The sequence below is a fragment of the Hakea prostrata genome, chromosome 7 (assembly GCF_041222555.1).
Source record: "Hakea prostrata isolate BN-2017 chromosome 7, UWA_Hpros_2, whole genome shotgun sequence".
Classification (NCBI taxonomy): domain Eukaryota; kingdom Viridiplantae; phylum Streptophyta; class Magnoliopsida; order Proteales; family Proteaceae; genus Hakea; species Hakea prostrata.
This window is the reverse complement of record NC_142606.1, coordinates 47094444-47166532: the sequence shown is the minus strand read 5'-3', so window position 1 is coordinate 47166532 and position 72089 is coordinate 47094444. Positions and strand designations below refer to the sequence as shown.

Below are 72089 nucleotides of genomic sequence, written 5' to 3'. Positions count from 1 at the left end.
GATACCTCATTTTCCTGATTGCTTGGGAGTGCTAACTCTTCTATATAAACCAAAGGCTTGAGCATCTTTTCTTTGGCGTTAGCCAATCTTGAGAGTTCATCCACCATTGTATTCTCCTTCCTCGAGATCTGGCATACTTTCAGATCTTTGAATTCCTTTTGTAATGCTCGCATGATTTCTTTGTATTTATGTAATCGGGGCTCCTTGACGCCGTACTCTCTTGCACTTGATTGACAATCAACTGTGAGTCATTGAAGATAGTTACATCAGCTATTGCAAGGGCCTTAGCCAAAGGTAGTCCAGCTATCAAAGCCTCATATTCTACCTCGTTGTTGCTCGCTTCAAAGGCGAACCTCAAGGCATATCGAATGATAAAACCTGTTGGACTCTTGAGTAAGACCCCTGTTGTGGCCCCATGCTTATTGCTTGAACCATCAACGTATACCTCCCACATGGTTGGGATACTCGGCTTGGATTCTTCTTCTATCGGAGTTATAGTTTCCACGACAAAATCCGCCAGTGCTTGAGCCTTAATTGTCGTACGGGGTTTGAAATTTACTGTGAATTCACCAAGTTCAACCGACCATGCCACCATCCTTCCAGACAAATCAGGCTTATGAAGAACTTTTTTCAATGGAAAAGTAGTTAATACCTCTATTGGATGTGCCTGGAAGTATGGCCGCCATTATGAGCGCAAGCGCCTGCTTCTCGATTTGGGAGTACTGCCATTCCACATCAAGGAGCACATGGCTAACATAGTAGATTGGCCGTTGCTTTATTTCCTTCTCTCAAACGAGAACTACACTCATTGTCGAGCGAGACGTCACCAAATAGACTTGTAAGGTTTCTCCTTTCTCCGATCGAGATAAGAGAGGTGGCTTGCCAAGTGTTTCCTTCAAGTTCTTGAATGCTTTTTGGCACTCGTCAATCCATCGGGCCTCCTTGCTCCCCCTCAAATCTTTCAAAGCTTTGAAGAAAGGGAGACACTTTCTCCCGACTGTGATATAAAGCGGTTCAATGCAGCTACTCTTCCTGTTAAGCATTGCACATCCCGAACGGTCTTTCAAGGCCCCATGTTAATCAAAGCTTGTATTTTGGTTGGGTTAGCCTCTATACCCCCTTTGGGATACCATGAACCCCAGGAATTTTCCCGAGGATATGCTGAACGTGCACTTCTCCGGGTTCAGCTTCATTTGGTATTTTCGTAGCACCAAAAATGCCTCTGCTAGATCAGCAATATGCCCCGAACGTGCCACGCTCTTTACTAGCATATCATCCAGATAGGCCTCCATGTTTTTCCCAATCAGATCCTTGAAGATCTTGTTTATTGCTCTCTGATAAGTTGCTCCTGCATTCTTCAAGCCGAACAGCATGACTTTGTAGTAGAAACTTTCACAATCAGTCATGAAAGCAGTGAACTTTTCATCTTCTTGATTCATGAGAATTTGGTTGTACCCCGAATAGGCATCCATGAAACTTAGAGTTTCATATCCTATTGTGGCATCTATCAAAAGATCTATCCGAGGCAAGGGATAGCAGTCCTTTGGACAAGATTTGTTGAGGTCTATGTAATCAGTACACATTCTCCATTTCCCATTTTCCTTTTTGACCATTACCACATTGGCCAGCCAGGTCGGGCATTCAATAGGCTCGATGAACCCTGAATTCTTTAACTTCTCAACTTCGCCTTTGATAGCCTCGTACTTTTCCATTGAAAAGTTTCGGCTCCGCTGGATCACTGGTTTGGCCTTCGGATCTATCCAAAGCTTGTGTTTTGCTACCTTTCGATCAATTCTTGGCATGTCCTCAGCAAACCATGCGAATACATCCTTATTTTCCCAAAGGAAATTCTTTAGTTCTGACTTGAATTCCTCCAGTTGTTCGGATCCAATATAAGTCGTTCTTTTTTCATCATCGGGATCCATCTGGATTCATTCCAACTTCTCCACCAGTTCAGGCCTTTGCATCTCTTCTTCATCCCGATCGTCCCGTACCTTAATCAGTAATGTCGTGGCCTTCTTTGGGCCATCCTTGTCCTTTAGATATGCCACATAGCATTGTCAAGAGATTCTTTGATCAGAAGATACCTGGTCAATTCCCTTATCAATTGGGAATTTGATCTTCATATGCCTTTTTGAGACTACCACACCTAGCTTTGTTAGGGATGGCCTGCCGAGGATGACATTACAAGCCAGAAGCTCCCAAACCACCAGGAAATTCACCCGAATAGTACTTTCCTTGGGGAAATTTCCAACCGAAAGGTACAGTTGAACTGATCCTTCGACTATGGCCGATGACCCAGCAAAACCATATAAGTGCATGGACGATGGCTCTATCAAGTCCTTCACGACTTTCAGTTTCTGATAGGCTTCATAGGACAAAATATCTAATGAAGATCCAATATCGACCAATATTCTATGTACCTCCTGACGTCAAATCTCCACCTTGATTACTATGGCATCATCATGAGGTGTACACACACCTCTTTCGTCTTCATCATCACAGGTGATCGAACTTTCACCATTTGGTCTCTTCCGTTTCTGCGCCTCTCCAGTTCCAACGAACTTAGATTTGGCCTTCAGCTTTCGGAGGGACTCCGGTTTGAGTCCCCCAAAAATAGTTAGGATAGGAGAATAGGAGATCGGCTAGCATCAATCACCTCCTTTCCCTTCTTTGATTTGACTCTGTTTGTCGACAGCAACTCTTGGCTCCGTTTGTCGCCCTTTGATGAAACTAGAGAGATGCCCCTGAGATATCAATCTTTCAATGTCGACCTTCAGGTGTCTGCAATCATTGGTGTAATGCCCGTAATCCTTATGAAAATGGCAATACTTCTCCATGTTACGCTCTCCAGGTTTGGATATGACCTTTGGTGGCCATTTCAAAATATCTTGCTTTTTGACAATGTTCAAAATCTCCGATCGAGGGGTATTCAATGGAGTGTACTCGCTTTGATCGGGAAAACGTTGCCTCCACGCAGAACGGGGGTTTCTCGCCCGATCATGATTGGGCTGCCTAGGCTTCTGCCTTCTTTTGGGAGCCTTCTGTTCTTTGGTAGAGGTCTTTGTTTCTCCCTAACGCGCATCTAGAATCTCAGTCACTTTCGCCTGCTTTTGACACCTTTGCACCAATTCGGCATAGGTGGTTGGCATCTCCTAAAGTAATAACACCAAATGCCTCCGGTTTGTGAGTCCAGTGAATAAGTAGTTTTAGCTACTTGCTCATCCAAATTCTCGATCTCCATAGTGACCTTGTTGAATCTTTTCAAGTATTCCCGGATTGACTCATTCTTCCCTTGCTTTATGGTGAATAAAGTCTCCTCCGTCTTCTTGATCTAAATTCCAATCTGGAAACTACCAATAAACTTCCACGCCAATTCCTCAAAATTGACAATCCTTCTGTGCCGCCCCAGTCAAAGAGGAACCGAACACTCTACAAAGGATTTCATCAGAATTACCTGCTACGGCCATAGTCTGCTGGTAATAACTGATATGGTCGATGGGATCTCCCGATCCATTGAACGAAGAGAAAGTTGGGAGCCAAAAATTGTGAGGAAACTCAAATCCAGCTATAGCCTCAATGAATGGGATCTTTCTGATGACCAAAATCAATGTCATTGGTCATCCTCCCCCAGGAGAGTTGTCCCAGCCTTTGATTGGTATCAGCAAGCTCTTGACCAATGTGGACTGAACGTCCACCACTGATCCGAATGTTTTCCCGTCCCGAATGCCTGGAGGTTGGTGAATGAGTATGTACTCCTCGACCCAACCTCGTTACTGACCGAGTCCGACTAGCTTGTGGCCATTCTCGCCGATCACCCCTTCTGGGTAAATCCCCAGTTCTCAATTCCCTACTTCATCCTCGAGAATCCCCCTGCAGATTCAGACCATAATTTTGGCCTCCTGCTGGTTTCCTTTCTCCTTGTGGGGAATGTCCTCATAGTGGCAATATAAGCGTCTCTATTTCTCCCACACGCCATCTAGGCTCCTGTCCCCTGGGGAGCCACCACCTATCTGACCAGCTTATGAAGCGTCTGGTTCATCTCCAAAAACTGGAGTTGCATTCGACCCAACTACTGTCACGCCCTCCCAGCCGGTACCCTATCTGGCATACCCGAGAGTGTGATCCACAGCCCGAAGATCAGGTATCGAGTGATCAACCTCCCACATAAACAATAACATAATCATGAACAACCATAACAAGAGTGCGGAAGATAAATCATAGATCCAATAATGAAAGAATGAATCATAAACGAAACAGAATAATAGATATAATCAGAGTGTCAAACAGATAAGTAAAGTGAAGCAAAAATCCCACTTTACATCCAGCGGAAAAGTAGCTCGAAAGAATAAACTAGATAAAAGCTAATCCCAGTAGCAAGTACATTGGGTAACTAAATTATTCTCCACTTTGTAGACGACATCCTTGTAGGTGTAGATCTCATAGATAGCACAAGGACGCTTCCACTCAATGGTCGGACTAAGCATCGTACGGAGCATAACCACCCGTGGAATCTTCGAGTAATTGTGGTAACCGCAATCACCTTCCCCGGAGATATGCCTCTTCGCCTTGCGCTTCCTCATAGGGACCGTCATAGTATTCCGTACTGCAGGATAGTCTAACAACATTGTACAATAAAGGAATGAGTTTCAAAGAAACTCGGTAAAGCGATTAAAATCCATAATAACATAAATGGCAGAATTCCAGAACAAACATAAATGCAATATGATATGAGACAAACAATGAATGAATGATTCTAACTCTATGTATGCTTTGGTCTCTATTGGCGGACATGCTTTAAGTCATAGCACCGTACTTCTTTAGGAAAGTCCACTCACATCCTCAACCATTTAAGATATCTTGGATTCCCTCCAACCATTTAAGATATCTCGGGCGACCGATTGGTAATGGGTCCTTCATCCCTCGGGACAAACCTTGGCGGGGGTTAAGTCAACACACTCTCTCACAACCATTTGGTATAAGTACTGCGGCGCATGTCGGGGGTAATACCTAGCCAAATGCAAGTCTTCTACTTGGTTACATCAAGTCAGATCCAGATACTTCCATTCCTCGTCCCCGACGATCCTTTCCGGTATCCTTCACACTAGAGTCCTCATAGTCCCCGACTACGGACTCACCAACCCTATTGATCATCCACATATGGTAAACGGGAAGCTCTCACATCCTCTCACGGGTTGGTTACCGGTCTTAAGCGCCCGTGAGCCCAAGTCTAACCATATGCAACCCTACCAATAAATGGCCCCCACAATGTGATTCCTGTCCTCTCACGGGTTGGTTACCGGTCTTGAGCGCCCATGAATCCCCATTGCTACCACGGGTCGTTCGGTCTCAATACCCCTCCGATTAGGGTCCGACATAACAGGACATCCTAGCCAAACACTACTAGACAATCCTATATATGTCATCCAACAGTTTAGGAAGGTGTCCAGAGGGCATCTCCGGAAACATCCCATAATATTCCCGTAGTAGTCCAAGGACAGAAATGTCAAAAGGACACCTCTCCTTTCCAAACCATACGTAAGCATACACATGCATCAATTCATATCATCACATATATGGTAACTCCATATATGGAAAGAAATCAATATTTACAATCATTTGTATAACATTGGTAAGTAAATCATACATGAATCAATTCAATATGAATAAGTAATGCTACTGTAATCAAAGTTATGCAACAGTAGTATATCATTGTAAGAATCTAATTTAGGAAACATATTAATGATATTCAAATATAGAAACTAGATTCATGCTATCTATGTAATTAAGGAAATAACCATCCTTACCTTTTATAACTCGCAAAGAATCCTAAGAAATCAAGTAAGATCTTGGCAAACTTGAGAAGAAGGTCCTAAACAAGTATATACAACATATTAGGAAAGATCCCTAACAGAAAATATAGCAAAGCATCTCAAAGCAGACCAATTCTGAGTTGCTTGTACTCATTGGTCGAGTGGATTGGTCGAGTGGTCCAGTCGACCAATCAGTCGACCAATGCGACGATAGCTTAGAAAATCAGAGTTTTGAGATATGAAATCCGAATTTGGTGGTTCAAAAGGGTACTAATCAAGGGGTAGACTACATCAGTAGTATTCTAGCATATAGGGGACCTCAAAACACTAATCAAATCAAGGTATCAAGATCCAAATTAGGAAACAAAAAGTTACCATAATTAACTCAAACATGGATCTTGATGAATTTGAAATAGAAAACAAGGACAAGAACAATAGGAGTATGGATCATTGCTTTCGGTAATGAAAACATGAAAACATGCATAGGTCTTCATAGAATAAGGCTTAGAAGCATAAATCTAAATAAGGAAATAAAACCTACCATATATGTACTATCATGCATCATGAAGAACACATAGTAAGGTAGAAGAGAACAACTAGAATTCTATGGATTATGGATCATAGAAAGAAAACACAACCATTAACCACTAACATGATCAATGAAAGAAGATCCAAAGAGATCAGAATTCAGATTAGGAAATTAACAGAGATTAAATCATGGTTTGATCATGAATCCTTCAAAAGCTTGTAATGATCATGGTTAAGATCATTGTTCTAGCCTTAAATCCTTAGGATGATCATGAGAACATGTTCAGAGATGTTTGCAACAGAGGATGCAGCATCTCTTCTACTGTCTCAACTCAAAAAGGAAAGAAAAACAAAGATGTAGGAGAAGAAGAGAGAGTAGACATACCTTTTGATGCAAAAAGAAGAGTTCCGACGAAGATCCGCCAAGAAAACTCCAAGGATGCAAGAGAGATGACTTGCAGAGGTCTTTGGTTCGTTCCGAGAGGGTTTGGAGGCAGCAAATACGAAGTGGACTCGAGGTTAGACTTAAATAGAGCAAGAATCAACCTAATTGCCAAAGACAGACACCCATTGGTCGAGTGGATTGGTCGACTGGCCCGATCGACCAATCAGTCGACCAATGCAAACAAAGAAGGCCAAAACAGGGAATTGAAGGCCCGGATCAAATCCAAACCTAAAGGGGTATTGCACACAAGTCAAGTGACTTACCTAGTAGGTAGAAATGCCTTCAAACCAAGATAGAGAGCACTCCAAGTCCATCAACTAATTAGATCTTCATCAGATTCTGTTTCCATAAATAGAACCTCATCATCAACCTTCATGGATTCAAAGCCGGACACCAAGTCCTCTCTTGGGATGGCCCAAAGCTGACTTCTTACTTTACTTCGGGTCATCGGACCTACAAATAACAAGGTTTCCGGGTCAAGGTTAGGGCTGGGTTTCACATTCTCCCCCCTTAAAGAAATTTCGTCCCCGAAATTGAAAGCGTACTGTGCTTCCAAAGAGGTAAGGAAACTTCTCCTTCATGTCTTCTTCCTTCTCCCAAGAAGCTTCTTCAGGGGTATGGTTCTTCCACCGAATCTTCACCAAAGGAATGGCGCGATTCCGCAGCTGCTTGTCCTTCCTATCCGGGATTTCGGCCGGTTCTTCATCATAGGTCAAATCAGCACTAAGTCCTTCAGTGCTTGCTGCAAAATGTGTTCCGGATTCTCTATGTATTTTCGAGCATCGAAATATGAAACACATTGTGCACACCAAGCAAGAGACGGAGGTAATGCTAATCGATACGCAACAGGTCCAACCTTTTCCAAAATCTCGAAAGGTCCAATGTAACGAGGGCTAAGCTTTCCCTTAACATTGAATCTCATCACACCCTTCATTGGTGAGACCTTCAGAAAAACTTTCTCTCCAACTTGAAATTCCAAATCGGTCCTTCTCTTATCAGCATAAGATTTGCCTCTCGATCGGCGACTTAATCCTTTCTCTTATCATATCTACCATAGCACTTGTAGCTTCAATCATCTCGGGACCTAAGACTTTTCTTTCACCCTGTGCCTCGATCCAAGACAAAGGTGTCCTACAAGTACTACCATACAAAGCCCTGAATGGAGCCATGCCTATTGTTGCTTGATAACTGTTGTTATAGGCAAACTCAACCAAAGCTAGGTGTTCATCCCAATTACCACCCATATCCACCACGCAAGATCTGAGCATGTCTTCCAATGTCTGAATTGTCCGCTCAGATTGTCCATCAGACTGTGGATGATGAGCTGTACTCAAGTTCAATTGGGTTCCCAAGGCCTTCTGCAAACTGTTCCAAAACCTTGAGGTGAACCTAGGATCACGATCCGAAACAATACTCAAAGGCACACCATGCAGACGAACCACATTATCCACATAAAGCCTGGCTAGCTTATCCGGAGGTATGAGTGATCTTCATAGGAATGAAATGGGCTGATTTGGTCAACCTATCAACAATCACCCACACAGTGTCATTGCCTTTACTTGTCCGAGGCAAGCTAGTCACAAAGTCCATGGAGATATCTTCCCACTTCCAACTAGGAATAGGAAGGGGTTGAAGTAATCCAGATGGAGGTTGTCGGACGGCTTTCACACGTTGGCAAGTCTCACACTTGGCAACAAAATCGTCAACATCCGCCTTTAGACCAAACCACCAAAAATGTTCCTTCAAGTCCTTGTACATCTTGGTGCTTCCCGGGTGTCTGATAAAGACCGACTGGTGTGCTTCCTTCAATATTTCATTCTTAACTTCATCGTTTGGTGCACACACAGTCTTCCTCTAAACAACAAAGCACCATCCATGGATATACCAAAGTCGGGATCCGACTCGAGATTCGAAAAAATCTTCTCAACTTTGGTCAAAAACTCCCCGATCGAACTCTGCAGAGCAACAATCTTATCTCTAAGACCAGATCTTGCCGTCATGGCGTAAAGAATAAAATCAGAATTCTCGGGACGATTTCCAAATCAAAATTCTCAATAGAAGACCACAATGGTAAACTCAAAGCATTCAAATCCAAAGTCTTCTTCTGGTTCTTCCTACTAAGAGCATCGGCAACAACATTTGCTTTCCCAGGATGATACTGAATATCACAATCATAATCGGAGACGAGTTCCAACCATCTCCTTTGTCTCATGTTCAACTCCTTTTGGGTAAAGAAGTATTTCAAACTCTTATGATCCGTGAAAATGGCAATCTTCTCACCGTAAAGATAATGTCTCCAAATCTTCAAAGCAAAGACAACGGCGGCAAGTTCTAGATCGTGAGTGGGGTAATTCCGCTCATAATCCTTCAATTGCCGAGAAGCATAGGCTACGACCTTGCCATGTTGCATCAGTACACAACCCAAACCAATCTTTGACGCATCGGTATAAACTGTCATACCACCGGAACTATCAGGTATAGTCAAAACCGGGGCACTTGTCAATCTATCCTTCAACTCCCGAAAATTCTTTTCACAAGGCGTCGGACCAAACAAACTTCTCTTCTTTCCTGGTCAACTTAGTCATAGGAGCAGCCAACCGAGAAAAGTTCTCAATAAACCTTCGGTAGTAACCCGCCAATCCAAGAAAACTTCTTATTTCCGTTCTCGACTTCGGTCTCTCCCAATCAGCCACAGCTTGGACCTTTTCGGGATCGACACGAATACCTTCGGCTGAAACTACATGACCAAGGAAAACCACTCTCTTAAGCCGGAAATCACACTTGCTAAACTTAGCAAACAACTTCTTTTCCCGCAACCTTTGCAAAGTGAAACTTAGATGACTCGCATGCTCTTCTTCGCTCTTCGAATAGATCAAGATGTCATCAATGAAAACAATCACAAACTTATCAAGCACATCATGAAATACTCGGTTCATGAGGTCCATGAACACCGCAGAGCATTGGTCAATCCGAAAGGCATGACTCTAAACTCGTAGTGACCATACCGCGTTCGGAAAGCTGTCTTGAAAATATCACTAGACTTCACTTTCAATTGGTGATATCCGGACCTTAAGTCAATCTTCGAGAACACAACTGCACCTTTCAACTGATCGAAGAGATCATCGATTACGGGCAGTGGATATCTATTCTTGATAGTCAACTTATTCAACTCACGGTAGTCGATGCACAAGCGCATACTACCGTCTTTCTTCTTGACGAACAAGACCGGAGCTCCCCAAGGTGAAACTCCCTTCTCTTCCTTAACTTTTCCCACCTAGTGTGTCACCTTGGTTTCCAAATCAGAAGCAAGATATCCAAGAACATCATCAACAACTTGCTTCCATTCTTTACTTAAAATCATCAAAAATCCACTTGACCAAATGATTTGAAAACTTAAATCATGCTCAAATATATCCATATAGTCATCAAACAATATTCCATAAGGCAAAAATCACATTTTCCAAAAATTCAACAGCAAATGAGGTCACTTTGTGACCATTGGTCGAGTGGTTGGTCGAGTGACCCGATCGACCAATCGGTCGACCAATGAATAACAGAATACGAAAATTCGCATTATAAGCCTCATTTCCACATTCCAACCTCATTCTAACTTCTTCCAAAGGTGAGAGAGCTCTAGGGAAAATATCCAAGAGTTCCCACAAGTGTTCTTGAGGTGATTTAGTGCTTCAACAACAACAACACAACACACCATCTTCACAAACAAGGTAAATCTCTCATTCTTTCTTCCATTTTCATCTTCTCATGCTTGCATTTCAATAAAACCATGCTTTACTTGTATCCAATGCTAGAAATCATGCTTAGGAATGCTTAGAAACATATTCCCTAGGTTTTAAACACAATGACATGCATAGACAACAAGTTTTAACACATTTGGTGCTCATCTCGCAAAGTTTTATACCGAAATCGATATCTTTAGAAAAATTTCGTTTTCTCTCAAACCGCTTGAAATTTTCGCACGAGATCTAATGCTACATGCTCAAGATGACATTGTAGATAGGTCCATACAATTTGATTTAACCAATTTCAACTTTTCAAAAATCCAATTTTGACCTAAATTGCAAAATCCCCAAATTTCTTCTTGCTGAATTTTCGCTTTAATCCATGTTTTCGATCGATTTTTATCAAAACAACTTCATAGACATGAAATTCCAAGTATTGTGCACATGCTAGTATGTTCAAATCAAATTTCCCCCAAATTTGAAATTTTCCGAAAAATTACGAAAATACCCTTTTGGCTCAAATCTTGAAATAGCACTAATTGGAATTGTCTCTTGTCTCTTCCACGGATACATCATGCGAGAGGGGAGGACGAGGAGGAGGTAGAGGTAGAGGTCGCATCGTAGGTGCTCTCGGGGGCGGAGGTCGGGTTCCTTTCGAGCCCGGAGAGGAGGTTAGGGAGACCGGACCTATTTGACACACCTCGGGCCGAGTTTCGTACGAGGCCTACTTCAGCTATTGTAACATCGAGATGGGGCGTCTACTTCACTTACGCCAGCTCGGAGCCTTCAGGATCCGGCAGAGGTTCGACACTTTACAGTGGACTCACCTCTTCACCGAGGATTTGCCGGTATGCCGGAGCTAGTGAGGTTGTTCTTCAGCAGACCTTACTTACACGAGAGGAGGCTCGGGGCCGGGGACATCCACTCGGACTTGTCCTCGGGAGCGGGGTCCACCGGACTCGGATTCGCTTCTCTACCCGGACATCGAGCCGAGATCTTGCAGGTCCCTTACTACCCACGGCGGTGTGTGTGGATACCTGCGGGAGAGCAGACACTGGACAGCCATCCGATGCCGTACGAGCTTCGCGAGATATGCTCTACGCTATGGGATAGCCGCCGATGCTTCACACCGTGGACTAGCGGACGGATGACGGGTTCCGCACGTATTATCGGTCGCATAGTCGGCCGGAACATCATGCCGAAAGCCGGACATCACCATCGGGTCACGGTGATGGAGGCCTTGGTCATTTACCGCATCTACATGGGCTTCGAGATCGATCTCTCCTACATCATTCAGCGAGGTCATGCTGGACTTAGTTCTGCGGCCTAGCATGCGGAACCTTTGCTATGGGAGGCTTCGACTTTGATCTTCGGGCATTTCGGGGTGAGTTTCGAGGATACTCCGATGGACACTAGATCACGGGGATACCCCATTGGGACTCGGACCATTCGACGGATGAGACTACATCGGTTAGAGAGATCTCCTGGTCCGGAGGGTGAGGATGATGATGAATCGTAGGATGAGGATGAGGGATCGGAGGATGGAGGAGAGGATATCGGTCCCGATAGTGATGATCAGGCCGGAGATGATACAGATATGCACGAGGCTGAGCCCGTGCATCACGAGTTTCCTTCATCACACTTCGAGGCGGTGGCCCTTCACATGCGGTTCCGGAGACTTTAGATCTTGGTGCACAGATGAGATCGATGACTTCCATGCTAGAGAGGATGGAGGTCGGACAGAGCAGATGTACGAGAGGATGGAGTCTCGACGGACGAGATAGAGCATCGGGTGACTCGGCCTAGCGGAGAGGAGTTCGGAGCTTATAGAGATCGAGTAGATCACCTAGATAGACCGTACCTTAGGATTTCCCATTTATGCATTTCAGATGTAATCATTGTAAAAACTTTTGAAATTAATGAAGTTCATTTTGTTTCTCTTTAATTATTGTATGTTATGCACTTTTCTTTTCCTTGCATTAGTGTCATTTGTTCAAGTATAATTATGGTATGTTATTCGGAAATGTTCATTATGCCTCAAAGTTCAAGTTTCTAATTCAAGTGTTCTATTATTCACTTCTAAGAGTAGAAGAGTCACTTCAGATCAATGATTCAGAATGTTCGATTTGTTGCCTTTTGTGGTTAGGATCTCCTCGAACCTTGGGCTCGATACCAATCATCACGCCCCCAGCCGGCCCGGTACCCTATCCGGCATACCCGAGAGTGTGATCCACAGCCCGAAGATCAGGTATCGAGTGATCAACCTCCCACATAAACAATAACATAATCATGAACAACCATAACAAGAGTGCGGAAGATAAATCATAGATCCAATAATGAAAGAATGAATCATAAACGAAACGGAATAATAGATATAATCAGAGTGTCAAACAGATAAGTAAAGTGAAGCAAAAATCCCACTTTACATTCAGCGGAAAAGTAGCTCGAAAGAATAAACTAGATAAAAGCTAATCCCAGTAGCAAGTACATTGGGTAACTAAATTATTCTCCACTTTGTAGACGACATCCTTGTAGGTGTAGATCTCATAGATAGCACAAGGACGCTTCCACTCAATGGTCGGACTAAGCATCGTACGGAGCATAACCACCCGTGGAATCTTCAGAGTAATTGTGGTAACCGCAATCACCTTCCTGGAGATATGCCTCTTCGCCTTGCGCTTCCTCATAGGGACCGTCATAGTATTCCGTACTGCAGGATAGTCTAACAACATTGTACAATAAAGGAATGAGTTTCAAAGAAACTCGATAAAAGCGATTAAAATCCATAATAACATAAATGGCAGAATTCCAGAACAAACATAAATGCAATATGATATGAGACAAACAATGAATGAATGATTCTAACTCTATGTATGCTGGTCTCTATTGGCAGACATGCTTTAAGTCATAGCACCGTACTTCTTTAGGAAAGTCCACTCACATCCTCAACCATTTAAGATATCTTGGATTCCCTCCAACCATTTAAGATATCTCGGGCGACCGATTGGTAATGGGTCCTTCATCCTCAGACAAACCTTGGCAGGGGGTTAAGTCAACACACTCTCTCACAACCATTTGGTATAAGTCTTGGGCGCATGTCGTGGTAATACCTAGCCAAATGCAAGTCTTCTACTTGGTTACATCAAGTCAGATCCAGGATACTTCCATTCCTCGTCCCCGACGATCCTTTCCGGTATCCTTCACACTAGAGTCCTCATAGTCCCCGACTACGGACTCACCAACCCTATTGATCATCCACATATGGTAAACGGGAAGCTCTCACGTCCTCTCACGGGTTGGTTACCGGTCTTAAGCGCCCGTGAGCCCAAGTCTAACCATATGCAACCCTACCAATAAATGGCCCCCACAATGTGATTCCTGTCCTCTCACGGGTTGGTTACCGGTCTTGAGCGCCCATGAATCCCCATTGCTACCACGGGTCGTTCGGTCTCAATACCCCCTCCGATTAGGGTCCGACATAACAGGACATCCTAGCCAAACACTACTAGACAATCCTATATATGTCATCCAACAGTTTAGGAAGGTGTCCAGAGGGCATCTCCGGAAACATCCCATAATATTCCCGTAGTAGTCCAAGGACAGAAATGTCAAAAGGACACCTCTCCTTTCCAAACCATACGTAAGCATACACATGCATCAATTCATATCATCACATATATGGTAACTCCATATATGGAAAGAAATCAATATTTACAATCATTTGTATAACATTGGTAAGTAAATCATACATGAATCAATTCAATATGAATAAGTAATGCTACTGTAATCAAAGTTATGCAACAGTAGTATATCATTGTAAGAATCTAATTTAGGAAACATATTAATGATATTCAAATATAGAAACTAGATTCATGCTATCTATGTAATTAAGGAAATAACCATCCTTACCTTTTATAACTCGCAAAGAATCCTAAGAAATCAAGTAAGATCTTGGCAAACTTGAGAAGAAGGTCCTAAACAAGTATATACAACATATTAGGAAAGATCCCTAACAGAAAATATAGCAAAGCATCCGAAACAGACCAATTCGAGTTGCTTGTACTCATTGGTCGAGTGGATTGGTCGAGTGGTTCGATCGACCAATCGGTCGACCAATGCGACGATAGCTTAGAAAATCAGAGTTTTGAGATATGAAATCCGAATTTGGTGGTTCAAAAGGGTACTAATCAAGGGGTAGACTACATCAGTAGTATTCTAGCATATAGGGGACCTCAAAACACTAATCAAATCAAGGTATCAAGATCCAAATTAGGAAACAAAAAGTTACCATAATTAACTCAAACATGGATCTTGATGAATTTGAAATAGAAAACAAGGACAAGAACAATAGGAGTATGGATCATTGCTTTCGGTAATGAAAACATGAAAACATGCATAGGTCTTCATAGAATACGGCTTAGAAGCATAAATCTAAATAAGGAAATAAAACCTACCATATATGTACTATCATGCATCATGAAGAACACATAGTAAGGTAGAAGAGAACAACTAGAATTCTATGGATTATGGATCATAGAAAGAAAACACAACCATTAACCACTAACATGATCAATGAAAGAAGATCCAAAGAGATCGAATTCAGATTAGGAAATTAACGAGAGATTAAATCATGGTTTGATCATGAATCCTTCAAAAGCTTGCAATGATCATGGTTAAGATCATTGTTCTAGCCTTAAATCCTTAGGATGATCATGAGAACATGTTCAGAGATGTTTGCAACAGAGGATGCAGCATCTCTTCTACTGTCTCAACTCAAAAAGGAAAGAAAAACAAAGATGTAGGAGAAGAAGAGAGAGTAGACATACCTTTTGATGCAAAAAGAAGAGTTCCGATGAAGATCCGCCAAGAAAACTCCAAGGATGCAAGAGAGATGACTTGCGAGAGGTCTTTGGTTCGTTCCGGAGGGTTTGGAGGCAGCAAATACGAAGTGGACTCGAGGTTAGACTTAAATAGAGCAAGAATCAACCTAATTGCCAAAGACAAGACCCATTGGTCGAGTGGATTGGTCGATGGCCCAGTCGACCAATCAGTCGACCAATGCAGATAAAAGGCCAAAACAGGGAATTGAAGGCCCAGATCAAATCCAAACCTAAAGGGGTTTTGCACACAAGTCAAGTGACTTACCTAGTAGGTAGAAATGCCTTCAAACCAAGATAGAGAGCACTCCAAGTCCATCAACTAATTAGATCTTCATCAGGATTCTGTTTCCATAAATAGAACCTCATCATCAACCTTCATGGATTCAAAGCCAGACACCAAGTCCTCTACTGGGATGGCCCAAAGCTGACTTCTTACTTTACTTCGGGTCATCGGACCTACAAATAACAAGGTTTCCGGGTCAAGGTTAGGGCTGGGTTTCACAACTACTGTTGGAGAGGATTTGGGGGGTTCAAGCATTCATTACCACCCAATCCTCCATCTTCACGTACTTCACGAGCACGACTCCCTTCAGAGATATCTTCTGGAGTGTTCCCTTCTGGAAGTCGAATGCTAGGATGTCACATCCACCCAGCCGGTACCCTATCTGGCATACCCGAGTGTGTGATCCACAACACCGAAGATCAAGTATCGAGGAAATCATCCTCCCACACAGATAACAACATAATCATGAACAAATATAATCAATGTATAATATTATAAATTAAAGATCCAAACAAGGAAATGAATAACAGTATAATCAAAGTACGGAAAAATGATACCAGATGTAAACATCAAAAAGGAGTAGAGTGAGGCGGAATCTCACTCCACAATTACAGCAGAAATGTAGCACATAAGTCTAAAAGAATACAAATGTTCTCAAAAGAAAGTAAAGGAATGGAACTCAAACTAAACTAAGAGTTTTCTACTCTATAGATAACGTCTTCAAAATAGTGGACTTCATCAATCCAACTAAGACGTTCCCACTCCACATTAGGTCTAATCGTAGTACGCAATGTGACCAAATGTGGGATTATCAATGTGATCTTCATTGTAGCCAATACCCTGCGTGTAGTACACTTCTTCAACTGGTGCTTCTTCATATTGCCCTTCATAGTAATCAGTACCTGTAAAGGAATCTAACACAAGAGGTTGCACATAAAGGAGTCAGTTCGAATGAACTCAGTAAGGCAAGTTAAATCATAACAACATAAATAACATGCTGCAGAACATAACAAAATGCAATGCAATATCGAACAGGCAATGCATGTATGCATCTAAACTCTATGTATGCTAGTCTCTATAGGCAGACATGCTTTAAGTTAGAGCACAGTACTTCTTTAGGAAGGTCTCATCTCACAACACCAGTTGGTAGTGGGTCCTTCATCCCTCGGGACAATCCATGGCTGGGGGTTAGGTCACCGCTCTCTCACATCACCATTGGTCTAAGTACGGGCGCATGTCAAGGTTAAGCCTAGCCCAATGCATGTCATCTACTCAGTCATATCAACTCAGTTCCAGATTCGTCCATTCCTCGCCCCTGGCGATCCTTTCCGATATCCTTCACACTAAAGTCAACATAGTCCCTGACTACGGACTCATCAACCCTATTGGTCATCCACATATAGTAAACGAGAAGCTCTCACATCCTCTCACGGGTTGGTTACCGGTCTTGAACGCCCATGAGCCCAAGTCTAGGTATATGCAACCCTACCAATAAATGGCCCCTTTCAGATATCCACAATGTGATTCATGTCCTCTCATGGATTGGTTACGGGTCTTGAGCGCCTATGAATCCCCATTGCTACCACGGGTCGTTCGGTCTCAATACCCTTCTGAATCGGGTCTGAAATAACGGGGACATCCTAGCCAAACACTGCTAGACAGCCCTAGGTATGACAACCAATAATCGGGGAAAGTGTCAAGGGGCATCATTGGAAACATCCCATACTATTTCCACTGATGTCCAAGGACAGAAATGTCAAAAGGACACTTCCCAATCCCAAATCATACCTATTCAAACACATTCTCAGATCAGTCACATCATACATAACCGACATCTCATCACATAAAAGAATATGCAAAAGCGTTCATTAACAACATACATGAGTAAGCATACATATATACTTGAATAATGAAAAGACAACATAAGTAAGGTACTACTGTACTTACAGCAGTACATCATAATTAGAAAATACAGTATCAGCAGCAAATCCAAGAGTTTCCAAAATCAGAAACAAACATACTCGCAATCTACGTCATTATGAAGATAATTGTCCTTACCTTAATTAGCGTTGATGATTATCCAAAGATCAAAGAGAGAGGTTCTGAACCTAGCAAATAAACCCTAAACAATCATAGATACAACATTAGGAAAGAAGCCTAAAAGATTGGAGAGCAAACGAATCAAACTGAGCAAAAAAAGAGCTACTGACTTGTTTGGTCGATTGGTTGGTCTACTGACCCAGTCGACCAACTAAGTCAGTACGAAGCAAATCAGTGATTTTGATCTGAAACTCAATCTACAAGATTCAAAACTTGGAGGAAACCTTTAGAACAGTATTCTAACACTAAAGGAGTATAGATTAGGCCTTAATAATGATTAAAACACTACCTTCTAATTTGAAATCATGTTTTCCCCAATTGGGTGAAAACCCTAGAATTCGACTATGAATCCATGGGAAAGATTAAAGGAGATTAGATCTAATTCTAGAAGATAATCGAAGTCATTCACAATTCCATCATGAAAATTAGATTCAATCATGTTAAGAAAGTGATCAGAAAGGGTAAAATTAGGGTTTCAAAAGGAGAGTTTACCAAGGATTAGGGTTAAGATTATGATGTTGATCATAAACCCTTAAGAATAGAATGAGATCATGGAAGAGATGGTTGCAAGAATGCAGCATCTTCTTCCCAATCTCAAATCAAGAATGAGATCGTACAAGAATAATTCACAACACGGAATGATTACTAACCTTGGATTGACAAATTGGAGATGAGAAGCTTCAGATCTCGCAAAGATCCTTCAAAATCACCAGAGAGAGCTTCGAAAGAGTCTTCCCACGTTCTTAGAGAGTTTTTGAGGCAGAGGATACTAAGAAACACAAAGTTAACTTAAATAGAAAGTGAAAAACCCTAAAATTGGATTTTCTCGGATTAAACACTCTGTTGGTCAACTGCTTGGTCAATTGGCCCAATCGTCCAATCAATCGACCAAGCTGGTCAGCAAGGCCCAAACAGGGAATTGGAGGCCCAACTCAAGTCCAAACCACATGGGCGTCTCCCAAAGCAACATAAGACTTATCTAGTGTAGAAAAATGCCTTCGAATCATGTCTAACTATACTTCAAGTCCATCAATTAGACTCACCTTCATCAAGCATCAGCTTTCTATCCAGATCTGCACAGACTTCCAAGTATGGAACTCCATCATCAATCTCCATGGGTTCTGTGTCAAACACCATATCTTCTACTGAGATGGCCCATAGTTGGCTTCTTCCTTTGCTTCGGGTCTTTGGACCTACAAACAACCGGGTTTCCGGGTCAAGGTCAGGGTTAGGATACGGCTGGATTTCACATAGGCTCTCGCTGAGCCACCGCAGCTACTGTTGTTGACCTGGTAAGCATGACTTTCTGAAGAGTTTCCCAAAGACGGCGCCAAATGATGCGTCCAAAATCTGCTCAACCCTTAGATCACTAAACTAAACTACACGCAATCTATGTTATTATGAAAATAATTGTCCTTACCTTAAATAGCGTTGATGATTATCCAAAGATCAAAGAGAGAGGTTCCAAACCTAGCAAATAAACCCTAAACAATCATAGATACAACATTAGGAAAGAGGCCTCAAAGATTGGAGAGCAAATGAATCAAATCGAGCGAAAAACAGAGCTACTGACTTGCTTGGTTGATAGGTTGGTCTACTGACCCAGTCGACCAACCAGTCAACCAATTGAGTTAGTACAAAGCAAAAACATGGATTTTGATCCGAAACTCACACAAAACTTGGAGGAAACCTTTAGAACAGTATTCTAACACTAAAGGAGTATAGATTAGGCATTAACAATGATTAAAAACACTACCTTCCAATTTGAAATCATGATTCCCCAATTTGGTGAAAACCCTAGTTTTCGATGAAAAATATACTATGAATCCATGGGAAAGACTAGAGTGATCAGATCTCATCCTAGTAGGAAATAATCAGAAGTCATTCACAATTCCATCATGAAAATTAGATCCAATCATGTTAAGAAAGTGAATCAAAAAGGGAGATCATGGTTTCATGAGGGTTTTACAAGGATCATGGCGAAGATCAATGTAATTGTCATCAAACCTTGATAATGAAAGGAGATTATGGAAGAGATGGTTGCAAGGATGCAACATCTTCTTCATAGTCTCAATCAAGAATAAGATTATAGAAGAATAAATCACAACACGGAAGAGATCACTAACCTTGGATTGACAGATTGGAGATGAGAAGCTTAAGATCTCGCAAAGATCCTTCGAAATCACCAAAGAGAGCTTTGAAAGAGTCTTCCCACATTCTTTGAGAGTTTTGGAGGCAGAGGATACTAAGAAACACAAAGTTTACTTAAATATAAAGTGAAAAACCCTAAAATTGGATTTTCTTGGATTTAACACCCTGTTGGTCGACTGCTTGGTCGATTTGCCCAGTCGACCAATCAATCAACCAAGCTGGTCAGCAAGGCCCAAATAGGGAATTGGAGGCCCAACTCAAGTCCAAACCTCATGGGCATCTGCCAACACAACATATGACTTACCTAGTATAGAGAAATGCCTTCGAATCATGTCCAATTATACTTTAAGTCCATCAACTTGACTCATCTTCAACAAGCTGCAGCTTCCTTTCCAGATCAGCACAGACTTCCAAGTATGGAACTCCATCATCAACTTCCATGGGTTCTAGGTCAAACACCATGTCTTCCACTGAGATGGCCCATAGTTGGCTTCTTCCTTTACTTTGGGTCTTCGGACCTACAAACCATGCTTTCAATGATCAGTCTGAAAGGACGGCCCTGTCCTCTAGCCTCCTTGACAGACGTGAGGTTACTGAAGAACATCCTCACCAAGTCTGGGTAGACAGGCAAGTCCGTCGTGAAGAGATGGGTCCACTCTAAAGTGTCGAACCTCTGACGGATCCTGAACACCTGCAGCTGTCATAAGTGGAGTAGTCGCCCATACTCGATGTGACAGTACTCGAAGAATGCCTCGTACAAGAACTCTGCCTGTGGCGTATCGAACCGATCGAGCCGTAGTACCTCCTCTCTCACCTGAGCTGGAACTTGACCTCTACCTCTCTAAGCACAAACTAAGCGACTTCGGCCTTGACCTCGTCCTCCTCTCTGCATGGTGTGAATGTCTATGGAAAAGACAAAGGACATTGCTTGTTAGAGTTGTTTTAAAATTTCAGCTAGAAGGGCATTTTCGTAATTTTTTGGAAATTTTCAAATTTGGGGAAAATTCAAATTGAACATACTAGCATGTGCATAATACTTGGAATAGCATGTTAAGATGTTTTATTTGAATAAAATCCATCGAAACCTTTGCCTAAAGTCAAAAATTCAGCAAGAAGGAATATGGGGATTTTGAGTTTTAGGTCAAAATTGGATTTTTGAAAATTCTGAAATTGGTTGAATCAAATTACACGTACACATCCACAACATCATTTTAAGCATGTAGCAATTGATTTCATGCGAAAACTCCAAGCAGTTTGTGAGAAATCAAATTTTTTCTAAAGTTTGGCGATTTTGGTTGCGAAAGCGATGTGAAAGTGCAAGATTGTGTTAGAACTTGTTGTCTAAGCATGACATTGTGTTAAAAACTCATGGAACATGTTTCTAAGTGCTCCTAGACATGATTTCTAGCAATAGACATAAGCAACACATGATTTTGATGAAATGCAAGCATAAGAAGATGAATTTGAGAATGATAATGAGTGTTACCTTGTGTGATGATCTAAGTGAGATGTAGTGTTGTTCTTGAAGCACCAAACTACTTGGAAAATAGTTAGAAAGACCTTAGCACTTCTTCTCCAGAGCTCCCTCTCAAGTTTGCAAGGTTTGAAGTGAGTTTGGAATGAATTATTGATGCTTAAAAGCCTGATTTTCACGTGCTGCCAGGCTTGGTCGATTGATTGGTCAACTGGGCCAATCGACCAAGCAGTAACCAAAGGACCCAGTAGGTCCAATTTCTGATGAAATTTGGAAAATTGTGATTTTTGTCCTATGATTGCATATTTGATGACTAAATGGAAGTATATGAGTATGATTTAAGAATTTCAATCATTTGGACTCGTGGATTTTGTCGAATCTTCGATTTTCGATGTTTTTGACGTTTCGGTTTTTGCAGAATGGTTCTGTTAAGAAGTGGTCGTGGTGGATCCAGTAGCCACGGAGGTGGTGAGATACCTTTCGATGTTGAGATACCAATTGATGGTTCTGATCACCAGACCCACACTGGTGATCAAGGTACTCATGACATACCCGGTGCCCCGAACATCGGAAGTTTCCATGATATTGCCAACATCATGGGCAATATGATGCAACAAGGAAACCAGTTCAATCAGATGTTGATGGGTTTCATGAGTCTGCACAACGAGACTCGTGCTGGTGTTAATGGGAATCCTCATGCCACAGTTCTGAATTCGGAAGGTTGGCTAGAACTCCTCATACTTGCTTGATGGAGAGTTTCTTGAAGTTGCAAGTGCCTACTTCCACTGGAGTGTCCAAAGATGCTTTGTTTCCGAACAAGTGGCTGTGAGAGTTAGAAAACGCTTTTCGTCATCTAAAGTGTACTGAAGCTCAGAAGATTTTGTTCGCTGAATAGAAGCTTCAACATGAAACTGACGCTTGGTGGACCTTTACTTGTCCTATCTTGGAAGCTATGCATACTGGTGGACTGACTTGGGAAATTTTCAAGGAAGCATTTTGTAAGAACTATTTCCCTAAAGCCGTACAAGATGCTAAGGAAGTTGATATTATGGCTTTGATGCAAGGATCATTGTCTGGTGTTGGAATACCAACGAAGTTCGAAGAGCTCCATTTCCTTGCTCCTGATTCTTTGAAGCCTTATTGTGCTAAAGCGAAGAAATTCTTTAAGGGATTGCGACCTACAATCAGAGTGTATCTCACAGTTTAGCCTATTGAAAGTTATGCTCAAGTGGTTCAAAATTCGAAAAAGTTGGAAGAGACTAAAAAGGAAAATGCTCGTGCACAAAGACCTTGGCAGTCAAGGAATCCTGGATTTTTTGACCATACTGAGCGGCGTTTTGTTAGACTTGCACCATATCCTACTCCTGCTTTCTAGTCTAGGAGTGTAGGTCAAAGTCCTGGATTTTGGCAAGCCGGCCAACATATTCAGTATGGTGGGAATAAACAAGCTGTGAATATTCCGAATGCTAGGCATGTGAATGCAAATTCTAGACCTTTGGTTCAGAAGCCCCCAGCTACAGCTATCCCAGTTGGACTTAAGGATTCTATTTGCTTCTTCTGTAAGCAGACCGGTCACTTCATTCATGCTTGTCTAAAGAGGCCAGTTCAGCAGTCTGCTCCGGTAGTGAAGAGTGCTCTTGCCCCTCCTTCCGAAAGAGTGTTCAGTATTTTCGGTATTGAACAAGATGCAAGTCATGATGTGGTAACAGGTACATTGTTAGTCACTTCTATTTCTGCATTTATTTTATTTGATACGGGTGCATCACATTCGTTCATATCATCTGCATTCATTAAGAAGACTGACCTAACACCTAAGAATCTATCTAGTTGTTTATTGATTAGTAATCCTATTGGTTCTGCTGTGAAACTAGATAAAGTGTTAGTTAGATGTCCTATTTTGGTTGGTGAGCACTTGGAAGCCAATTTAGTACTTCTCGATATGAAAGACTTTGATATCATTTTGGGAATCGATTGGTTGACAGCCCATAAAGCTATAATTCTTTGTTCTTCAAAGAGAATTCAGTTTCAGATTTGTGGAAGTTTAGTTTTCAAATTTCAAGGTGAGAGAGGAAGAATTGGTAAGAAGACATTGACTACATTGATGCAAGTCTGTGCATTAGTGGAAGATGTTTCATCTGAAAGCAAGGTTAAGGAAGAGAAGAAGATAGAAGAAGTCAATGTTGTCTGTGACTTCGTTGATGTCTTTCCTGGTGATTTGTCAGGGCTGCCTCCTGATAGGGATGTTGAATTTTCTATTGATCTAATCCTTGGAGCTACTACGGTATCTGCTACGGTATCTAAAGCTTCGTATAGAATGGCTCCTACCGAACTTAAAGAACTACAAAATCAGCTGAATGAGCTCTTAGGTAGAGGTTTTATACAACCTAGTGTATCACCTTGGGGAGCTCCAGTTTTGTTTGATAAGAAGAAGGATGGTAGTATGTGTCTATGCATTGATTACCATGAGTTGAACAAGTTAACCATCAAGAATAGATATCCGCTGCCCATGATAGATGATCTCTTTGATTAGTTGAAAGGTGTGGAAGTGTTCTCAAAGGTTGACTTGAGATCTATATATCACCAGTTAAAAGTGAAGTCAAGTGATATTTTCAAGACAACTTTTAGAACTAGATATGGACATTATGAGTTTAGAGTCATGCCTTTCGGTTTAACTAATGCTCCGGTTCTGTTCATGGACCTCATGAACCTAGTATTTCATGATGTGCTCAATAAGTTTGTGATAGTCTTCATCGATGATATCTTGATTTATTCGAAGAATGAAGAAGAGCATGTAAGGCATTTAAATTTCACTTTGCAAAGACTACAAGAAAAGAAGCTTTATGCTAAGTTCAGCAAGTGTGATTTTTGGCTCAAAAGGGTAGTATTTCTCAGCCATGTGGTTTCAGCCGAAGGTATTCGTGTTGATCCCGAAAAGGTGCAAGCAGTTGCCGATTGGGAAAGACCGAAGACTGTTACAGAAATTAGTTTTCTTGGATTGGCGGGATACTACAGAAGGTTTATTGAGAACTTTTCTAGGTTGGCTGCTCCTATGATTAAGCTAACTAGAAAAGAAGAGAAGTTTGTTTGGTCTGACGCTTGTGAGAAGAATTTTAAGAGTTGAAAGATAGATTGACAAGTGCCTCGGTTTTGACTATACCCGATGACTCCGGTGGTTTGGCAGTCTATACCGATGCATCAAAGATTGGTTTGGGTTGCGTGTTGATGCAACATGGTAAAGTCGTAGCCTATGCTTCTCAGCAATTGAAGGATTATAAGCAGAATTACCCCACTCATGATTTGGAACTTGCCGCAGTTGTCTTCGCATTGAAGATTTGGAGACATTACCTCTATAGTGAGAAAATTGCTATTTTCACTGATCATAAAAGTTTGAAGGACTTCCTTACCCAAAAGGAGTTAAACATGAGACAAAGAAGATGGTTAGAATTGGTCTCTGATTATGACTGTGACATTCAGTATCACCCTGGTAAGGTGAATGTGGTTGCTGATGCTCTTAGTAGGAAAAGTAAAAGAAAAGAATTTGATTTGAATGCTTTGAGTCAACCATTGTTGGTTTAGAAGTTGTCCTTGAAGGTTCTGATTTTGTTCTTTCTGCTATGTCAGTAAGATCCACCCTAAGAGACAGAATTGTTGCTCTGCAAGCTTCTGATCAGGAATTGAAAGAGAAGATTGAGAAGATTTCTTCGAATCCTTATTCGGATCCTAACTTTAGTATTCTATGGACGTTGCCTTACTGTTTAAAGGAAGACTTTGTGTGCCTTCGGATGTTGAAATCAAGAAGGAGATTTTGAAGGAAGCACACCAATCTATTTTTACAAAACACCCTGGAAGCACCAAGATGTACAAAGACTTAAGAGAACATTTTTGGTGGCCAAGTGTGAGACTTGTCAGCGTGTGAAAGCAGTTCGTTAACCCCCATCTAGATTATTGCAACCCCTTCCTATTCCTAGTTGGAAGTGGGAAGATATCTCTATGGACTTTGTGACTAGCTTGCCTCGGACAAGTAAAGGTAAGGACATTGTATGGGTAATTGTTGATAGGTTGACCAAATCAGCCCATTTCATTCCTATGAAGATCACTCATACTTTGGATAAGCTAGCTAGGCTTTATGTGGACAGTGTAGTTCGTCTGAACGGAGTGCCAGTGAGTATTGTTTCTGATCGTGATCCTAGGTTCACCTCAAGGTTTGGAACAGTTTGCAAAAGGCCTTGGGAACCCACCTGAATTTGAGTACTGCTCATCACCCACAGTTTTATGGACAATTTGAGCGGACAATTCAGATTTTGGAAGATATGCTCAGATCTTGTGTTTGTTGATATGGGTGGCAGTTGGGATGAACACTTAGCTTTGGTTGGGTTTGCCTATAACAACAGTTATCAAGCAACAATAGGCATGGCCCCATTCAAGGCTTTGTATGGTAATACTTGTAGGAAACCCTTGTACTAGACTGAGACTGGTGAAAGAAAAGTCTTAGGTCTGGAAATGATTGAAGCTACAAGCGCGATGGTTGATATGATTAGAGAAAGGATCAAGTTTGCTCAATCAAGACAGAAATCCTATGCTAATAAGAGAAGGGAAAGTTTCTTAAAGGTTTCACCTATGAAAGGTGTGATGAGATTCAATGTTAAGGGAAAGCTTAGCCCTCGTTTCATCGAACCTTTCGAGATTCTTGAAAAGGTTGGACATGTCACATATTGTTTAGCCTTGCCTCCATCTCTTGTTGGAGTTCATAATGTGTTTCATGTTTCGATGCTTTGGAAATACAAAGAGAATCCGGAACACATACTACAACAAGCACCTGAAGGACTTAGTGCTGATCTTACCTATGATGAAGAGCCAATCGAAATCCTAGATAAGAAGGACAAACAATTGCAGAATCGCACCATCGCTTTGGTGAAGATTCGGTGGAAGAACCATACCCCTAAAGAAGCTTCTTGGGAGAAGGAAGACGACATGAAGGAGAAGTTTCCTCATATTTTTGGAAGTATAGGTATGCTTTCAATTTTGAGGACGAAATTTCTTTTAAGGGGGGAGGGGGAATGTGAAATCCAGCCCTATCCTAACCCTGACCTTGACCTGGAAACCCAGTTGTCTGTAGGTTCAAAGACCCAGAGTAAAGGAAGAAGCCAACTATGGGCCATCTCAGTGGAAGACATGGTGTGTGACCCAGAACCCATGGAAGTTGATGATGGAGTTTCATACTTGGAAGTCTATGTTGATCTGGAAAGGAAGCTACAGCTTTATGAAGGTGAGTCAAGTTGATGGACTTAAAGTATAGTTGGACATGATTCGAAGGCATTTCTCTATACTAGGTAAGTCATATGTTGTGTTGGGAGAAGCCCATGAGGTTTGTACTTGAGTTGGGCTTCCAATTCCCTGTCTGGGCCTTGCTGACCAGCTTGGTCGACTGGTTGGTCAATTGGGCCAATCGACCAAGCAATCGACTAACAGGTCCAGAAATTCGAGAAAATCCTCTGTTTAGTGTTTTTCACTTTCTATTTAAGTCAACTTCGTGTTTCTTAGTATTCTCTGCCTCCAACACTCTCAGAGAACGTGGGAAGACTCTTTCAAAGCTCTTTTTGGTGATTTCGAAGGATCTTTGCGAGATCTCAAGCTTTTCATCTCTGATCTGTCAATCCAAGGTTAGTGATCTCTTCGGTGTTGTGATTTATTCTTCTATAATCTTATTCTTGATTAAGACTATGAAGAAGATGCTGCATCCTTGCAACCATCGCTTCCATAATCTCCTTTCATTATCAAGGTTTGATGACAATTACATTGATCTTCGCCATGATCCTTGTAAAACCCTCATGAAACCATGATCTCCCTTTTTGATTCACTTTCTTAACACGATTGGATCTAATTTTCATGATGGAATTGTGAATGACTTCTGATTATTTCCTACTAGGATGAGATCTGATCATCTCTAGTCTTTCCCATGGATTCATAGTATATTTTTCATCGAAAACTAGGGTTTTCACCAAATTGGGGAATTATGATTTCAAATTGGAAGGTAATGTTTTTAATCATTGTTAATGCCTAATCTATACTCCTTTAGTGTTAGAATACTATTCTAAAGGTTTCCTCCAAGTTTCATAGAGTTTCGAATCTCGTAGATTGAGTTTCGGATCAAAATCCATGTTTTTGCTTCGTACTGACTCAGTTGGTCGACTGGTTGGTCAACTGGGTCAGTAGACCAACCAATCGACCAAGCAAGTTAGTAGCTCTATTTTTCGCTAGATTTGATTCGTTTTCTCTCCAATCTTTTAGGCCTCTTTCCTAATGTTGTATCTATGATTGTTTAGGGTTTATTTGCTAGGTTTGGAACCTCTCTCTTTGATCTTTGGATAATCATCAATGCTATTTAAGGTAAGGACAGTTATTTTCATAATAACATAGATTGTGTGTAGTTTAGTTTCTGATTTCGGAAACTCTTAGATTCGCTACTGATATTGTACTTTATAATTATGATGTACTATTGTAAGTACAGTAGCACCTTACTTATGTGTTCTCCTTCATTATTCAAGTATATATGTATGCTTACTCATGTATGTTGTTTAATGAATGGATTTTATATGATGAGATGTCGGTTATGTATGGTGTGACTGATCTAAGATTGTGTTTGAATAGGTATGATTTGAGATTGGGAAGTGTCCTTTTGACACTTCTGTCCTTGGACATTAGTGGGAATAGTATTGGATATTTCCAATGGTGTCCCTTGACGCTTTCCTAGATTATTGGTTGTCATACCTAGGGTTGTCTAGCAGTGTTTGGCTAGGATGTCCCCGTTATATCAGACCCGATTCGGAAGGGTATTAAGACCGAACAACCTGTGGTAGCAATGGGGATTCATGGGCGCTCAAGACCGTTAACCAATCCGTGAGAGGACATGAATCACATTGTGGATACTCGTGAGAGGCTATTTATTGGTAGGGTTGCAAATAGTAGACTTGGGTTGTCACATCCACCCAGCCGGTACTATATCTGGCATACCCGGGATGTGACCCACAGCCCCGAAGATCAATAGTTCAGGGACCACATCATCCACATCGACGAAAACACAGTCATGAACAATCAATATTAAACTAACAATTGATAATCATAGAATTCAGAAATGAAATACCAAGGATAATCAGATTATGGAAGTAAATATCATATCATATAAATTAAGAAGGCAGTGGGCGGAATCCACTCCTTCAAATAAGCGGAAGTGAGGTCAAAATTAAATAAGTACAAGTCTCAAGTTATGAAATTTAATTTAAGGTTATTACAATTCCTCTAAGTTTAACTGTCACAAAAAGGGGGGTGGGTAGCTACACATAAGTCTCCTCCACAATAAATATGTTCTCTTCGATAGTGAAGACCTCAGAGACCCAATATGGTTGCTCCCATACTATCCCAGGGCTAACCCTAATACGCCAGAGGATCTGCTTCAGTACCGTCACTGAAGTCTTCATTGTAGCTAGCCTCCAGATAGTAGTATGAGGCATCCGGGTTCGCCTCAGGGAACATGCCATCAAAATAATCACCTGCAGAGTAACCTAGCAAAATATTGCAACAGAAAAGGAATGAGTTCAAAAGAACTCAGCAAGGAAGTTATTCCACAATACATGAGCCACAAGATAATCATAAAATAATGCAGATGATATGAGACATATAATGCAATATGATTCTACTCTAAGTATGATGGTCATCTATGGTAGACATGCTTTAAGTCATAGCACCATACTTCTTTAGGTAGTCTCAGTCACTCATCACCGAGGGGAATTGGGTCATGCATCCCTCTCGGACAAATCCATGGTTGGGGGTTTCGGTCACCACTCTCTCACATCACCATTTGGTACAAGTATTCGCGTATGTCAAGGTAAAGCCTAGCCCAATGCAAGTCATCTGCTTAATCATATCATGTCAGTTCCAGATACGTCCATTCCTCCCCTCTCGGGATCCTTTCCGGTATCCTTCACACTAGAGTCACGGATATTACTCACCGGACTCATCAACCCTATTGGTCATCCACAAATGGTAGACGGGAAGCTCTCACGTCCCCCTCACGGATCATTTCACCGGTCTTGAGTGCCCGTGAGCCCAAGTCTAGCCATTTGCAACCCTACCAATAAATGGCCCCTTTCGGGTAACCCCAATGCAATTTATGTCCTCTCACGGGGTGGTTGCCAGTCTTGAGCGCCCACAAATCCACACTACTACCACGGGTCGTTAGGTCTCAATGCCCTTCAAAATTGGGTCTGATATGATAGTGACATCCTAGCCATACATCTAGACAAGTCCTATGTATGTCATCCAATAACCCAGGAAAGCGTCGATGGACACCTTCAGAAAGCATCCCATACTATTCCCTCCGATATCCAAGGACAGAAGCACCACTAGGGTACTCCTCAATCCCAAGTTATACTTAAGCAATCACATGCCCAAGTTCATCATATCAATTCACAAAATACAACATCATAATAAACATTCGATTCATGACATTGACATAAGTCATCATATATTAAAATTGATAAACATGATAAGACATTGAAATAAAATAAAATAATGTAAACACAAAGCTACTGTTGAAAGACATATGTAGCAAGTCTAACATGATAAGAATATGAAATAGAAACTATGCTCACTAGGTTAGGAACACCAAGTCAAAATTCCATGTCCTATGTAATTTTATCGATAACTATCCTTACCTTGAATTGGAGAAGAGAATGGTCCACGATCACAAGCAAGTGGCCCAAATAGTCTTAAAACCCTAAACAAGCATATATGAAAGGTTAGAGAAGAAATCAGAACAATCGGAGATCGAACGAATCAAAACTAGGCAAAAGTTGCTAATAGCAACTCTGTTGGTCGATGCATTTGGTCGATAGTATCGACCAACAAGCATCGATCAAGAAGATTTCGGACAGCAAGCTGGCTTTTTGGGTTTTGGCCCAGATTTGGTCTTCCGGGTCTCGGATCAATACGAAACTTGGGGGATAGTCTAAGCACAACATAGGGACACTAATTATCAAGAATTTAACATAATCCATCGGTCCATTTAGAAATCCCCAAATTGATTCATCAAGGTCAAGAGTTGTTAAACATGGCATTAGCTATATCTTAATGCAAATTGGGGGAAAACGTAGGGGATTAGATAGGGAATCACTTAGAAGCAACATTGAACTCATATGCAAGGTGTAGATTAGGTTAATCATAGGCTTCATCTTAGTTTTGGTAAATAAAGCAAGTTGGTGAGCATTAAATCATGGAAATGTGTAGTTAATGATCATGAGGTGAATAAATCATAGTCATATCGGTGAAAACATCAATATATGAGGTATAGAAGGCCCATGGCAAGGTGTTTGCAATGTTGCAGCACCTTGGCCATGGTCCCAACAGTAAAATAGAGAAAAGATGAGTGAGAAAGTGATTAGGAGAGAGAGTCATACCTTGAGAATGGAACAAGAAAGTGGAAATGAGTGGTTGGCAATGATTAATGGAGTAGATGCTTCACCATTACCAAGGAGAAGTTCTTGAGAGGCTTTCCCACGTTCTCAGATGTTGAAAACGCTAGAATAGGGCTCCAGTCTCGAGGAATAAATAAATAGAAAAGAATATTCCAGAGAATCTTTAAACTTGGGTTCAACAAACCTGTTGGTCGATACATTTGGTCGATAGTATCGACCAAAACATGTTTCTGCAGAATTTAACAGAAAACTTCAGCAACTTTAGGTGTGGACTTGGAGGGCTATACAAGGTCAAATTGCATGGGGTTTTCTCCTACAGTTCACTCAAGAGGTCTAATTTTAGGGAGTACCTTCAGATTATGCACCGGAGTCCTTTTGATATCTCAACTGTCTCACTCTTCATCAGTGCGCAGATTAACTTAACACTGACAATGTGCTCAAGGAAGGAGCAGCATCATCAATGTCCATATACTGGAGTTCCGACACCACATCATCAACCAGCAGGGCCCATAAGTCCCTTCTACCACCACTTCGGGTCTTCGGACCTACAAACACAACAATGACCGGGTCGGGTCAAGGTTAGGTAAAAGCTGGATTTTACATGGGCTCATGGGCGCTCAAGACCGGTAACCAACCCATGAGGGGACATGAGAGCTTCCCGTCTATTATTTGTGGATGCCCAATAGAGTTGATGAGTCCGTAGTCAGGGACTATGCTGACTCTAGTATGAAGGATACCGAAAAGGATCGCCAGGGGCGAGGAATGGACGTATCTGGAACTGAGTTGATATGACTAAGTAGATAACATGCATTGGGCTAGGCTTAACCTTGACATATGCCAGTACTTAGACCAATGGTGATGTGAGAGAACAGTGACCTATACCCCAGCCATGGATTGTCCTGAGGGATGAAGAACCCACTACCAAACGGCATTGTGTGATGAGACCCTCCTAAAGAAGTATGGTGTTATAACTTAAAGCATGTCTGCCTATAGAGACCAGCATACATAGAGTTAGATTCATACATTCATTGTCTGTTTCATATTGCATTGCATCATGTTATGTTCTGAAATCATGTTATTTATGTTGTTGTGAATTAACTTGCCTTACTGAGTTCATTCGAACTCATTCCTTTTTGTGCAACCTCTTATGTTAGATTACTCTACAGGTACTGATTACTATGAAGGCCAATATGAAGAAGCACCAGTTGAAGAAGCGTACTACACGCAAGGTGTTGGCAACAATGAAAATCACATTGATGATCCCACGATTGATCACGTTGCGTACTACGATTAGACCTAATGTGGAGTGGGAACGTTTGAGTTGGATTGATGAAGTCCATACTTATGAAGACGTTATCTATAAAATATAAGACTCTTAGTTTAGTTGATTTACATTTATTTACTTTCCTTTAAGAATAGTTGTATTTCTTTTAGACTTACGTGCTACATTCCGCTGTAATTGTGGAGTGAGATTCCGCCTCCCACTACTCCTTTTTTATGTTTACATCTGGTATCATTTTTCCACACTCTGATTATACTGTCATTCTTTTCCTTATTTGGATCTTTTATTTATAACATTTACACATTGATTATATATGTTCATAATTATGTTATTGCCTATGTGGGAGGATGATTTCCTCGATACTTGATCTTCGGGGCGGTGGATCACACACTCGGGTATGCCAGATAGGGTACCGGCTGGGTACGATTACTGGGAATATGATTCAATTACCTTCTTTATACGTATGTTATGACTTATATAGTGTTTACCTTCTAATCTTGTCCGTTGAACTCGTTCGAGCCTTCTTGTGTTGGCAGTCGGATCTTGACGGTTAGACCCGTTCATGGGGTAATGTACAACTTCCCTTGACGACACGGTCTTTTGCTACGGGTCCGGCGATTACCCGTTGCACGATCGTGCTGCTTCGGTGCTCGATAACCGCCACTTGGTGGGTTATCCATCCCGAGAATCCCGGACATGGGCTTGCCTTCTGAACGTGCAAGGTTTCTTTCTTAGCAAGCTACTTTCAAACCCGGTTCGTTCGAACCTAAAATGGTCAGATCGTTCCCAACCGAGGTCAATGGTTGAACCGAATGTGAACCTGGTTTCTTCATATTTTTCCCGTATCAAGTATTTATTATTTCTTATACAATTTTATTAATTTTGGTGTAAGGCGTAACTAAACCATATTATACTTGAGTTAGTATTATCTAGATTTTCCTTTATAAACTAAATGCTTTCTAGCTTTCATTGCTTTCATTGCGTTTGGGTGTTTACATCAAGAATAGATTGCATGGGTACATTACAGCATCTATAGGTCTTGGTGGTAATCCGGGCGTTGGATTGGTATCAGGTGATACGCTTACACTAGCTTAAGGGTATGTACAAACGTCAAACAAAATGCATTGGAGGGCAAGGATTCAATTTTTTTTTTTAATATATATATTTTTTGGGGGGTAGGAAACAAATTTATTTATTTATAGGGAATGTAATATCCAGCCCTATTCTAACCCTGACCCTAACCCGGATCCACTGTTGTATTCAGGTCTGAAGACCCGAAGCGGTGGTAGAAGAGACCTATGGACCATTCTGATTGATGATCATGATTCAAAGACCGAGCCTATGGACATTGTTGATGATACCCCTTGCTTAGATGCATCATCAGTGTTTAAGGAAAGTTTGCGCATCGGAGAAGATTAATCTAGTTGATATACCTAATAACCTCCTGTGCACAATCCGAAGGTATTCCCCGAAACTAGACTTCTTGATTTAATTGTGGAAGAAAACCTCACTCAAATTGACCTTGTATAGCCTTTCAAATCCCTACTTGAAGTTGTTGAACTAAACCTGTTTTTCTGCTGAGAAACATTTTGGTCGATCCTTTTTGGTCGATGCCATCGACCAAAACCATCGACCAAAGTTTCCCAGTCTGTCAAGTTAATGATTCCATGGAATATTCATATTCTATTTATTATAACCTCAAGCCTTGAGCCCTATTGCAATCATTTTCTCACCTGAAATCATGGGGAGAGCTTCCCAAGGCATCTCCTTGGCTAATGTGAAGGGCACCTCATCAAAAACTCATTGTTTACTATTGATTCTTGTCTACATCTTCCACACCAAGGTATGAATCACCATTCCACTCTCTATTCTACCAATTTTTATTCTTTTCTATGCCTATCTTGCTGGTGAGACATTGGAAATGGTGCTGCAACCTTGCAACCACCACTCCAAGTGTCTACACATGATTAACCTATGATCTTCTTAGCCATCCATTGATGCTATGCCTCCACCTCATGCCTAGCATATGTATTCCTTAATTTTTCTATTAACATCATGTCATTTTGTACCAAACTGAGTTGTAGGGCATGCTATGTTCATGATTATCACTTCTATATAATTCCAATCGAAATTCTATTAGTTCCCCTAGCTATTACATGCCATTTTCATGACAAAGCAATCAATCCAAACTCATGCCATGATGTTTGTCACTTGAACTTGTTAGCTCAATTTGGGGCTTTTTGTTTGGACCATTGGATTGGGTAAATTTCTTGACTTATAGTGTCCTACTACTGTTGTTAAGTGTTCCTCCAAGTTTCAGATTGATCCGAACACCGGAAAACCAATTTCGGATGAAAACCCCCAAAATCCATCATTCTGTCTCGAAGGAAATTTTGGTCGATCCTTTTGGTCGATACCATCGACCAAAGTTGTTGCTGACAGCAACCTTGGCCAGTCTTGATCCAATTAATATCCAATCTTCCTAATTTCTTCTCTAACTTATTATTGATGTTTGTTTAGGGCCTTAACAATTATTTTGGACTATTTCTTGGTATTCTCAATTCATCATCAATTCAACCCAAGGTAAGGATGGTTATCTCCATAAACATATAGATCACCAACTTATGATTTATGTTCTTGTTTATGAATAGAATCTCTTGATTACTTTTAAATCTTTATAAGACTGTTATATATGTGTTAGAACAGTAGTGTTGAAATCTTTATACTCTTGTTATGTTACATTACTATTCTTGTTTACTAATGTCTATGATGATTCATTTCAATATCATGATTTAGCTTTTATGATAAGATGTATTGGATGCATGAAAGATGATGAACTTGAATATGTGATTGTTTACGTACAACTTGGGATTTGGGGAGTGTTCTATTGACACTTCTGTCCTTAGGCATCGGAGGGAATAGTATGGGATGTTCTCCGATGGTGCCTATAGACACCTTCCCGGGTTATTGGATGACATACATAGGACTGTCTAGTTGGTTGGCTAGGTTTATCCTTGTCGTGTCAGACCCGAATCGGAAGGGCATTGAGACCGAACAACCCGTGGTAGTGTATGGTTGGATGGGCGCTCTAGGCCGGTAATCAATCTAGTAGGGGACATAAACCATACTACGGATACCCGAAAGGGGCCATTTATTGGTAGGGTTGCAAATGGCTAGACTTGGGCTCACGGACACTCAAGACCGGTAACCAATCCGTGAGACGACGTGAGAGCTTCCCGTTTACTATTTGTGGATGACCAATAGGGTTGATGAATCCAAAATCCGGGATTTCGCCGACTCTAGTGTGAAGGATACTGGAAAGGATCGCCGGGGGGGGAGGAATGGACGTATCTGGATCTGACTTGACCGACTAAGTAGATGACTTGCATTGGGCTAGGCTTTACTATGACATGCGCCAGTACTTATACCTAACGGTGATGTGAGAGAGCGATGACCTATTCCCTTACCATGGTTTTTTAGATGACTTTATCGAACTTCCCTGGCAGACCCAAGATATCTTGTATGATTGAGGGGGAGTGACTGACCACCCAAAGAAGTATGGTGCTATGACTTAAAGCATGTCTACCCTAGAGACTAGCATTCATAGAGTTAGAATCATACTGCATCATATGTTCCATATCACATTGCATTATGTATGTTTAGTATGTGTATGATTTCTAATTATGGAATAACTGCCTTGCTGAGTTCTTCGAACTCATTCTTTTTGTACAAATGTTTTTAGATTATCCTACAGGTACCGAAGACTATGATGGCACCCCCTTCGAGACAGACTATGATTCCGCATACTACCCTTCGGGTAGTGGCATCTGTGAAGATCCGAGTGTTGGTGCCGAGGAGGATTACTATCCGCACCAGGGTTAGCCCCACGGTTGTGAGGGAGCGGCAAAGCTGGGTTTACTTCATCCGTACCATTGAGGAGACTGTTATTAGAGTAGAGGAAACCCTAGCTTAGTACCCCATTCCCCTGGTGTATTTTTGGAGTACTTGGACCTGTAATTAATTAACTTTTTGGATTATCTTTAATACTTGGACATGTAATTAACTTTATCACACTTCTTTTCGCTGCTCTGAGAGAGTGGTTATCATACCTTCTCTCACCTTTATGATTATGTTCACACTTTACTGTTATCTGTCTTCCGCACTCTGATTTATTTGATCTTATCTTATTCATGATACTTAGTATTAATTGTTTTTACTTTGATTATCTTTGTTCATGATTATGTCATTGTGTATGTGGGAGGCATGGACCTACGAATCTTGATCCTTGGACTGTGGATCACATTCCCGGGTATTCCAAATGGGGTACCGGCTGGGTGGATGTGACAGGGACAATCTCCGAGTACAGCCTAGACCTAATATATTGAACAACAAAACCCGAAACGAGATGGGGGGATTTGATTGTTAAGAAGGCATCTTGGGTAAGGGCACTTTCTTTCGCTAGTACGTCCGCCACCATGTTAGCTTCACGATATACATGCCGAAAAGTGATGCATTCAAATGAAGCCTTTAAGTGTAGGATATCCGCTATGATTGGGAATACCTTCCAAGGAGCTTCATGTGGATGATGCTTAAGGATGCAAATGAGAGCTTGATTGTCAATCTCTACTTTAACCTTGGGCAGTTTAAAATCAAGAGCCCACAATAACACTTATCTCATTGCCAAAGCTTCGATAGTGAGAATGTCTTGGGCATCGGTTCTCCGACCAAAACAGAATAGCATACGGCCCCAATGGTCCCTTGCATTTCCTCCATAACCTGCAGCTCTTCGGTCTTTAAAAAGGGATCCGTCAACATTCAATTTGAAATTAGGAGTTGGAGCTTCCCATTTAATTTGACTTCTATTAGCGTTGAGTATCTGCACTTTCTGAGTGCCCTAACTATAGAATTGAAGGCATTTCCAAATTTGAAATGTAGTGACCTTATGCCTCTTGCTACGCAATGTTCGGACTTTTGAGTTCAACCTATGTAAGCATTAGCGCTATGAATTACAAGCACAAGCACTGATCCCATCAGCGTAGTCCCACTAGAGGCCTAGTATAATCCACAGAAGCTAATAGTATTCCACATGTCCAGGTCAAAGAGCACACAAACTGTCCACTACAAAAAAAACAGAAAAGCGACAAAGGGGGGGGGGGGTTTGAACCTGAGATATAGGAGCTAATTTTTATTGATTTCTTGGGACGACCCTCTTTTCTTTTACAGTTTACTATCGTCTTCCAAATTAACTCTCTCTCGTTTCCCTAGCCTGATTTCATCATTATTTTTTCAATAGGACCCAACGCATTTAATTAGGAAAAACTCCTTTGGATCTGTCGACGACACTTCAGTTTAAGAAAACAAAAGAAAAAGATAAGATTTTCAAGCAGACTTTACACCCAATCCTGACATAAAAATCATTGTCTTTTTTTTAATTCAAGCATAAACATCCGTGTCACCAACAGAAATTTCAAAGAATTAGGAGGCAGAATGCAATCAATTATAATCAAAACCTTGATCAAGAAAAACTGCCTGCACATCTTAAATATTCTATTCTATAGTACAATTTTCAACTGTTCATATCCCCTTCTCGGATTTTTATCCACTCCAGTTACTGGATCTTCCAATTTCCTCCGGTTTCACATTGGATCTTTGACACGTGATAAATCCACTCCAGTTACTCGATCTTCCAATTTCCTCCGGTTTCACATTGGATCTTTGACACGTGGTAAATTCCGATCTGACGGTTACAAATATTTCATTTTGGGTTGAACGAACTTCCTCCTTCCGTTTTTCCTGTTTAGAAGTTGCCGCTATTCTTCCTACCCAAGTATTGAAGTTTTACCCCTTTCCCAACCGCAACTCTCACTGAACCTACTGAACCCTCCCCCTAGCTCCCAAGGCAATTGAAATACAGTCGAATCAAAGAAAACCCACAAGTGAAAACCTCATTTACATGAGTAGTGAAAATCAAGCAACAACGTACTTCCTTTCCGAGCTTCATACACTCGTTTAGCCATGACAAATTGCTCCAACTAAACAGGAAAATATCAAATATTGGGAATTTGAGGTCTTCCATCTTCTTCTCATCTAAAACCCCGTCGAGTAAACTTCAAACCACAGAAAGAACAAACCAAAAAAGGGCTCTGTAAGTTGGTAGAATCTATGTCAATGCAGGGTTAATAGAGTGGTAAGATCCATACTTCTCAGTGGAGAGGTCATGGATTCGATTCTTGCGGACGACAACCATCCCCTCTGAGGATTTAATCAAGGTGCGCCCAAGCTGGCCCGGATGAACCTCAGATACCAAAAAAAAAAAAAAAAAAAATCATCGACTATACACAGTCGATTAAGTGGTATTTCTTTGGGATTTGCCTTGGCTTTCTACAGTCCCTATGATGCGAAATTGCGAAACGCATGCATAGAGAGAAGAGAAATGTCCCTTCCCCGAGTCCCCTTCGTCTCCTTCCTTGTTTTTCTTTTTTCTTCTAATTGCACCTGAGGTCAAATAGGTTCTATTCCTCAAACGGAAGAACAGCAGCAGCTCCCAACCTGAAAAGGAAAAACGGGAGGAAGTTCGTTCAACCCAAAATGAAATGTTTGTAACCGTCATATCAGAATTTACCACGTGTCAAAGATCCAATGTGAAACCGGAGGAAACTGGAGGATCGAGTAACTGGAACTTCTCCAACCCCCCCCCCCCCCCCCCCAAACAACACTCCAAAAAAACAAAAAAGCCAACAAGTTTACACAGCTATCTACTTCCTCAAAATGACAACAAATTTAGTAACATGATCAGATAAGATCGTGCAGCATGGAAATGTTTTTGAGGCTCAAAAAAGATATTTATCACAGAAGAATATTTAACCATCTTTGTTGAAACAATACAGCCTCCTCCAATTTACTAAACATGTGTTGAAGGCCTGTTTCAACTCTCAAGCATTTCGTTACATAGGCTTTATAGTACCTTCTTTGCACCACGAGCTGATGACAAATGATCCTGCAACACAAGCAGAACAAGAACATAAGGCACTGTATATCTATAAAGCAATTTAACTTCAGAGACAAATAAGATGAACTTCTTTCTTATGTGCCTCGATTTCTGCAGTATATACATATTTCGAATCAATGCCAACCTAACCATATGGGATACGACCCTTGCTTTGAGAAACTGAACCAAAAAATGCCTAGGGCTTCTTCAAGTAAGATAGGGCCATGGTTTGGGACATGTTGAGGGACAGAAAAACTCATGTCTGCCGTCTGCTGAAAACATGTATATAGATAAAACCCTATTTTGGGCTCATCAATAGAGTATTAAAATAAAGTTCCTAAAAGATCTGGTTTGAATACGAGGTAAAAATAATCTGTGAAGATCATGGAAGATTCCAGAGAAATAAATGGGGAATCCACAAAATTACTTTAAAATTCACTTTACTTATTTTGTGAAGAAAACAGTTTACTGTAAGTAATAGCACTATGACAGTTGTGGGGAAGGAACCTGATCATCAATGCTACACCTGAAAACATCAAGTATTAAGGAAACTTTCTGTAATATATATTCACATATGCACATCAACCTTACCGAGATGAAATCAAAGGCTTTAGTATCTTCTTTCTTCGAGTTGCTCATTAATGTACTCTGAGCTTGAGTTGGAACATTCGGATGGAAAATATCAGGGAGTGTTAAAGGGTATCCTCCTTCCCCGCTGTTGCCAGGAACATGCCCAACAGCAACATTCTCTAGAGAACTCAGATTCTGAAGCTGTTGGAAGTTAGGCATAGTTGCTAAAAGCTGCTGCTGTGCAATATAATTTCCCATCATACTATAATTCATCGGCTGTGAAGCAAAAGCTGGGTTGAACATCATGTTTGGAGGCATACCATACTGCAGAGGACCAAATGCAAACATAGTATTTGGGTTCCCAACCATTTGAGATCCTATCAAACCATTTCGACCATCATTTGGCAACAGATGGCTTGATTGGATGTTTGGATTTGAAAAAGCAGCATCAGAAACTGTCTCAGAAAATCTATATTGTTGTTTGTTATCTGGGGTATTTCCTTTGCTATCAGGAAAACCAGCCAATATATCATTGACTTCTTTTTTATGGCTTACATGCTCATGCAGAAGTCCAGCACTCGAACCAAAAATATCCAATAGCTCTGATTTGTTTTTATTTTCTGTTAATCCAGTATCATTAATAACATGCTTGTCATCGACATGCAAACCTGAAAAGAGGTCACTGACATGCTCTCCATCCTCAGCTGTGTGAAATGAGACACCTGCAAATAGATCATTCTCTTTGTTTTTTTGCTTAGCGGGTCTTTCGTTGATCAGACCATCACCAAACAGCTCATCAGTTATAGGGGCAGCTGATGTCATCAGATCTGCGATACCTCGATCACTATCCTTTCCTGTAAAATCATCCATCCCATAAAATTCATTTACATCACCAGTGTCTATTAAGTCAGGAATCTGAACGGTAGAGGACTTTTCTGAATGATGATCAGCCGAGACACTCTGCTCTCCATCCAGAAGGCTTAAGACCTATTAAATGAAAATACAAACAAACATAATTTCATATTAACAGAGAAACAAGCTAAGCAGCTAAATGTTGCATAAGAAGAAAAAGCATGTGTAAATTACGTGTAGTCGAAGCAAGCTTTCGGCATAAAGATTTGAGCAGAGTTTTAGGATTTCTTTTTTGAGTGAATGAGTTTAGAATTTAACTTAGTCAGAGAATGATCTACTTAACCAACTACCACAATAGTAAGGAACCTGCATAAAATATCAACAAATGACTGATCTGACAGAGCAAGATTTTACTGTCAATTATATGAATATTATGTCTAGCGTAAATGCATTTTGTAATAAAGGGTTATTTTATTGGTGGTACAAATAATAAGAGAGCTCACAATTGGGGTGTTCAGCCCAAACAAACTGCATGCATTCAAACCCCCCCCCCCCCCCCAAAAAAAAAAAAAAAAAAAAAAGAGCCCTTGAAGTTTCATCTTCTTTTCTCTTTCACCGTTGCATAGCTAAATCTGATTTCCCATACTAAGACTGTTTCATGGTATCAGAGCAGGATTAATCAATGTTTTAAGAAACCCTATCAGGGTCTTTCCTTCTGCCATGCAGGCACATGTTGCTGCTACTTTCTCTACCATGGAAAACTTATTAGATTTTAAGCATATGTGATTGTTTATGTTGACACATCAGAGAAGCCAGGAAATGATGAAGCCCTAACAACCAGAGGCAGACCCAGCTCCGATTTAGGCATGTTTTCCAAGGAATAAAAGCCCAGGGGTTGGGTTGTATAGGCTATCGGCCTTCGGTTTGTTCGGAATAGCATGTAATCTGTATGGGACTCAAATAGGGGTACAAGGGCAGCATACAAAACTAGGTTTAATTACTATAAGTATTTATAGTTAGAACCAGTTCAATAATGGCTCAGATTAAGTTAAGATTAGTCCGCTGACCCCATTTAGTTAGGAGAAGAATTGTTGCTGTTGTTGTATAAAGTTAAGATTGGTTGGGAAGGAGGACTCATTTAGTTGGTTCTAATAGGAATTAGCATTATTAAGTCTTTGCTAGCACTGTATTTTGGCTTCACCCCTCCAAGCATGAGCTGAAAGGGTAGTGCTATGTTTACTTTAAAATTCCTATTTCTAGTTCCATAAGGACCTGCAATTGGCTTCCAGCCCCTTTCATACCTTCCAACTGGAATGAATAGAGACTGAAGTATTATGCTAGTTTCTGCTAAAGCAAGCTGCTGATAAATGCCTTCACCATGAGAAAGTGATCTACTGTTTCATGTCTAGGTCAAGCTCCACAGTTCAAATCCTAGTTCCCAGGGATCCTTGCTTTTTAAAGTCCAAATCCCTGCTGTGACTGAGGACTCAATCTACTAATTGAAGGTTCTTCTTCCCTAAGGTTGCTGATCAAGGGTGGTTACTGCCATTAAAGAACAGCCACAGTCGGTAAGCTTTCTTCGAGAAACAGATCCCAAACCCTGAACCTAACCTCTCCTTTTAAACTTATTAGATTCCCCAAGCCTCCAGTAATTTTCTCTCCATTAAAAAGCTTTTAGACCCTGATCAAATGCACCTAACATCCTGCTGAGTGCTGATACCCTGAACCAGAAAGCTTTTAGATCCTGATCAAATGCACCAAACATCCTGCTGATACTGAACCAGAAAGCCTCACACCATCCTGCCCCCCCAGGGCGCCCCCTCAAATAGTCAGACCACGTCAATAAATTAAGGGTCAGCAACCAAGATCAAGGCAAGAGCCAACTTGAAATCAGGTCAGCTAAGGGTAATTTCGATTAGGCTGTCAGGGGTAGTTCATAATATGGGTTGTGATAGATGAAATCAATGGTAAATGCTGTGCTTTATTTATGAAATAAATCCCATTAATTTCATACCTGATGCTTAGGTTTGGTTTCTAGGGAAAAGGGTTAGGTCTCTAAGGGTTTCAAAAGGTTTCAAGGATACTCAGCCCATAGGGGAACATGGGATGAATTCCTTGAAGTTATTTTAGGGGCCTCAAAGAGTTTTTTAGGCTGAGACTTGGAACAAGCCTAGGTAGTAGGATTTTAGTGGGGAGATTTCAAGATATTGAAATTCGTTACTTTTGTTTGAAAAATCAAGGATTGTGTGATAATATAGTAGTAATATTAAGAGGGGTAGAATTGTCTGTTTAGTTAACTTATTGCAGTAGTCCCATATTAGGAATATCTGTTTTCTTCTTATCACATTATTAATATAAATAAAGGCCTACTATGTCACTTAGACATAAGTTAGGATTTCTCAGACCATTCAATTTGGTATCAGAGCCATAGATTTGACCCACAAATATGAGAAATCTCCGAAAGAAACACCCTTGGGCCCCACCGCCTTCCTACTTCCCTTCTGCTTCTCTCTCTCTCTCTTCCCAAAAACCTCATTGCCTCCTTCCCATGGTGGTCTAAGACCACCACAGGCACCACCGCCAACCTAGCGAGAGGAACTAGGACCCTTGTCTCCTCTTACGAGGCTCTTAGGGCCATTGCTACCCAACAATGAGGCATCTAGGGCCCCTTGATCTCATTGCCAGTCCTCTCTCTCTGTGGAAGAACCTTATGTATCGCCTCCTCTCTGTAATCCTCCTAGGGGTCTTCACCTCCTTATTCTTAACCTTCTAACCCTTTTTTCACTTATCACCTCTGAGCACTTTTCTCCTACAAAGGGTTTGTTTTCCCTTATTCATTTTTTGATCTAGTTCTCTAAGTTGTTTCTTTGAATCCGTGTGATGGACTCTGATTCTATTACCACCGCCACTTCTGGTATGTTTGAAATGGAGAAAACTCCAATTTCACAAGAACGTGATTTCTCCCCATTCCAGATGACCTCTAACAAACTCAACGGGACTAAATATCTCTGATGGTCTCATTCTGTTTCTCTTGCTACAAGTGCTCGTTGCCTTGCAGGTCATCTTCACGGTACATTTGTCAAGCCATCCACTCCTAGTACAACACAAAACAAGTGGGCGACTGATGAATGCTTGGTTATGAGATTTCTTCTTATTCCATTGAACCCAGTATTGCAGAGAGTAATCTACTTCTTCTAGATGCTGCCACGATTTGGAAGGTTGCCAACGAAACCTATTCAAAGGTTGGGAATGATGCTCAGTGTTTCAAGATTCAGCACAAAATCCATCAACTACAACACAAGGAACTCACTTTAGCTTAGTACTATAAACTCTCCATGGATATTATTAGGCTCTTGATCTTTATGGATGCTTCAACCTGTGTGTTGTTGATATTGCTGCTTATCAGAAATGGGAAGACAAACTCCGTGTCTATAATTTCTTGGTTGGACTAAATATTGAGTATGATCAAATATGAGTTCACATCCTCTCAAGAGAACCTTTTCCATCCTTGGAGCAACCCTATACTGTGGTTGACACTAAAGATAGTAGTCAGAAAATGGTTCACACTCGGATGCCAGAAAGATGTATGGCTGGTATAGGATGCTCTCAAGCACGTACAGGTGATTCTTCTCGTATCCCAGTCAAGTGTGATTATTGTGGTCAAGAACATCACATCAAGGACAAGTGCTAGAAGTGCATAGTGAACCAACCACTTCCTGTGAAGGAGGATGGATGCCAATCGGAGGGGAAATCCTCAAGTGTTAGCCCATCAAGCCAATCTAGAGGATCAGAATGCTCCAACACCTCTTTCCTCAAATGAGCTGCAATAATTACATCAGCTAATGAACAGACTTGAAGTGTCTTCTTCTATGCCAACTTCCAGTGAGAGTATACCTTCTGCCATAGTCCCCCCCCCCCCGACACACATCCCACCATAGGTACCTTTGGTTGTCACAATGTCACCACGAGTGCTTCCTTATGAATAATTGAATCGGGGGCAACCGATCATATAACTGGTTCTTCAACTCTGATTCATACATATTCATTTATTCCTTTGAATTACAACGTTCATATTGTTGATGGGTCTCTTTCCCCCGTCTCTGAAAAGGATTCCATCATTTGTTCACAAGGTTTATCATTGTCCTCTATTTTGCATGTTCCTAATTTTTCTACTAATCTTTTATCTATTAGTAGCACCACTCGAGACTTAAACTACAAAATAACCCCTTTTTTCCTTTTCATTATATGTTTCAGGACTTACAAACGGGGGGCTCTATTTGTTGGACGAGAGTATCCATCAACATTGACTAAGGTCTCCGGTTCCAAATCTCCAACTCTTTTCACCTTACTACAGTGGCATCATCGTTTAGGCCACATCCCTTTACCCACTTTAGATAACTTTACCTTGATTTAATTAAGCATTGTGACTTAAATGACTTTTATTCTGATGCTTGCATTTTGGCAAAGCAAACTAGACATATTTATCCTATTTCTGATGACCATAGTAATATTTATTTTTCTGTTATTCATTCTAATGTGTGGGGTCCATCTCGAATTGTTTCTAATTCTGGTTATTGTTGGTTTGTCACCTTCATTGATGTTGCACTAAAACCACACAGGTTTACTTCACCAGAAGTGTGATGTTTTTTCTTGTTTTTAAATTTTTTTCATAAAATGGTTATTACCTAGCTGGGGGCCATTATGAAGACCCTGCAAACCGACAACGGGATTGAGTATTTGGGTAGGCAATTTCCCTCTTATCTGGTTGACCATGGAATTATACATCAAACTAGTTGTGTTGACGCTCCTTCTCAAAATGGCGTGGCCAAACACAAAACTAGACACCTTGATTTACCAGCTCCCTTATGTTTACTAAATAGGTGCCACGTTGGTTTCAGGAAGATGCCGTTCTCACTGCAGCCTAACCAAATGCCATCCTGCATGTTGCAACAACGCTGTCCCTTGAAATCCTCTTAAGGACAGCAGCCTTTACTATTCCTCCTAAAATGTTTAGTTGTGTAACCTTGCCCAAAATCATCATTTCCATGGTAAACTAGATCCACATGGTTTACGGTGCATATTTCTTGGTTGTTCTACTACCCAAAAGGCTTGTAAGTGCTATCATCCTCCTCGCCGAATGCTAGTCCTCACGGATGTCGTGTTTCAAGAACAAATTCTATTTTTTGCCCTTACACCTCTTCAAGAGGAGAGTACTAGTGAGTAATTTCCAGTCCCCGTCCCTCCTTTGGATATTCCCATTGATGAACCTCACTGGGAAGATGGAGTTACCGGACAGGAACAACTATTGGTGGACCAAGACAATAGTGTGCAAGGGGAGCAACAACCAACTCTAACATCACCTCTGAAAACACATCAATAGAGAACAGCAAGAGAAGGTCCCCTACTGTACCTAGCCGATTGGAAGCTCCTGCTCCTAACCCTGAAGCAACTACTCCTTGTAAGTCAATTTCTGAACCAGCTTCTGATCCCTTTTAGACTTAACAATTGCATTGTGGAAATAGCCATGAACATGCACCAAACACCCAATTTCCAATTTTGTTTCATATTAGTCATTATCCCCAGATTGTCAAAGCTTTGTTTATTCTTTGTCCTCTATATCTGTTCCTAACACATGACAAAAAGCATTGGCTCACTTAAACTGGAAGGAAGCAACAGATGAAGAAATGAGAGCTCGGAAAAAAAGAAAAAGAAAAAGAGAGACGTGGGATCTAGTGACCTTACCTACAGGAAAGCGTACTATTGGTGTTCATCAATAAGCACAAGGAAGACGGGACTGTGAAGAGATACAAAGCAAGATTAGCCAAGGGTTTTACTCAGTCCTACGAGATAGACTATCAAGAGACATTTGCCCCAATTGCAAAAATGAAACAGTTCAAGTAATTCTTTCATGAGCAGTAAATCAAAGATGGAGCCTGCAGCGACTTGATATGAAAAAATGTTTTTCTTCACAAAGAAATTCAAAAGAAGTGTATATTGAAATACCAGCAGGGTATGCTATTATTGAGACTCATGGAAAAGTTTGCAAGATGAAGAGAGCCTTGAATGTTAGCAATGGAAGCAAAGATGACGATGGGGAGACTCAGATACTTCCTAGGCCTTGAATTGGCATATTTGGCCAATGGTATCTCTCTTTCTCAAAGAAAGGATACTCTAGATTTGTTGACTAAGACTAGGATTTTCAGGTGTAAAGCACCTGAAACTCCCATCAAGCCCAATTTACATTTGAAGGCAAAGGAAGGAGAACCAATGGACAAGACTAGCTATCAAAAGTTGGTAGGGAAGTTGATTTACCTATCTCATACTTGACCAGAAATTACATTTGTTGTCTTGGTAAGCCAGTATACGCATGATCTTTGTCATGGTAGAAGATCTCGCTCTCGAGAGAAATCTTGACCATCTCGGTGAGATCTCGGTCGAGATATACAATTTTTTGGCGTCAACTCGGTGGCCCATCTCGGTGGGTTTTAGGGTCCCAATTGGGTTGAAACTTGGTATTTAGCTTATTTAAGGCCTTTTGAACACGTTGGTGGCCTTGGATTTATCAGAAACAACCCTATGTATGATTTCTAAGTCTACCTATAGTGTGAAACCGAAATGTAGTAGGATTATGGAATGCAATGTTATACAACATGTAATATAGAACCTTTAAAGCATATAAATGAAAAGCAAGTATATCAAATGCATCAACTAACTTAAATGTTATCAAAACTCCATCCATATGAGTATCACAATCTCAATTTTCAAGAATAAAATAATTATACAACCATTAGAAGTTCTATATGTCATTAAATCATAAATTCATAAAACAAGTAGAGAATGATTGATCTTCCTTGTTGTAGCTTGTAGATGTGCTAAGAGTAGTTGCAAATGAAAATTCAGCCAAAATCCACAAAAAAATGCAAAAATTAAGAGATATGGCGAGATCCAGGGCGAGATATGGCGAGATATGGCGAAATATAGCGAGATATGGCGAGATATGGCGAGATCTCGAGCGAGATATCCCAACTCGCAGATCTCGACTTCCATCTCGTCTCGCCAATGTGAAAAAACGAGATATCTCGCGAGATCTCCCACCATGATCCTTGTTCTTCACACCTAGATGTTGTCTCTCGAATCTTAAGGTACTTAAAGGCTACTCCAAGAGAAGGAAATCTGATTTTCTCTTATGGACACTTGAAGATCGAAGCACATACACATGCGTTGGGCAAAATGTCCTAATGGAAGGTCTGCCTCCGGATATGGTACTTATGTGGGAGGCAACTTAGTGACTTGGAGGAGTAAAAAACAAGTAGTGGTTGATAGGTATAGTGTTGAAGCAGAATTTAGAGCAATGGCACAAGGAATTTGTAAGGTACTATGGTTGAAGGGACTACTTCAAGAGCTTGAACCAGATTCTAAGACACCTACATGGACAGATGATAAACGTCAATATAGCTCATAATCCGGTACAACACGATAGTACTAACCATGTTGAGATTGATAGACACTTCATCAAGAAGAAGATTTGAGTCTAAGCTGACCCGTATCTCCATTGTGACTTCTGACAATCGAAGGGCTGATATGCTTACAAAGAGCTCTGAGTACCAAAGATTTCAATACTATTACGAGCAAGTTGGGTATAATAAATATCTATGCACCAACTTGAGGGAGAGTGTTGCAATACAGTAATAATATAAAGAAGGGTAGAATTGTCTGTTTAGGATATCAAATTTCTTCTTGTCATACCATTAATATAAATAAAGGCCTGCTATGTCTCTCAGACATAAGTCAAGATTTCCCATACCATTCAACAGACTGGGATCTGGGGTTTAGCTGGGGAAAAATTGATGGGAATTGGATTGAAGGCTAGCATCGATGTGGGGCTTACGTGGTTCAAATCTGAGATGAAAGTGATGGCTGGTTTGGAAATTCTTTGGTTTCTTGGTTTTGGGGTAACAACTGGATAGAACAGGCTGTGGAGGGGAATAAACAGAAATTAAAGAGGAAGAGAGAACAGGGTTGGGGGATGATAGCTGCCACCTGGATGAATGAAGGAGCCTTGTCTTAAACCATGGAAGAGCTGGACTCGATTAGTGTAAGTTGAATGCCACAACCATAACATAGATATTGCTTGGGCTTCACAAAGAACCTTCAATCAGACCTTGGAGTTTCCTTACCAATGATTGTGAATACATATTAACTGAGAACAACAAAGAAAACAAGAGAATAGGCAACAATGTTGAGAACATTATTCAAAAATCAAAAGGTGTTCTATCCAATCGATGTAAGGCGGCAGCCCCAGCCGAGCTGGGGGGTGGAGGGTGGGGGGGCTCTATTTATAGCCTTACAATCAAGCCCCAGTGAAATTAGGACTAGACAACTTAAAAGAACAATTCCAGCCTAACTTGGATTTTACAGTTCAATCCTTGATAGGACTTCCCATCAACTGTGACAAAGACTAACTAAAAAAGCAGCATCAATAAGGTTTAAGTAATATGTGTCAGTGATAGACCCCTTATCTCACGAGTCTATACTCACAAGCATGGCAAGAGAGATACAAGATCTGCTGCACAGCAGCCATGAATGGAAGGAAACAATTGAGAGATATAGACTGCCTTATAGGAATGGATTTGGGGGGATTCTATTGAGGGATACTGTAGGTAAGTATTTACTATTAATAAGGAGAAGGGAAAGTAGGTTAGCGTATGCTTTTGAGATATTGGGGAAGTGAGGGTGAGGGCTATTGCTCTCGGGTAGCTGTAGGTACACCTACTGCTGGTAGTGTGCTCTGTTTCTACTTCAGTATTCAATAAAAGTCTATTATTACTACTAGTTCCTTGTGTCGATTTGCCATTGTTAAGCTACTGCATTCGGGTACTTAACAGTCAGCTTTGATAAAGACTAATGAGTAACAGGCATCAGCCTTAATAGGAACGAATTTGAAAACAGACCAAGTACTGCGAAAAAGAAGGGACGGACTAAGAATGGACTACTCAAGTCTTATTGTACTGCTTGGGCAGCAGGCTAGAACTTACCTTTGGCCTTGGACTTCCACTTGGTATAGCTCTTGTGATCTACATCAAAAACCTATAACTCCACAGTTCTTGAGTTTACCATTAACTTGCGAATTTCAAACCTAATTCCAGCTTATCTAACCATTAGTTTCCTCTACAAGTTTAACTCTAGACCCCAGTGCGTGCTACTCTCTATTTCCCTATAGGTAAGGAGAATTATATCCCCACCCATTCCTATCTCTCCCATCCTTAAAATCGCTCGAATTTTTCCCACACCCCCTCCAATTCCAAAGGAAACACGCTCCCCCCGCCCTTCAATAAAAATAATACAAAAGCTTACAGATCCTCCCACCACCTATTGGAAAAGACAACTCAAAATAGCAGATTTTGAACGTTGGCGCTCTCAAGCGCATTACAACTTACAACGTTGCTTTCCTTAAGACTTGATTCGCCCCACCACTGTGAACAAGAGAGTTACAGTTAACAGTCTCCCAGGATACAAAAAAGCCCAACAAAAGTTTTTTTCCCAGGTTTCATTATGCACTCGCAAACCTAATCCACGGAGACTCGCAAACCTAATCCACGGAATACTTGTGAAAAATGTCATAAATCCTTTTGTAAACTAAGGGGAGTATCCATTGGCAAAGAGGTACCCATTCAATATAGACATGAATCTACACATACAGGTACCCTTTTGTATAGGCACATCATACACGAACAAAACTGGACCGTTGGATTGTTCAACTGCACGATCTGATGGTCCACATTGAACAATCATATAGATTAGGATCCATCCTTAGATAGACTACTTAAGCAAATCTAACCATTGGATCTTCTCGGAATCCGATGGTTTTATCTCCATCGTCTTAGTCAACCATTGATCAAAACAAGTGTCCAGCTCAAATCTTGCTCGAAACTATGGAAGCATGCAAAGTGCTAAGTGTGTGCACCAAGAGCACCTAAACAACCCACTATACACACCGCATGTGTGCACTCAAATGGTAAAGTGCCCTCACTCATACACCGCACCCACGTGTTAGCGTGTTGTTATCATAAACTAAGATTAATAGGAAGCACCTATTAATTCATTTGAATTCCGACTCCTCTATTTCCAATGTGGGACTAAGAAAATATGCACTTCCTGAAAGGAAAAACAACTTTTCAATACTAATTTATTTGAGAAATAAATCTAATAAAAATCCATTATTATATTAAAAATATTACAACATCAGTGTGTCCTAATCTATACTATTGTTCAATCTGAACCATCAGATCATACAGCCAAACGATCCAACGGTTCAGATCTGCTCGTGTATGGATGTGCATATACAGAAGGGTACCTATATATATAGGGTAATGACTATGCTGAATAGATACCTCTCTGGCCAATGGATACTCTCCCAGTTCACAAAATGAGTTACTGCATTTTTCAGAAGTATTTTGTGGTTCAAGTCTGTGAGTGTATAACGATGCCCAAAAAAAATCTTATGTTGGGCTTCCTTATATGCCGGAAGACTGTTTGTTGTAACCCTCTTGCACACAGTGGTGGGAGCATACAAAGTCTTAAGGAAAGCAAAGTTGTAACACGCCTGAGAGTGACAACATTCAAAATATGCAATGTTATTTCAAGTTTTTTTCCAACAATGTTAAGACTTTATTTCCTTTTACAAAATGGCAATCACTCAAGCAACTTGCTGCTGACATCATCAAACTAGAGAGATTTGATGATACCAACTTTAAGCAATGGTAGAAGAAGTTGCATTTCTTACTAAGTCAACTAAGTGTGGTGTATGTACTCACGACAGCCAAACCATAGGAAAAGAAGGATGAAACCATTGTAGAGATGAGGACAAGCAAAAATGGGAGCAGGACGATTATTGCTACAAGGGTCACATCTATAACTCTCGATCCAACACACTCTTTGACATGTACCATGAAAAGCCACCTTGAAAGACATTTGGGATGCTTTGCAGTACAGTTATCTTGTAGAAGATGCAACAAATAAGAAGTTCCTAGCAAGTAAGTTCTTCCGCTATACTATAGTTGACAGTAGGAAAGTAATAGAGCTATTTTAAGAGATCAAACAGATACTCAACCAATTTTCCTAGCATAACATGAAAATGTATGAGCATTGTTGTCTTAACCATAATAGATAAACTCCCTCCCACTTGGAAAGACCATAGGAAGAGCTCGAAACAAAGGAGGATGTCATGATTGCAGAAATAGAGGATGACATGCAAATTGAAGAAGAAGAAAGACCCGCAATGGTACTAATGCTTCGAAGGTTCTGGTTATAAAGGAACACAAAGACCCAAAAGACAAGCAAAACTCTAACAAGGGACCTTGAACTTTGACTCAACCAATAGACAAAAATATGAGCTAAAGAAGAAGGGGTCTTGCTATCAATATGGCAAGATGGGTCACCTCAAAAAAGAATGTCACTTTCTGAAGAAGAAATCCAAAAACAAGGACAATTAGAAGGAGAATCTTGTGGCAATCAAGGTTGTCAAAGCGTCCGCCTAGGTGGCCACCTTGGCCCATTCTGGGTCAAGGAAACCTGGTGTAGCCTAGGCAACGCCTTATCGCCTTGCTTGGTGTTGCTTTGGTTTTCGTTACCCTCTATTGCCTTGTCGCCTTGACAACCATGCTAGCAATGATTTCAGAAACCAATTTCCCTAGTCGATACTTCTTGGTGGGTTGATTCAGATGCAACAAGACAAGTCTATAATGATGAACTAAGCCAGAAGATGGAAAGCATTCTTTACATGGGAAATGCTTCTACTACTACTGTGAAGGGCAAAGGAAAAGTGCACCTAGAATTTACTTCTAGAGAAACCCTCACTCCAACTGATCTTTATCATGTGCCAGAACTTCAGAACAATCTTGTCTTAGCAAATCTTTAACATAAGTTTGGAATCAATTGTATTTGAGTCAAATAAGTTTATTCCGAAAAAGGGTGGATTCTTTGTGGGAAAAGGGCATTTGTATAAGGGAATGTTTAAACTGAATGTAGCTCCTATTTCTATGAATAAAATAAGTAGTCCTGCTTACATCATTGGCTTTTTTCTTTTGTGGCATAATCGATTAGAACATAATTTTCAGAAAATGGATGATATGGTTAAGCTAGAGTTGATTCCTGTTGATAATACTCCATATATCATATCAATTCCATAATTGATGGGGAAAAATCCTTACCTGGATTTGCTTTCCTAATATAAAGTATCTGCAGCGGAAGTAAATCTGGATCCACATTCTCGTTCCACCACCAAAGCTCTACCGGGGTGATTCCACAATCACTAGGAAAGGGAACAAGTTCCACAACCCAAATGCCGTGTGAAAATGATGGAAGAGTGATCTAAAGCAGGAACTCCTTTCCTATGTTTCTAGGAGAGAGAGGGAGAGAGAGATGTGAGCTGCCGTTTCTGGAAAACTTACGTAATGCAATCACTTACTTTCTCGTGCGGTGGTTACCAAAATATATAACCCTATTTTGTAACTGCCCTAATAGTGAGTTTCCAATATTGCCCTTGGGCATATAATTAATTTAATAATTATAAAATCCCAACATCTCCCATTTGCACAAGGGCAAGTGTTAATCTCTCTTTCACAGTGTGTCTCAGCCACAGATGTATATCCCAGATACATAGATCTCTTGTGTCCCAGACACACAAGTATATCCTAGATATACATATATATTGATCTCTTTGCTATGTATCCCAGATACATAGACCATCTATGTCCCAGACACTTACATCCACAAATCATACTAGCAAAATGGGTTGTGCGACCGGTGATATACCTGCACGCGTGAACCCCAAACTAAAAACATTCCCAGAAGGCCAGAATGGCACATCACTCAAAGAAACATATTAAATAAGCATTAGTATAACACAGTGTCTTAGGTTTATTCAAACTCACCAGACTAAAGGTATCTCGATCCCTCTGAGAGATCACCTTCTTGTCCTTAAAATGTTCACTACTGTAAGACATACAGTTGGCGCCAACAAACACTTTTTAGGGTGCTGTTGAATTAAACCTTTCCTTTCACCCCAAACCATCACTACACTTAGGATTGATTCCTTTCCTAGTAGTGCCCCTTTAAGGACGAATTTATCATGACCATAGGTAACACCCCAAAGTAGCCACATCAACCCTTCGTTTCATGATGTCGTCGAAAGTCACTAAGAACACTAACGGACCATAAAGTCCAAGACTCACACAATGAGAGGAGCAGGGATCCATCCTCTCATTTCCAATAATCGCTAAGCACACATAGTATGATATACGTGCTATGGTGGAGTATTCTATATACAATAGAACGTATGTCCATCTCAACACCATACAGGTCTTAGTCTAGTCGCAAGCTCTTGCACCTAACCCAAGTTTCTTTATTGTTGCCACCCTAGCGCCACATAAAGTACTTGCACTTGGCTCCTATAGGCAACATGAATAGTGGAAACATTCATGTCGATTCTCTTCACAATAAAGAAACTCATCTTGATTCCAAATCAAGGCGACATCATGATTATGAATTGACCTACACAAAGTCATTCACAATCCGTCTCATCTCTGCTCGCCTCCAAGGCGCCAAAGGCGAATGCTCGTGTGAGTGAGTCATTCTCTTGCCTATTGAAATATCTTGTTTTATGCTACAAGAACACAATCACACAGAAAGTGAATAAAATAAATGCTGGAATGAACTCATATTACTCAATAATAAGAAAGTTTCAGTAAAAAAGAAGGTCACAATCTACGCAAGCCCAAGGATTTTACATAAGAAATAAAAACATCCTTGGCTATAGGTTTGGTAAGAAGGTCAGCTACCATTTGACTAGTAGATATGTGCTTAAGTACAACTTTCTTCCTTGATATAATGTCTCTAACAAAGTGATATCTCAACTGTATATGTTTGGTCTTCCCATGATACTTGGGGTCCTTGACATAGCTAAGAGCTGCCATACTATCACAGTAGACAAGGGCAGCCTCTTTGGATGTCATCACAATTCCAATATGTCGAAGGAATCTTCTTAACCAAACAACCTCTTGAACCGCAACTGAGCATGCCACATACTCTGCTTCCATGGTCGAGAGGGATATATAGGTCTGCTTCTTGCTACACCACGAAATGGCCCCGCCATTCAGCAAGAAAGCATATCCAGAGGTTGATTTGCGCTCATCAATGTCTCTTGCCCAATCAACATCGTTATAGCCAACTAACCGCAAATTCGATCCTTGGTAACACAGCATGTAGTTACTCGTTCCTCTGAGATATCTCAATATCTTCTTAACTACTTTCCAGTGCTTTATGCCTGGATTTGATTGGTACCGACTAACCAAACCCAGTGCATAACAAATATCCGGCCTAGTACACATCATAGCGTACATAAGGCTACCCACTGCACTGGAATATGGAACTCTTTCCATCTTGGTTTTCTCCTCTGGAGTCTTAGGACCCATATCAAGGCTCAAATGCAAACCCTTCTCCACTGGAGTATCAATTGGTTTGCAGTTGTGCATCTCGAATCTTGTCAAGACATTGTCAATATAGGTCTCTTGAGATAAACCCAGTAATCTCTTTTGCCTATTTCTGACAATCTTGACACCAAGCACATAGCTTGCCTCACCCATGTCCTTCATATCAAATACAGAGGACAATCATTTCTTAATGGTTTCCAATAGCTCATTGCTATTGCTAGCCATAAGTATGTCATCTACGTACAATGTCAGAATGACATAATTACCATCAGATCTCTTGGTTTAAACACAATGGTCTTCCTCAAGCATGAAAAAACCATTTTCCATCATAGCTTGGTGGAAGCGCACATTCCACTGTCTAGATGCTTGCTTTAAGCCATATATGGACTTCTTAAGCTTGCACACTTTGCGCTCAAGTCCATTTGCTTCAAAGCCTTGAGGTGGATCCATATAGATCTCTTCCTCAAGTTCTCCATTAAGAAAAGCAGTTTTTACATCCATCTGATAAAGCTCCAAGTCCAACTGAGCAATAATGGCTAGTACGAGACGGATTGAGGCAAATCTAACCATAGGGGAAAAAGTTTCCTCATAATCAACGCCCTCTCGTTGGGTGTAGCCCTTAGCCACTAAACGAGCCTTGAATCTCTCAATAGATCCATCCGTCTTTCTCTTGATCTTAAGAACCCACTTGTTCCCAATTGCATTACGGCCCGGCGGCAAGTCAACCAAGTCCCAGACATGATTAACTTTCATGGACTCCAACTCTTCCTCTATTACTTTCAGCCATTCCTTTGAGCTTGACCCCGCAAAGCTTCTTGCATGCTCTTCAGTTCATGCTCATCGACTAAAGTCATTTCATAGTCGATCTCTTCAGGAGTTACCATGTAGGTTTCATCCTCTATGTCGAAACATCGACGAGGAACTAGCCCGCGCCCACTACGGCGCAAGTGCACGTCAGATTGCTCACCCTCTGAGGTAGCTATCGCATCTACACTCCCACTCCCACTAGGATCTTCTGGATGAACCCCAGGTTCATTATCCAGAATCTAAATCCCTGGAGTGACAAGACCATTATCTTGTATCTCAAAAAATTCCGATGATTCTTTGTTAACTCCTGAAAGAGATGGAAAATCATTCTCCAAGAATGTTGCATCCCTAGACTCAAGTTTCGTTCTCCTCTCACTCTCATCTAGTCCAATAAAGACGTGGCCCTTTGAGGGTTCAGAACATCTCACAAAGATACACTTTCTTCCTCTGGGTCCAAGCTTTCCATATTAGTGAGAAGTAGAGTGAACATATACTGCACATTCTCATGCGCGCAAGTAACTCAAATATGGCTTCCTTCTGGTCCAACACTCATATAGTGTGGAAGGAACCGATTTGGTTGGAACTCTGTTTAGGATATAGGCCACAGTTAACAAAGCATCTCCCCAATAAGAGATGGGTAGATTTACCTGCACCATCATGGATCTCACCATGTCTAGCAAGGTTCCATTCCTCCTCTCAGCAACCCCATTTTGCTGTGGAGTCCCTGAAATAGTAAGTTGCCTAAATATCCCCTTTTCATCACACAACCCTTTGAACATATCGAAGAGATACTCTCTACCTTTATCCATTCTAAGAGTTTTAATCCTTTTATCTAATTAATTATCAACTAAGCTCATGAATTTCTTAAAACATTCTAGAGCATCTGACTTATGAGAAATTAGATAAATATGACCATACCGTATATAGTCATCTATGAATGTGATGAAATAAGTCAGTCCTTTTCTAGTATGCACATTCATGGGTCCATACACATCTAAATGGATAAGTTCTAAAGGAAGAGAAGCTCTCAAAGCCTTTTTAAATGGTTTTTTAGTTGCTTTTCCTGCTAGACATGACTCACAGGTTGGCAAATCAGATAGTGAACCTTGGCCTAAAAGACCTTCTCTTGCCAACCTGTTCATCCTATCTAAACCCAATATGTCCTAGTCTAGCATGCCACAAATTAGAATCAATACACACAGTATTTTGGCAAACAAAAGCATTACTAGGATTAGATAAATTATCAATTGTATCCAATACCATTATGAAGAAAACCATAATCATAAACTGTATCACCTAGATACAGAACCAATGAATTGTTTTCAAATACAACTTTAAAACCATGTCTCATAAACCACTCTTGATTCTGTTCCCACCTCTGTTACTTTGCCTGGACCGCTAAAGTTGAGCTCTCTCCCTTTTGTGCTTAAAGCCTACACTCTTACTAGTGCTAGCTTCAGCGAGCAAGTAATTCATTTAAGGGGCATCGGCCAACATCCGATCCTCCTCTAGCTCAAGGTGCTTGGTTGATCAAAAGTATTGACATCATCAGCATGAGGTCAAGAAGATCTTCATATGCTCCCAAGTCTTCAAGAGTGACCTGATGACTGCGGAGACTTGCTCCGCATCAGTCTTTTGGCTCCCACATGCGCTCAACTCACTAATCATGTTAGACATGATGTTATATGCTGCCACATGGTGTCACCCTGGCGCATTTTATAACCATCAAAGGTGAGTCCGAGCTGGCGGCCTCTTGTGGTGGAAGTCCCTTCGTACTGGAACTTCAAAGCCTCCCACAAAGACTTTGCAGTCCTATGCTTCTCAAACCGAAGCATCAAGTCATCTCTCATGGAGCTCAGGATTGTAATCCTGGCTACCCGGTCTTTCCTCTTCCAAGCATTATATAACTCAAGGTCCCTGCGATATTGTGCAGGTGGTACCTTCCTCGGTGGGGACATGGTCTAATTTATGGTTTCCAGCATGTTCTGCTCTTCTAGGAGATACTACACCTTTTGGTGCCAGAGGTCATAATTCCTCTCATTCAATTTATCTCCTTTCGCGAAGTCTGCAACAATGCTCTTGGTAGCAGCCATTTATTCTAGAGACATTATATACTAGGATGAGTTCAACTATTCTAGCATAAAACACAACTCAAGCAACAACAAATCACACTAGCATAGTCAACCTATGGGATAAGCATTTAAACCAAAAGAGATGCTAAAAAACATTCAATCAAATTCTCATGCAAACCCACATAGACTTATACACTAGTTTCATTATGTGCAAAAACATGATTAATAGACCCATAATAAAAAACAGTTTTAATAAAATAAAACATGCAATCATGTTAACGCTATAAGATGGTTCACACAGAACACTTCTACCTCATTAGCTCCCACTAGGCCCCATTAGGCCCTCAATGCCCAAACATCACATAGATTATCGAGCCATTGATGTCCAGTAAATAGGAACACATTCAGAACTGGACAATCTCTTAGACGGATTCTAAGATGGATCGCCGTCTGACAATCCGTTTGAGACGGATTCTGAGACAGCTCTCCGTCTGCCCAGACGAACTGTTGTCTGGCTTTCTGTGACCAGAGGGAAATTCCGTCTGGGTCACTGTGATCAGACAGATCATCAGACGGACGTCCGTCTAGTCCACAATGACCAAAAAGGGGGTTTTTTTCAATTTTTCTTGAACGAATTTTTTTTTCAAAAAAACGGAAAATCACGTTTTTTTCTCCAAAAAAATCATCCAAAAACACATGAAAAAAATCCAATAATAAATATTAAACAAAAATAATTATCATTGATTATGAATTCATGCAAAAGTTCATAACGGAAATTCATAAGGGTTTCTAAAAATCCTCCCACTTGGATCCAAACCAAAACATAAGGGTTTCTAAAAATCCTATCAATTTCCCATGGGTTTCCTATTAAACCTCGGATTCTCTATGGGTTTCTATAAACCCTTGATCCTCCCATTGGACCCATACAATGAAAATAAACAATGGGGAGGAACCGAGAATCGTGGGAACCAATATTCTGATGCCAATGTAGGTAATACTCCATATATAATATCAATTCCATAATTGATGGGGAAAGATCCTTACCTGAATTCGCTTTCCTAATATAAAGTATCTGCAGCGAAGTAAATCTGGATCCACATTCTCGTTCCACCACCAAAGCTCTACCGGGGTGATTCCACAATCACTAGGAAAGGGAACAAGTTCCACAACCCAAATGCCGCGTGGAAAGGATGGAAGAGTGATCTAAAGCAGGAACTCCTTTCCTTGCGTTTCTAGGAGAGAGGGAGAGAGAGAGATGTGAGCCGCCGTTTCTGAAAAACTTACGTAATGCAATCACTTACTTTCTCGTGTGGTGGTTACCAATATATAACCCTACTTTGTAATCGCCCTAATAGTGAGTTTCCAATATTGCACTTGGGCATATAATTAATTTAATAATTATAAAATCCCAACAATTCCTAATGTTAACCATGCTATATATAAATGTAAAATATGCAAGTTGACTAAAACAACCACGAAGCCCTTTCCCAAGGTGGATAGGGTTTATAATATTTTGGATTTGGTGCATAGTGATGTTTGTGATCTTTATAATACTACTAAAGGAGGAAAGAAATATTATGTAACTTTCATTGGTGAAATTTTGAAGAATTTTAAAATATTCAAAAGTGAATCAGAAATTTTATTTAAGACAACTATTAAATGTTTGAAAAGTGATATGGGTGGCAAATACTTTGACCCTAAAATCTCGAAAAATGTTGACTTAATTTTTCAGGTTATCGCACTACAGCAAAATGACGTGGCAAAAAGAAAAAATAGGGCCTTTATGGAAATGGTGAATACCATGATGTTCTTGTTTAAGTAGTGGCTTTTAGGGTGAAGTGTTGTGACAGCTTGCCATATTTTAAATAGAGTCCCTTCCAAACAAAGCTCTAAGACCCCATATCAACTTTGGGAGAAACGGAAACCAAATCTAGCATACTTTAAGGTCTGGGGATGTAGAGCCATTATGAAAATTTCAAAACCTAAAAGGAAGAAACTAAGTAAAAGAGGTATTGAGTACCTGTGTGCATCTTCGTAGGATATGCTCTTCAAATAGGTTCATGGTTGTTAATCTAATGACTCAATAAAGTTAAACACAATTATTAAGTCAAGAGATGCCATTTTTATGAAACAATGTTTACTTCCATTCATAGGACCAGAGTTTCCATAGCTGTGAGAGCCATAAATGAAGAGACTCAAACATCTAATGTAGAACCTAGAAAGAGCGAAAGGAGAAGGAGTGAAAGACCTTTGGCCAAGATTTTATTATGTACCTAGTTGAAGGTGGCAGAGAAAACTAAAGTAATCAAACTTTACTTGCTTTGAATGTGGAGACAAATCCTAAAACATATGAGGATGTTATGAAGTCTTGGGATGTTACCTTCTCAAAAGAGGCCATCAATGACGAAATGGATTCCATCATGGGAAACACTACGTAGATCGGTTTATATACCCCTTGGCTCCAAAACCATATAGTGTAAATGAATTTTCGAAAGACAATTAAATGCTGATGGAACCATTGATAAGTTTAAGGCAAGGTTAACGGCAAAAGGTTTCATATAAAAGGAAGGAATAAAATATTTTGATACTTATACTCTAGTGGCTAGAATTACTACCATTGGAGTGTTGAATGCATTGGCTTTCATATATAAGTTTGTCATTCCCCAAATGGATGTTAAAATAACATTTTTGAATGGTGAATTAGATGACAAAATTTATATACAACAACCTAAAGGATTTGTCATGAAAGGACAAGAGCATAAAGTTTACAAGTCGGTGAAGTCACTATATGGATTTAAACAAGCACCAAAACAATGGAATGAGAAGTTTGATAAAGTACTTCTGTCATATGGTATTAAGATACATGAGTCAGATGAGTGTGTGTACAATAAGTTGCCTGAAGGAAAGGGAGTGACTATACGTTTGCATGTTGATACATGCTTATATTTGGAAATTACTAAAAAGTATTTGTCTAATAGTTTTAACATGGAAGACAATTGAAACTGATACCATTTTGGGCATTAGAATAGCTAGAAGTGGGGACACTTTAGTGTTAGCACAATCTCATTATATTAAGAAAGTGGTAAAGAAATTTACCATTCAGATTCTTCACCTGTGAGTATACCTTTTGAGTCTAGCATCAACTTAGTACTGAATGATGGAAGAGCAGTGTCACAAATAGAGTATGCAAGTGCTATTGGTTCTCATGTATGCCATCACATGTACAAGACCAGACATAGTATTTATTGTTGGCAAACTTAGTAGGTATACAAGTAACCCAAGTAATTTACCCTGGAAAGCAGTTCTTTTGGTATAATATCTTAAAGAAACAATAACTTGTGGCATTAGTTATATTGGTCATCCTACTACTGTGGAAGGCTTCACAGATGCTAGTTGGATAAAAGGGAGCGAACACCACTCATCCACAAGTGGTTGGATATTCACTCTTGGTGGGGGTGCATTATCTTGAGGCTCTAAGAAATAAACTTGTACTACTGATTTCAGTATGGCAACAAAGTTCGTAGCATTGGCTTTTGGTGGTAAAGAAGCTGAATGGCTAAAGAATTTCTTAATAGAAATTCCAATATGACCACAAATCATGTCACCAACACCGCTACATTGAGAAAGTGAAGCAACATTGGCTAGAGCATATAGCCAAATCTATAATGGGAAGTCTAGACATATCGGCCTAAAACAATTATGTGAGATAGTTGATTACTAATGGAGTGATTACCATTGAATTTGTAAGATCAAACCAAAATTTAGCAGATTAATTAACAAAAGGTCTTAGAAGGAATTGGGCAAAAACAAATACTGCAAGAGGGATAGGTGCTCAACATAGTTATTAATGCGTCGCTTAAGCGTCCAAGCGGTCCCTACCTAGTCAAAGCGACCATCGCTTTTATTCAAGTCAATAAAGCAATCGCTTTATTACTTAAAGCGTCGCTTAAGCGTCTGAGCAGGTACTTTGGACACTTCGGTCACCCAGCCACTACTTTATTGGTGCTATTTTTTCAATCTTTTCTTTCTTTCTTTTTTTTTTTTTTTTTTGGTGCAATTTTTTCTGTTTTCTTCTTTGAGATTCTGAAATAATACTTCTATGGTAAACCAATATCACATCTCTTTGATTCTAAATTAGCATTTCCTTCTCTGGGATTCTAATATTGGGTTTTTTTTAATGTTACTTTTTTCCTGGTTATCAACTGGAAGTGAATAATGCCTAAGTTATTTATTTAGTAGGTGTCTAAGTTACTTTTTGTCTCCCAGTAGGGTTGTTTAGTTGTTTTGATAATTTGGTTGATAAACTTTGAAGTTTGATGTGTGACTTTGATTATAAACCGATTCAGGTAGTGTAACCCTCTTGCACAAAGTGGTGCTAGGAATTTCGTCATTGATGGATTCCATGATGGAAAGTGTAACACTCAATGTTTTGATGGCCTCTTTTGAGAAGGCAACATCCCATGATTGTAACCTCTTTTGAGAAGGCAACATTAACGAAATTCATCAATGACGAAATGGATTCCATCTAGGAAATTGTTCACTGTAACCCTCTTGCACAAAGTGGTGGAGGCAAATAAATTCCTAAGGAAAGCGATGTAGTAAGTCTATAACATGCCTAAATGTGCCAACATTCTTTACCAAAAAAAAAAATGTGCCAACATTCAAAATCTGCAGTGTTATTTTGCATTTTCTTTTCCAACACACTTTTACACACCATTAGTGACCATTTACACTTTTAACCGTTTAAATTCAAATAAATTGTTAAATATATAACCATATTACCCCTAGATGGGTAAAACAACCATAATACCCATTAAGTTGTATTTTCAAAGACGAACAACAACCAATATCTACTCCTTATGACCTGACCTTACTAACAAAACTGCTGAGACCAGGCTATGGCTCTTTGGAGAAATTGAACAGATGATCCGACGTGTCTAAGTTGGAAAACAACCAAGGGATTCCCTTCGTTTAAGTGATGGAGGAAGTTTGTAGCCAAATGAAATAGTGGTCGCAATGAGGGTGATGTGAATAGGGTTAACCCCCAGGCCAAACCCTAAAGTGGGCCCCTCAAGGGCTGGCCAATCCTTTAGGAGGGGTATTTTGGTCACTTTAGCACTAATTAAGCTGCCGGTTTGTTTCTCAGAATTTTATTTTTAATTTGTTGAAAAGTTTTAGTTAGTTAAGAAGTCCAGTTTAAGTTGAGTAAGAGTCCTTGAATCCTTAGTTCCTCTTAATTCCAACACATGTCAATTAGAGTTTTCATTAAATAGAATTTAGCATGTCAATTAGAGTTCTAAGTTACTAAGAATTTTAATTCAACGTGTCAATTAGGGTCAATTAGATCTTTTATTTTTTTATTTCAGCGGTTGTGATTAAAGTGGTGGGATCCTAATCTATAAAGGAATCCCACTTAAGAGTCAAGGTCTTTTAGTACACTATAAAAACCCTATTCTTTTTTCGTATTCCTTAAATCTTATTATCGAATAAGAATGAGTTTGGAGGACCATGGTTCCTGTTTGAGGGGGCCATGGCAGATTTTTGAGTCCAGCTTTCTTCTTCAAGATCAGCAACTCTGTCTAGCACTCTTCTTCATCAATTCTAGCAGGTGTTCCAAGGGTTTTTTTCCAAGTAAGTTTCAGCAATCCCAGCCCCTTCCCACTTCCCCTCTCCCATTGAAGGTCCCCAACCCCTTCCCCTTCAATTGTAGCCCCTCCCTAACCCTCCCCCATCTCCCCTAAGCCCCCCCCCCCCCAAGTCCTTCCCCGCCCTTCCCCTTTTCTGCACAGGTATTCCCACCACCTCCCCCTGCTGCCACAGCTTGACAGCAAGCATCCCAGGCCCCCACAACAATCCTGGCCCTTCCCCAACCCACTATGACCCCTCTAGGCCTCTCCCCCACCTCTATCAACCCTACGATACCCTCCCTCCCTCCCTATACCTCTCAGCCCCCCTCTCTCCGCCAACCCACATTTAGATCATCATCTTTGTTATCCATCCCCCATTGTTTGCTACATCCCATAAGGATTGTCAAAACCCTAATTTTACCTATCTTCCCAATTATCCCAACCCATATAGATTTTGTTAAAAACCTAACCACCCCTAGGATCTCAAATTTGTTTCTTATATTTTCCCTCCAATTCCCATCTATTTCAGAGCAACCCCTAGATTTCCATAATATTGTTGGATTATTTGCTGGAAGATTCTCAGTGAACCCTAAATTTTAGGGCATCTTTCCAAGAAGCGCTAACCCTAAAATCAGGTTCACATCACAGGGTTTTGGAGGCCGCGGTGGTGGTGCATCTGAGAGGTGAGGACCAGAATTGAAATGGAGAACTTACCACAAATCACAGAAACTAGCTATCATTGTCAGTAGGAGAAGCAAGATCAGTGATATCATACCAAATCAACAGCAGAGATAAACAATTCAGAAGACTTAATCTTACCACGGAACAGGGGAACCGCACTTACATCACATCTGAAAGGTGAGGGTCAGAAATTTGTGGAGGGGATCCTTCTTTTTCCCAATTCATTATTACCATTTTGCAGGATTATTACCCCAAATGGAAACAGTGACCAAATCCATAATGCACCAAAGGCAGAGATTCAGCAGCCTTTGTTCCAATAGTGGGATTGATAACACTGATAGGGGCACCAACAATGACTGGTCAGGAGGAGAAGAAGAGACTGGTCTGGAGTATATTATTTGCTTTTGGTGTGGCAGAAGGGGCGGATGGTGGGGTTGCAGGAGGAGGAAGAAAAAGCAAGAATAAAGGATAAGAAGCAAAAGGGAGTTGGGGTGTAGAAGAAGAATGGAGGAGAGGATAAGGCTATTACCTAGATCAGTAGGAGTAGAAGAAGTGACCGAAGCAGCAGCAGGAGCAGGTGATTGCCAGTGTCTATGCACTAGAGCAGCTGGACAGGCTAGAGGTGGAGGTTCACGGTAGGTGGTTGCTGGTGATGGAGTTGGAGGAAGGGGGTTGCATGTGGAATGGAGGAAGAAGGAAGAGTGCAGGGTGAACTGGGTTTAGTGTAGATTAGTAATTTCATGTTAGATTTTTATATGAATTTATCAAGTGAAGGCAAAAAGGTAAATTCACTTTCATGGTTAAGAGATAGCTAACAGTGTGAATGGTGGAGGCAGAATTTGTAAGATTTTGGTTTTTTCTTCTTTCTTTCTTTTTTTTTTTTTTTTTTTTTTTTTTGGGGGGGGGTTTCCTTTGGAATCAGAGGGGCTGCACGTAAAAAGTTTATGTCTTTTTGATACTCTCCATCATAACCCAAACCCCAACCCGCTCTTCTGCCCTATTCAAATTAATCAACCCTTTCCCATCAAAACCTGCAAATCTGCAGTCCACCCATGATCCAGGGCCCAATACCTACACCAAATGGAAGGCCAAGGTGCAAGACAAACCCTATTCTTGACCAGTACTTCAAGTCATTATTGTTCTACCTACTTAGTTTAATATTTCTCAGTGTCTATAATATCAGTGGCAGTTTGCCAATTCTGCCTAAGTTCGAGTCAGGATCAACAAGTTCATTTGGTCATGAACAACAACAAAAACAAGCATGGTCCCAACTAAATGGGATCGGCTACATGGATTCTTGCCTTATAATCAGCTTTGTTTAAGGCCATGCTAGATACAAGGCCTAAGCTATGTATAACCTCTCTCGTTTGATTATGATTATTAGCTTAAAAGTCAAGTGTTTTATTTCAAATAAAGCACATAATTTGAGGCTCTACAGGTCTAAATATTAAACCTAGTTAGTTTTTGTTCTATTCCTAGTTTTAAGTCTGACTCAAGTCCTAATTTCCATAGGACTCTGTTTTAAGGATTTTGTCTCAGCCTTGTGCTCTTTATGAACTCTTTACTATTCTTAGTGAGATTAGTGTTGTCAACTCTTGGTTATGGAACTCCAAGTGTTTGATGAAAGGTTCTTTCTGAATTCATGGAAAATCCTTGTTTTTGTTGCGGATTCCAAGCTGCACCAGTTGACTCTATCTTCCCCCCAGTTCAAAAACAGCTCCTACATCCAAGTATTTGGTACCATCGTAAACCCTTCCCTTCCCTCTCACCTTTTTTTCCTTGAATTTCAGACTTGCTAAGACTTAGACTATATCCTCTAACTTTGCCATCCAATCCCAACCAAACTTGGTGTATTATAGCCAGATACCATCACACCTACATTCCTCCCAAATTCAGCCTATTCTGCCCAGCCAAACCCTAGAATTTCAATTTCCAGTATCTCAGGATTCAACAATGGGAATCCAACCAAACTTGGTGAGCATCTTCTAAGCATTAGAACCTATGTTTCATCCTAGTTGCATCCATGGTACATTATGTCGGCGACATTTCACCGAAATGTTGCGAAATATCGTCATGTCACTCATGGGCGACACAAAACCAAGCACTGAAACGATGGATACCAAAAGTCACAGTAAAATCGCCGAAAAATCATCTATTTAATGCCGAACCAGCAAAAATTGAAAATTTTTCTGCTGGCGGTATGAATTCAGCCACTGCTGGTGCTGTTGGATGCCGGAACTGAGTGTTTCTGCTGGAGGTATGAGTTTCCATTGGTCTCCGACAAGTCGCCGCTGCAGAGAAGAAGCTTGGGGAAGAGATCTGAATCACTTGAGATGATGACGATGATGTTGTCATCGATGTCAACGAGGGCAATGACGGCAGTCAAAGTCCTTCACTCCTCCGACTCCAACAACAGAAATGCCGCTGCAACTCAGATTTTTCTTTCTCTGTCTCTCTATGCCCTCTAATCTCTCTCCTGCTCTTAGGCTCTCTGGCCTCTGCACCGTCTCTCTCCCACAGTCCCACGGTCAAAGACTCAAGAGTCCTTTCCCGACGACGGAAACGCCTTTGTTGCATGCGAGGTCACGCTCCGCTCAAGAAGAAAAGTGAGGTCACGTGCTGCTCAAGAGTTGCAGCTCTAGTCTCTCTCTCCCATTCTCTGGCCTCTGCACCGACTCTCTCCCACAGTGTCGACTCCCGACTCCCACCCCATTTAGATGTCGGCAAAATGTCACCGACATTTTGGGGTTTCAGTGGTGTCAACAGCCACCGACACTCCTTATGTTGGCAACATTTCGAACCTTGGTTGCATCCCAAACTGAGAATTCAAACCCCTCATAAACCTCTCAAGATCTTCACTAGACCCGTACATGATCCCCTAAAGTCCCTTCCCCATTTGATAATCATGAACCCTAAACAGCCCTTCCTACTTTCACACCCAAACCCCTAGTTGGTTCTGAATTTTAATATAATCTTAGCAGATTTGACCAATAGATGGACTCTATAATCCAAGACTACACTAAGTTGCATGACCAGCATGATCAAAGACTACCCATCCCATGGCCTCATGTTGAAGTAACCCCCAAACGATACATGGAATTAGTGCTATGAAAACTTTTAGCTACAAAAAGGATGTCAAGAAACCAAGAATATCTAACAAATAAGACATCAACACAAGAAAAAGACATACCTTATTTGCCTTTTCCCTCAAAGAAGCTTGCGGAGATTCAGAACAACCAACCACAGAATCTTTGTTTTCACTAAAATAGATAGCTATATCTGAAAAATTAGCTTCATCTTTTTTCCTCAAAACTGAGTCAAGGACGCAGACAGCCTTCATACGGACCTGACAAACAAAATAAATCCAGATAACCTAAAGGCAAAATAATCTTTAAAAACCATAATGTATTCCCTTCTATTCCAACAGTGACAAAAGTAACAGTAAGAGAGCCAAAGAAAATTTGATGAAATAAAGTAGTTGCTTTGCGACTTCAGAAGACACCTGCCACACAGGAGATCGAAGCTTTGACTCAAGAACATGACTCATAGACATTGCATCCAACTTTGAGGCCTCCACAAGAAAAGCATGTATGGCATCACGAGTTGGTTGGAGGCGCACACCACCAGAGGTGACAATGGTCTCCAGTAGCCTTTCCTCACGAGTCTTGCTCCCGGAATAACTTGAACCAGAACTGTGAGTTACTTCCTTCACATTTCCTCTAGAATCCTGACCCCATGATCCACCACTTAGATTTTTGGAGATTCCAGAAGAAGCCCCAGTGTCAATTTGTTCAAACCTCTTGTATTTATCTGGATCATCACGTTCTGTTGTCAGTGACCTGCGTAGATTTGGGCTCCTATAACTCCCATTATCATTCTTATTTAGTGAATGCGCTGCAGTTATGCTACTCAGTCCCTGTTTGATGGAAGCACTTCCAAGACCAACAACCTCACTAAGAAACGATTTCTTATCTTCTGATGGCATCTCAAAGTTTGTATTCCCAAATCCTTGTATTCGCATATTAAGATCTTCTGCTGGCCCCGGTTTGCTCTCCTCTTCGGCAAAAATAGCTGATATTGTCTCATGAGCTGCATCACGGACAGCCTTATTAAGCGCATCTCCCTTCAATGGATCCAACTGGCCCTTGTAATGAAACAAGTGGCGAACTGCCACTGAATGGCGTTGCATTTCCATCCTGAACTCCACACCAGATTTTCCCACTGCATACTTGATCAACCTCAGAGCCTACAACAATACCAAGACAATAGGTATCAGGATAGGCTGTAATACAGGCCGCTCAGCCTAGTAGAAATAGTGATATCTCTCAAAATTGTAAGCTCCTTTTCCAAGTTTCCGATTATCAATTTCCCCGAATGGCATAAACTTTAGGTTTCATAATCTTGTTTCCGGCCCTCAAAACTAAAACGATTCGTACGTTACACTGTCAAAAGTTCAACTTAGTGTTACAGCTAGCATCTGCTATTTAGTTTCAATCGTTGAGATTTCCGGTGAAAGCAAAAAGTTGGAAAATACAACAGTTGACCCAAAAAACATAAAATAAAAAGCACAAGAGGAACTGAGAGTGGAAATGGCTGCAGTACCTTCTGTTTAACAATTGGACTCTTGTGCTCCAGCCGTTTCAAGATAAATTCACAAATTTCTTTAACGATGCTGACATGCGAAGATCGGAGCAATTGACAAATTTCTTCTAACTTATATACAGGAGCGACCTTATCTTCATCGGAGGTTGCAGCATCAATCATGCGAGATCTCCAGTATGATTCGACAGCTCTTCTGCTCGAATCCATGGTCGTTAAAACCAAAATTTCCCAATTCTTCCGATCTGAACTCTAGTCACAGATAATCACTGACCATTTAATCAACTAAGCTACAGCATAGGATCAACAACAGAAAAAAATGAGATCCTCTGAGTAATAATATGAAAAGCCCACGCTATTCTCCCACTGAACCACGAATTAATCAAATCATGCGGAGTTGACGCCCTGAATCAGCTAACACCCCTAGAATTCTCCCAACAAACACATCAATTGCTGGATTTCGAAGTCCTATTGAGCCTACAAATGAACAGACACCCCAATTTTTCGTTCTTGGAGTTTTAGGGTTCGATCGTGAAGGAATTAGAACAAGAATGGAAATGTAAGAGGATGAGAAACCATACGTTGTTTTTCGTAGAGGGGGAAGACGAAGGAAGACCTCAAAAAGCAGACAGCTCTTCCTGCGCCTTTCTCCCATGGTACACGGGACGAAAAATCGCCTCGCCCTCGAGATTTCGACCGTTTGCAATATATCGCCGAGAAATTCGCGATATATCACCGATTTCTCCTAATGATAAATAGAGAATTCGAATTCTGGCGATAAATAGGGAATTCGGGTGAATTTCACGCGAATTTCCAACTTGAATTTTTTTGAATTTCTCTCTCCTCTCACTTCTCTAGAACTTCTGTCTCATTTTTTGCACTTTTCATCATATTTTTGTCCGATTTTCGACATCTACGAGTACATCTTACTTCATTATTGTTGGATATCACGTTGTTTCTGTCGATCGGGGTTTCTCACAGATCTGGGAGTTTTTTCATCAAACAGGTAATCATTTTTTTCCAAGTAATTTTTGACAAAATGCATGCTATAATGATGTTAGATGATTATGAAATTAATATATTTTGAATACCATTAGCCGATATACATCTCACGGAGTCGGAATTTTTTTTTAGCAAAATAATTTTTGTGAGTAAAAATTATATTTGATTATCTTGTATGATTACTTTTTAAGTGATATAAGTGTTGTAAGATGATAGAAAAAACATTGTGGAACTCCATGAGCCAATCTACGAACTCACGGAGTCGAAATATTTTTTGACCCAATAAACAATTATTTTATTTTTCAAAAATTATGAAAATATCAATAATTATGAAAAATGAAAAAAAAATTGGGAAAATTTGTTTTGAAAATTATGGAATAATTATGTAAGTATTTTTCAACTGTTGGCTGTGTTGCCCATGTGGCTTCATCGCCGGTTTTGATATGGGCAGCCTATTTTTTTTGCCGAGAAAATTTGTAAAAAATTCATTTTGTATACTTATAGTTAGTATTTAATACTTAATAGTTATATACTTATACAGTTTTGCACTTATGCTTAGGTATATCAGTACATGTTTACATATTTACATCATACATGCAATATTCATAATTTCATATATGATTGTGTATTTATGTATAAAAAATTATTTTGATTTTGTTATTTGTTAAGTGACTTATGCAGTTATGCCATCATTTTGAATGCCACAATCATCATGTTTGCTAATGGGAGTCAGAGGGGAGCTGGGCCTTACCAGGGTGGACGGGGATAGTCACAGGGATAGGGACAGCCTGAGAGATCAGCAGTAGGAGAGAGGACTGACCCAGCATGGCAATACTGTGTGGCTATTGATAAAGACAAAAATAAAATAGAGTATAATTTTTGTGGGAAGAGAATATACTCAGGCGGCATTAGTAGGTTCAAGGGTCACATCACTGGAAGTTCAAAGGATATGACTACATGCACAGAGGCCCATCTAGATGTAGTGAAGGCACTTAGGGATTTACAAAAACAGAAGGGGAAGAAGAAAGATGATCGGAGGAGAGTCAACAGAGCACTAGATGATGCAATGTAGGGACCATCATCATATGGATTAGATGATTCAGATAATGATAGGGATGTTGATCCTATTGATGTGGATAGATATCAAGAGGAGAGAGATGCGGCTAGCCATGGGAGAGAGTAGACGATTACACCATCAAGAGCAAGGATATGGCCGAGCTAGAGCTTTAGGAGCTGGTCCCTTTAGCCTATAAGGGCTAGACCTTTTGATTCTGGGGGGAGGGGTGGTGTATCTGGCATGTTTGGCAGATCATAGAGTCAGCGGGCCCCTCATACATCCGATTCAGTGCCACCATCTGATTATCCACGCCGTCAGGACCCGATCATGGAGCAGGATCCTGATATATTTAGGAGGAAGGGGGCTAAGCAACCCAAGATATCTTGTGCATGGAAAGGTATGGCAAAGAAGGTAAAAAAAAAAAAGACAGTATCAAAGTGGATATATTTCAATCACATCCCAGCAAACACATCACAAGGTCCATACTACAGGCATATGATTGATACTACTGCAGATGCCGGCCTTGAATATGATGGTCCCAACCCTATAGAGTTGATGACCACCCTCCTTCAAGAGGAGAAACAAGAGCTGCAGACTTATATTGATGGATGGACCGGCCCGACGAGAAAATTCATCATCAACTTTATGGTATACTGTGACTGGAGAACCATTTTTTTGAAATCAGTGGATGCTACTGATCATATTAAAGACCATAGATATATCATGGGTCTCCTGTAGGATGTCATAGATGAGGTTGATAGGAAAAATGTGGTGCAAATTGTCACTGACAATGGCTCCAACTTTAAGAAGGCCGGTGAAGTGTTGATGGCTTCACCTGATTATCATCTTTTGTGGACGCCTTGTGCAACTCATTCAATTGACCTAATGCTGAAGGAAATTGGGAAAATCAGCATTGTCCACAACACAATTGAAAGGGCAAGACAGGTAACCAACTTCATCGACAACCATAGCACTGCTTTGGCAATGATGAGGAGATCATGTGGAGGTGAGTTGGTGCGACCTGGTCTGACAAGATTTCCAACGAATTTCGTCGCCTTGAGCAGCATGCAAGATAAGAAGTCGAGCCTCAGATCCATGTTTGCATCGCAGGAGTGGTTTGATTGGGCTGGATCTAAGTAATATAACTATCTACTATTTCATCTTATAAATTAATATATT

General features: G+C 40.6%; 1 protein-coding gene across 1 annotated transcript; it reads right to left on the bottom strand.

Moving 5' to 3' along the window:
- Positions 1-38882: 38882 nt before the first annotated feature.
- Positions 38883-69518, bottom strand: LOC149011271 (protein MODIFIED TRANSPORT TO THE VACUOLE 1-like). The gene is made up of 5 exons (XM_089162200.1): positions 68855-69518; positions 67755-68498; positions 67443-67598; positions 39746-40711; positions 38883-39163 (listed from the first exon to the last, which is right to left on the bottom strand). Exons 1-5 carry the CDS (start codon positions 69059-69061, stop codon positions 39122-39124), a joined length of 2115 nt encoding a protein of 704 aa, XP_089018326.1. The 5' UTR covers positions 69062-69518; the 3' UTR covers positions 38883-39121.
- Between the last annotated feature and the right edge of the window lie 2571 nt (positions 69519-72089).

Coding starts and splice junctions, on each gene's coding strand:
- LOC149011271 (XM_089162200.1), bottom strand. CDS start 69,061: ATGGATTCGAGCAGAAGAGCTGTCGAATCATACTGGAGATCTCGCATG. Junction 67,599..67,754: donor TTCGATCTCCTGTGTGGCAG/GTGTCTTCTGAA, acceptor TTTGTTTGTCAG/GTCCGTATGAAGGCTGTCTG. Junction 40,712..67,442: donor TGAGGGAAAAGGCAAATAAG/GTATGTCTTTTT, acceptor TTCATTTAATAG/GTCTTAAGCCTTCTGGATGG.